This window comes from Euleptes europaea, chromosome 2, assembly GCF_029931775.1.
Source record: "Euleptes europaea isolate rEulEur1 chromosome 2, rEulEur1.hap1, whole genome shotgun sequence".
Taxonomy (NCBI): domain Eukaryota; kingdom Metazoa; phylum Chordata; class Lepidosauria; order Squamata; family Sphaerodactylidae; genus Euleptes; species Euleptes europaea.
Window position 1 is genome coordinate 80,641,427 of NC_079313.1, and position 63,610 is coordinate 80,705,036.

Below are 63,610 nucleotides of genomic sequence, written 5' to 3' on the forward strand. Positions count from 1 at the left end.
TGGTGCATCACTAGGGTTGCCAACCTCCTCCAGGTACTAGCTGGAGATCTCCTGTTATTACAACTGATCTCCAGCCAATAGAGATCAGTTCAACTGGAGAAAATGGTCAATTTGGCAATTGGACTCTATGGAATTGAAGTCCCTCCTCTTCCCAAACCCTGCCCTCTTCAGGCTCCCCCCCAAAAAAGCTCCAGGTATTTCCCAGCCTGGAGCTGGCAACCCTATGCATCACCCCAAGGAAATTCTAAGCCAGCCTTTAAGCAAAGCACTTTGAGAAGAGACTGTTTTTGTTAGATCAGTCTAGAAGGATAAAGACTGTACTCTCAGCATCCTCAGACCCCAGACCGCCCAAATCTTCCTTTCTACAGTGCCATTTGGTGTCTTATGGGAAAGGCTATAAAGCAGTAGAAAGCTATTTTGCTCAGATATATAAAAAAGATGAATGAATAATCTTTATGAGACTATTGAACTGTTCCCCCTCCCCAGTGTGCCATTTCATGGAGCAAATTCAACTCTATGCACTCAGTTTGGTATATGTGGTTTTACCGGCATTCAGGTCTCTGCTGGAACTTTATCTGCCTTTTGGTGTTCTCACATTACAATATATCATATTACTATCTACAATGTGTGCATTTAGTTATTGCATCCCCTCCTATAACAGGCAAGCATGGTGGCTGCTGCAAACTGCAACCCATGCACACAGATAAGACTCATCAGTTATTTGTACCTACATACACTGAACAAGCTCTGCCTGTGTCTACGGGTGGTGGCGTTTGTGGCTAATTTGGTGTTGCACTGAAATATTTCAATGGTGAGAGTAGCCATGAGGAGAAGCAATTGCTGGCACCATCTGAAAAGGTGACAGAGCCTTGTGGGGTATGAAGCACAGCAGGTTCCACAGGCACCATGCATTGTACCATGGGGGGATTTAGTGGGTCCAGGCCCCAAGCTGCTAGACCCTAATGAGCAGTTCACCACTCCAGCCTTGTTCCACCCTCTCTCCCAATAGAATACTTTTTTTCTGCTGCCACCACTGGAAGCTTTTGGAGAGATGCCTTTGGAAATGAAATTCATTTCAGGCAGGCCTGTGTGTTTTCCAGCCATTCCTAGAATTCACCAGTCAAGTCTCTCCTTCTCTAAACCTTTCCCACTCCAAGATCATGTTTCTCCATGCAAGAGACTGAGTTTCCCCCAGTGAGAAACTGCTAGTCACTTACTACTATAAGTTGGGATTGCCAACCTCCAGGTGGGGCCTGGCAATCTCCCATGATTAAAGCTCATCTGCAGAATGCAAAAATCAATCGTCCTGGAGAAGACGGCCGCTTTGCAGGGTGGATTCTATGGCATTATACTCTGCTGAGGTCCTACCCCTCCCCAAACCCCTCCTTCCCCAAGCTCTACCCCCTAAATCTCCAGGAATTCCCCATTCTGGAGCTGGCAACCCTACTAGTCCACTGCTCATATGTAGGATTGCCAGGTCCCTCTTCGTAACCGGCAGGAGGTTTTTGGGGCGGAGCCTGAGGAGGGCCATAGCCATAGCGTCCAATTGCCAAAGTGGCCATTTTCTCCAGGTGAACTGATATCTATCGGCTAGAGATTAATTGCAAACTTGCAATAGCAGGAGGTCTCCAGCTAGTACCTGGAGGTTGGCAACCCTACTCATATGTCCTGAGGCCTAACTCATAGTAGTCAGTGACAAGTTTTGTCAGCCAGCCTCCAGTCTGCCTGAATGTAGGTAGAAGATGGCCAATTTATATGTTATTGTACATTCAGCAGAAGAACAAAATCCCTCTCCCACTGAAGACCTCATGCAGTTCCTGGGGGTGCCCCATCTCACAGGAGAAGCATTTGGGGAAGCATTTTGGACTGAAGTAGGAAGGGGAGGCACGGAAGATTCCAATACATTGATGGAAATTCCTTGGAATCCAAGCCCCAGTTACATAATTATGGTGTTTTTAATGTGTGCATAATTAACTGAAAATCTTAATTGAATTTTAACAGTGGGCCCTAATGCATACAACAGCATGAATTTGTATTCTTCAGCGGTAATAACTGACCACCATCCATGGGGTCAGGAAGGAATTTTCCTCCAGGCCAAATTGGCCAGGGATCCTGGAGAGTTTTTTCCCCCTTCCTCTGGGCATAGAGCAGGGGTCACTGGGTAGTGGGAAGGGGAGCTGCGAATTCCCTGCACTGTGCAGGGGGTTGGACTAGATGACCCTTGGGGTTCCTTCCAGCTCTGTTTCTATAGAATAAAATGAGTGAGATTATGCATAAATTTAATAGTAACTCTTGGGCATTTCAGGAAGAAGCTCTACTTAATAGGATGCCTTTTAAAACAAATATATACAGCTTACTTTCAATCACACAGTGAAGAGCTTTGTGCTATGGTGTCAGCTGCTGCCAAAGCAACTTTTTTAAAAAATCTGCACAGCTGATCAGATCTCCAATGGCCAAATAGAAGCCCTGCTGTGCAAAAGCCCCACTTGGCCCCTCACATTTGTGGGAGGAGAGTGTATATTTACATCCAACACATTTGGTACAAACACTTGGCAGGCACCAGGAAAGGGGTCAGTGATCACCATAGTGTCAGTGGGTGCCATAAGGGGGACCGCAATCTACTGTGCCAGAGAAAAGATCAGAGACTATAAATTTTTTGATATTGTTCACATCTCTGTCCCTTTCTACCCTGTAACGGCACTGCATATTGCACTGGCTGGTGTAATAATGTATTTATGCAATATAACTATTAGAATCCTTCCTTGAATTCTGTACCAGAATCCTAGACTCCTGTGCCAGAATCCTTGTTTGAATAACGGCATTAAAGGTTATTAATTTTGTTTGTTTAAATAAGAGCCTGGGTGTGAATGTATTTCATATTTTACAAGCAAGAGAGTGACACATATTCATAAATCCTCTCTGTCTGTTCAGTTGCAGATCATCATAGCGTGGGAAAGACACAAGCTACTGGTATCTAACCGGGGGATTTATGCCAGTAATCTGATTACATTCATATGATGGATGTGTCCACTTGGAAGGAAATAGAGGTGGCACTGGTTAGTTTTGACAACACTGATGAGGTCGTGGGAGATCCCTGTTATTCCAATGACCTCAGTGCTGCTGGCCAATCACACAAAGGCCGTTCCAGCTGTTCCAGCCTCCTATCCAATTGGAGAATTCTCATCAACAGTGAAAACAGCAACAATGAGACCATATTCTCGAAATTGTCTGCTGAGTTCAGTGACTACTTGGTACCAGAGAATGTGGGCATGGATGAGGGAGAACAGAGAGTCATCATCAACATTGCTGGGCTGAGGTTTGAGACGCAACTCAAAACTCTTAATCAGTTTCCAGAGACTCTTCTTGGAGACCCTGAGAAGAGGATACATTACTTTGATTCAATGAGGAACGAGTATTTCTTTGACAGGAACAGGCCCAGTTTTGATGGGATATTGTACTACTACCAATCTGGGGGGAAAATTCGGCGTCCAGCCAATGTCCCTATAGATGTCTTTGCTGATGAGATCACATTCTATGAGTTGGGTGAAGACGCCATGGACCAGTTCAGAGAAGATGAAGGCTTTATCAAGGACCCCGTCACTCTCCTGCCAACCAATGACTTTCATAGGCAGTTCTGGCTGCTGTTTGAGTATCCTGAAAGCTCTAGTGCAGCCAGAGGTGTGGCTTTGGTCTCTGTTCTTGTTATTGTTATCTCTATTATAATTTTTTGTATAGAGACTTTACCAGAGTTCAGAGATGAGAGGGAAATGACAGTTATCAAGAATGAAGCAAACAACCTAACCAAAGCTGTCATCATCTCTAATACTTTCACAGACCCCTTCTTTGTGATAGAAACTGCTTGCATCATTTGGTTCTCCTTTGAGTTGTTTGTCAGATTCATTGTCTGCCCCAGCAAGACTGAGTTCTTCAAAAATATCATGAACATCATTGATATTGTGTCTATCATTCCTTATTTTGTGACTCTCACCACTGAGCTGATTCAGCACAGTGAGCCAAATGGCCAACAGAACATGTCCCTGGCTATCCTCAGGATTATCCGTCTGGTCAGAGTCTTCCGTATCTTCAAGCTTTCTCGACACTCGAAGGGGCTACAAATCCTGGGACAGACTCTCAAGGCCAGCATGAGGGAATTGGGCTTGCTCATCTTTTTTCTTTTCATTGGAGTCATACTGTTTTCTAGTGCCATCTACTTTGCAGAGGTGGATGAACCACAATCACATTTCTCCAGCATACCTGACGGCTTCTGGTGGGCTGTGGTCACCATGACGACTGTTGGCTATGGAGACATGTGTCCTACCACCCTGGGGGGAAAGATAGTGGGGTCTCTATGTGCTATTGCAGGGGTGCTGACCATTGCACTCCCTGTGCCAGTCATTGTCTCTAACTTTAACTATTTCTACCACAGGGAGACAGAGAATGAAGAGAGACAAATATTACCTAGGGAGGTAGAGAAAATACTGACCAGTGTGATGACAGGGAATGGGAGTATGGACTCCCTGAACAAAACACATGAAAATAATTCTCAAGACAAGACAAAAAAATATTGAGCAACCAAAGAAGATAGAAGGCTTGAGGGTGTGTGAGGACCTCTGACTGACTAACTGATATACTATGTCCACACTGTGTAACTTTCTCTCTCTCTCTCTCTCTCTCTCTTTTTCTTTCTTTTTAAACATCATTTTGATTTTTTAGCCTTTTTTTTGCTATCTCTGGTCTCTTTTTGTGACTTTTTAAATAAACAAGAGTATTTCTTATCTCTCCTCCTTGATCTTCTATCTCTTTTATAATCAGATTCTAGGCTGCCTTATTTTTTTGTTTCTTTGCTTTGAAATTCAACACTTAGTGTGTGAGATGTTATGATCTAAAATGTCTGACCTCTTAAAGAAATAATGCCTGGAAGTCATACCTGTAAGCCTTTCCCCCTAAGCTATAAACCCTTTGGCTGCTTCTGCACAAACAGGTTTATGTCTGATTGACTGCAAATTGCACATTCAGGGGCAATCCTCATTTTAGTTGCTGCTAGCCCAGATAGACTAGTATGAGTGGCATAGGAAGGTGAGCTACAGCCATGCAAAACTGAAACTCAGGAACAGGTAGCACCTGAGCCATATTCTATTGTGTTTCCTGTTGAACTGGCACTGTTCCCAGTGATGCTCGGGAACTGCTCATAGTAGTGAGGTGGAAGCTTTCTCCATATGCTCAGAGGCATTGTCTATTTTCTTATTCCTTCACAGGATTCAGGGTCAAATCCTGATACTGAATTGCAAATCTCAACGAAGCGCTCAAGAAAAGGGCATATAGTTTTATTTTGGCACAAACTGGCCACTTCACCAAGAGGATAATTTTTTGTGGAACAATCTCAAGAACAATCAATGCCTGTAGTAAATTTAGTGCTAGAGCACGTTTTAAAACTTGCCAAGCAAGTTTAGAACGAAGTTGTGAAACTTGTAAAAAGAAAAAAGGACAGACAGGTTATGTTTTGATTTCCAGATGAAGAAATTTAATTTTGAATTTAAAATGTTCTAAAACTTGATGGTAACCATAACTAGAACAGAATCTTGTAATAATAAGTAGGAAGGAACTGGGGTCAATATATTATGATGGCTGACATTTCCTGACACCACCCAATCCTGGATCTCTGCTAGAATATGCTACCTAAGTGCTAATGTAGAACCCCCATCCAAGTTTTCATATTATTTGCATGATATTTGGCCATATTGAGTGCTGAGTAGGGCTGTCAATTCGGTTCGGTCCGAACTGAAAATCAACCGAATTTCCCCTGATTCGGTGATTTTCAGTTCGGACAGATCCGAACTCAAATCTGGCGGGCAACCGGGGGGGCCGAATTCAGCGAGTTCGGGAGTTCGCGAATAAATTCGGCCAATTCGCCCCCCCTTCAGGGGAGCCCGCTGAAAGGCGCGGGCTGCCCTTTAAACTGATCTGCGCCTCCCAGCTGGGAGGCTCAGATCAGTTTAAAGGGCAGCCCGCCTCCCTTCAGCGGGCTCCCCTGAAGGGAGGCGGGCTGTCATTGAAACTCATCTGCGCCTCCCGCCCGGGAGGCGCAGATGAGTTTCAATGACAGCCCGCCCCCCTTCAGGGTAGCCCGCAGAAGGGAGGCGGGCTGTCATTGAAACTCATCTGCGCCTCCCGCCCGGGAGGCGCAGATGAGTTTCAATGACAGCCCGCCCCCCTTCAGGGCAGCCCGCAGAAGGGAGGCGGGCTGTAATTGAAACTCATCTGCGCCTCCCGCCCGGGAGGTGCAGATGAGTTTCAATGACAGCCCGCCCCCCTTCAGGGTAGCCCGCAGAAGGGAGGCGGGCTGTCATTGAAACTCATCTGCGCCTCCCGCCCGGGAGGCGCAGATGAGTTTCAATGACAGCCCGCCCCCCTTCAGGGTAGCCCGCAGAAGGGAGGCGGGCTGTCATTGAAACTCATCTGCGCCTCCCGGGCGGGAGGCGCAGATGAGTTTAAATGACAGCCGCGCCTCTCTAGCGGAGCCCGCTGGAGAGGCGCGGCTGTCATTGAAACTCATCTGCTCCTCCCAGCTGGGAGGCTCAGATGAGTTTAAAGGGCAGCCCGCCCCCCTTCAGCGGAGCCCGCTGAAGGGGGGTGGGCTGCCCTTTAAACTGATCTGCGCCTCCCAGCTGGGAGGCTCAGATCAGTTTAAAGGGCCCCCGCGCTCCTTCAGGGAATCCCTGAAGGCGCGCTTCGGCCGAATTTTCCCCCGAACTCCGGATCCCCCCGAATTACCGGGGATCCGAAGCGGGGGAGTTCGGACTTCGGCACGTACTGACCCCACAAGGGTCAAATTCGGCCGAATCCGAACTGTACCAAAAAAATTTTTTGACAGCCCTAGTGCTGAGGTAAACTGACGTGGCTCCATTTTCTCTAATGGATTTTGTCACTTGGGGTGCAGAATAGGGAGGGGAACGGAATTATTTCATCCCCTCCACAAACACGTTCTTGCTCAAGAGCAACTATATCCCGGGTTATTATGAGCTATTTACAAATTATGAACTTCCTAAAATGAACTTCCTTGTTGGAGTTGAGGTTTGAATAGAGCAGATCTTTCTATCTTGCGGGATCCCTCCCCCATTCTTCTGTGTTCTGTTTCTATCAATTTAAAGCAGTGGCACTGCAAACTAAATCAGTATGGAAGATAAGCAGGAAATGCTTTAAAAAATAGACTATCGCAGATTAACAGATTGTGCTATTTATTTTCAAAGAAAAAATAAAATTGGCAAATTCTGCCAGCTGAGTATTTATGTATTTTTTTAAAAAAATCAGTTTTTCTAATGTATTTTAGCAAAAACACCAGACGTGATTAGAGGAAATAATCCATAAGAACCAAAACAGCAGGTCTTGTCCTCACTCCCTTCTGGGATAAGATTCCTCCTCCTTCTGTTCCAATTCTAGGCTTCAGTATTTCTAAATACGTTCCTGTTTCAAATTTGCTGACTATCACACCCTTTTCCAACCCCATTTCCCCTGGCTCTCTCAGTTCTTTCATCCCTGCTCCTGCCTTTTACCCCAGGGCTCGATTCTAGTTTTAAACACTGGCTTAATCTGCAACATTTATACTCTGCCTCCCTGTTGAAAATGCTTCAAAATACTGTCCCCAACTCGCCTGCCTTTATAAAGTCTCTGTTAATTCCTCTCTTCCCTTTAATACATCAACTATGGCTCCATTTGATTTAATTTCACTTTTCTCTTTCTCTGTCCTGATTCTGATCCTCAGGCATTTCCCATAATAGGTGTTTTTTTTGTTTTTTAAACGATAGACATGTGACTTCTGTCCAGAACAATTATTCAAAAGCTTTTGTGTGACCCCTGCCCAAGAGGGACAGTCCAAATGGGACTGCACCAGTTTCTGGAATAACCAGTATACATATGGAGGCAGTCCTGACTTCCTTCTCTAGGAATTATTCAAGTCTGGGCATCTTACTTCTGTACTATTCACATACACAGCTGATAGTACAGGAGTACGTTTCCCCACATGGAGCCCCGTGTTCAATGGGACAAGCATCTCCCACTAATCTCTACTATTCTGCTTTCTGGAGAAAAGTAGTCACACTTTCAGAAGAGGCAGGAAAAGGCCTCATATGGAAACACTTTTGCAGAAAAGTATTTGTTCCTCTCTGAAAAGGTTCCCATACTCCTGCTCTCTCCTCACTTGAATGACTCTGGTCAAGTCACCTGAATATTTATTTCCTCTCAACAAACACGTGGTGCTTTAATGCAGTTTATACTCACTCAGCCCTAATTCATACAACCATAGGATGTATGGTAGCTGCCTGGAAATTCTGCTCATGCTGGCTCCATGTAGGATTGCCAATATCTAGGGGGCACCTGGAGATCTACTATTACAATTAATCTCCAGACAACCAAGATCAGTTCCCCTGGAAAAAATGGCTGCTTTGGAAAGTGGATTCTATGGTATTGCACCCTGCTGAGGTCCCTCCTCTCCCTAAACCCTACTCTCCCCAGGCTCCACCCCCAAAAATCTCCTCGTATTTCCCAACGCAAAGTTGGCAACCCTAGGCTCCTTGCCCTGAAGCAGTTAGTTGTGTGCAGCTGTGATCACTAGGGTTGTCAGGCCCCTCTTCGCCAGTGGCAGGAGGTTTTTGGGGCGGAGCCTGAGGGGGCAGGGTTTGGGGAGGGACTTCAATGCCATAGAGTCCTATTGCCAAAGTGGCCATTTTCTCCAGGTGAACAGATCTCTATTGGCTGGAAATCAGTTGTAATAGCAGATCTCCAGCTAGTACCTGGAGGTTGGCAACCCTAGTGATCATGCATGAAACTGAGCTATTTACATGCTACTGCAAAAAAATGTTTTTCGAAACTGTTTTTAAAACTAAATCTGGAATATGGTTGTGGGTGCATTACTACATGCTTAATGGTCATGTGAATCTGGCCTGAAGGACTTCATTTTTAAGGAATGAACATACCTCTAGTTCTGAAATGTGAGCCTGGGAAATAGAGCTGCTGGAGGCTGGAGTGCACACAAGCACCCCCAAGATGATGTAAAAAAGAATCAAGTAGATGGGAGTGATTCACAAGTCCTATGAAGGCCTGAACTGGGGTGTGAAGGCCTGGTCTGGCATCCTTCTTCTTTGCTTCCCTTTATTGCTGACTATAACCAGAAAACATCTCCTCTCCATGTCAAATCCGGTGTCCTGCTGTTTCTCTGGGAGTCCCTTCTTTTTCTCTCTGTTGCTATGACAACCGTGAGAAGGTCAATTAGATAACTGGTGTATCTCTAGGGATTACAGGTCAGATGGTTAGCAACCTGTCTTGCAAGAGATCAGCTTTTCCTCTTTTTACAACCTTCCTGTCCTGGTGACCCATTACATTCTGTTGCAATAAAATGACAACCTCCTTTAATTCAACTTCCTTCAGATATGAGATTCATTACAGTGCCCCCCTCCCACCCCAGTGATCATTCAGCCTATTTAACCCTCTCTTAAATTACAAACACCCAGTTTTAAAAAAAGAATAAAGGTCTTCAATCTTGACTGAATGCCAAAGGTTACTGAAAGCTGAATGGATATCTGTGAAAGCAAGGGAGGAAAAAGCGGCGCCTCCCTTAAATATTTTGGGATGCTGCATTTAGGCTGCTCTGATGATTATAGAATTAGAGGGATGGAATGGTTCTGATCAAGCTTCTTCACCCACAATGAAAGAATTCAGAGTTCCTTAATCAAATTGAATTAAAGTAGATTTAGGACTGAAAAAAAGAGGGTACTTTTTCCATACAACACATAATTAACTTATAGAATTTTCTGACAAGGTCAGAACCCAAGCATCATATCACTGGGCCTAGTATACCTTTGCAACTGACTCCCCCCCATCCCCTCAATATAATCCCATGAGGCATGAAACCCATCTTACTTCTGAAATAACATAAATAAACCACTAAATGATTGCAACTTGAGCTAGGCTCTCATGGACTCCTGGGTTACGGTAGTATGTAACTCTCCATCTTGGGCCCTGTCAAAATTGTTAAGATGCCCACTAAAATGGGACTAGATACATTAATGGAAGACAGTTGCTATTAGTTAGAGTAGCCAAATTGAAGATCCATGTTCAAAGGCAGTATGCCACTGGAATACCGGTTGCTGAGGAGCAAACTCATAGTGTGGTATTGCGTTCTTGCTGAACGTGTGGCCTTCCTGGAGGCCTCTGGTTGGGGAAAAGGATGCTGAACTAGATGACATTTTGGTCTGATCCAGCAGGGCTCTTCTCATATTCCCGTCAGCCACACACACTGCTCACTTATTCCATATACCATATCTTAGTTTAGTTCTTTGCATTAATGAAGCCAGAGACCTTCCTAAGGCAGTATAGGCTATGGATATGCCTTTTCTTTCAGAAGTAATAGCTTTGACATCCCCCCACCCAAAGATTCAAAAGGTCAGTCAGTGGTAGCATCTTTAAAACGATCATGACCATTGCATTGGAGTCTAGGAGACACACTCACCAATCCAAATTAAAAATTGGGTATGTTTTTCTAACCCCTTGACTACTGAAACCAACTCTAATGACAACCAGTCAGAATAGCCATAATACTGAACAGAAAACAAAATTGAATCAGAATATTTATTAATAATTACTATGTTGTGAGAATAGAATAACAGATCCTTCTGTGCCTAGCTATAACCTATTTCTTTATACAAAAACTCCACTTAGAAAGATCTAAGAGAGAAATCAGAAGCTGCAAGGAAATAAACATTTATCTAGCACATTTTGGGCTTCCTTAGTCTTTCAGGTGACTGCAGCAAACTGCCCTGCAGCTGAAAGAGGTCTGTCTCTGTTCATCTGCAATGCTGTAAAGCAACAATTAAGATATTGTCTTTATGGGAAGGAACATTTTATGTCAATTGGAGTGTGTGTGTGTGTGTGTGGGGAGGGAGATAAGGGGGGAGTAAAAAAGGGTCTCTCACAGTCTTTCAGCCTTGGGCTTGTTGGCGTGTATTCCAGGCAGCAGTAGTGATGGTGGCCTCAGCCTTGGTCTGGAAGAAGATCTTGAGAAGAAAGGGTGGGGGGAGCAAGCTGGGTTCACTGATCAGGTGTTCAGTACTGGCAGTCCAGCTGCTGCCCTCACGCTTTCTCCTCAGACAGGCATGGATGACTCTCTTCTTTTGACGATAATTCCTCACTGGACTCCACTGCAGACTGTCCCACAAACCTCACATCAAAAACACAGCAGACTCCTTGACTGGGGATGGGCTGTCTTCAGTCCCGGGCATGGGGAATCCAGTAGTGAAAGTGTAATGGGACAATCAGGTATGGAACCCTGGCGTAATGTATAGTGATAGTTATGGAAGTATCACTATAAGCGTTCAACATTTCAAGAATCTTTGGCTTTCATTGTTGCTGCCGCCATTGCCATTTCACCTACTGAAGGCGGTCATGCTGCTATTAGTCTGCAGTCCTCTGACTGGCTGACTAAGCAGAAGCATGGCTCAGGCTTGGGCCTGCACAGGATCCATGGTATCTGCTTTGGAATTCTACAGACACCATGGAGCGGAATCAAACAGGGCTTCAACTGCCTGTCAAGTTTGTGGGTCACAAAGGGAAACTGTGAAAGAAAACACACATATTGGAGTAAGAACCTATTTTCTTCCCTCTTTTTGCCACAGAGACCACATTGATCCTACCAGCTAGCCCTTTCCCTCTCAGAATCTTCATTCACTCTTTCTGACGCACAGAACTGTTGGGGTTGCAACATTATTAAATACTCTTCTATATTTATTTCTTCTTTATTTTTATACCACTGCCTTATGATGTGGATATTTCTTTGGTTTTAACTAGGCTTTAACTAGGGAACAAGAATTTTGGGGATATGAAAGAAATTTGGTTCTGAAGAATGGGTTGAGCAACTCAACACCATGACCCCTCCCTCGACCCTATGATGACACTGATCATGAGAACTGGATCATGAGAAGTGAATTATGCAAAGTCAGAGGTAATTTCCACACTAATTACTTGAAACGTTTAATGAAACATTTTATCTTTTTGTGTCCACACCATTTCCCCTCCATTTGGTATCAGATACGTTTTCTAACCATTTAATCTCTGTGTTTTCGACAAACACTTATATGATGATGTTTCCCTTTACTCTGTTTCAAAGACAACTTCCTACAAGGTGCAGACAAGTTTTGGACACCATTAATTTCTCTGTCCCTCTGTTGTCCACGCCCACTTTGTTGCCCATTCCCCTCCTATTCCCCCTTCCCCCATCCCTGCCTGCCACCCATTTCCCTGCTTTTATTTTTTTTAATTGAATGTACTTCGACTAGTGACTAAACGTAGACTAACCCCCCCACTGATTTAGCTGCTTACTGAATTTCATAGGAGACAAAACCCACAAAAGGGGCATGGTGTAGCAGTTTCTGCACCAAACAATCACAAGGACAGGATTCCCCTCTCCCTCCTATTCCCCCTTTTTAATTTTTTTAAATTAATTGTATTGTATTAGCGCAGGAACGCTGGAGCGTTGGACTAACCCCTCCCCCTCACTGATTATCTTATTTCCTGTACGTGCATCTCGTTGCGCAGTACATTTTATTTTTATTATTTCTTTATTTACAGCTTTTGCCAGAACATGCTCAGTACATTTTTTCTGTTGGAATCCCCCCCCCCCAAAATCAGGTTGTGAATGGGGGCATGGCCATGATTTCTTCTGTGATGTTGTTCCCGCACAAAACAATCCTACGGCCAGGTTTTATCCTCAGAGATGGAAGGGAAAGGAATGCTTAAAACTGAACTCTGTAGGCTGCCATCCATCAAGACTGCAAATTTAATAGCCGAGAGGACAGCAACTGTGTGGTTGGTTTTTTGGGGGGGAGGGACTGTGCTTGCATGGGGATTGTGGTTAGGGTCGTGGCATCCATTTTGAGTAAACTGATCTTTCTACATGCCATGGAAAGACTGTCCTGCATTTTAACATTTTATAATGGACATGGGAGCTGGAGACTGTCTTAACGTTATGTGATTTAAAAAATCCATTTCTGAATTTCTTCTGCTTCTTGTAGCAAAATGTAATGAAGCAGCAAAAGAGGCAATGCTATTCATGCACTATGCCTCATTATATAATAAAAATGTGCAAACTGCTTTAATATGTGGTTTCTGTCACTGTTGTGGGAAATCAGGAGAATTTCCCCTACTCGTTTTTACTGACTCGGACTTTTCCCCAGAGATGCACAGTGGCATGCAAACACATTGGTTTCCTGTAAATCCAGACATATGACATATGACTTACAAAAGTGCCTAGGATAAACTCTGACATGGCTGGAGATTTTAATGTTTTTACAAAAAGGGAGGATGTACAAAGACGGTTTTTAATTTGCAGGCAAAGCATACCACTGGGGAAGAGGAATCTACATTTTAAAATAAAGGAAATTGGAAACCAAAAACCCTCACATCTGATTACTTTGCTTAAAATACTCTGGCTTGTGGCCTAAGATACACTAGGTTCCAGTCTTGGGTGAGGAAGGAAATGAAGAATTTTCGAGAACTCCTCCACTCTTGAGCATTTTATTTATTAAAAATCAGATTAAATTAGTTATCTTCGTATAGGGTTGGCAATTCTGCCTTTGAACAATGTTACTTGATTGAAAGACTAATGTCCCAAGGAAAATGACATTGCCTGATGCAGGCTTTCTGCTAGGGCCAGGAACAATTTTGAGAACAGCTTTAATACTCTGACTTGTCAAAGATGTTACATGTTTAATCTACATTATGTATGATATTGATTATTCATTATACTAAGGGCCAAACAATGTTAACATACAATGTTTGGGTGTTCCTGACCCAGACTTTTATTCAGACAGTTACACTTCAGGTGTGAGGTGTCAGATTGGGACAACAGTGCGGTGGGGGTGGGGAAAGCTTCAGCCGTCCCCCTGAGCTGTTTACCTTTCTGAAATGGCCCAGGTGGGCTTTTTGCCTCATGGCAAACAGCATTCCCAGGAGCTTCATCATGTTGGGAGAACTGAGTAGTAGGTGAAATGCCTGTTTGTCTTATAGTCCCATGATAGACAACCAGGAGAAGGTTAAGCAACAGTTCTTTATTTAGCTAAACACAGACTTGGGGTGGAATAACCACAGATAAAATGCAGGGTTACTCAACAGAGAAACAAAGGAAGCTTAGGATCATTTATGCATTCGCATGGGGCAGGCCCATGGCTGCTGACAAGCAGATTGATACACAAAAGCACCAATGCACATTAGGTGTCTACTCCACTCTAATTAGCATAGCCTATAGATATTGCCCGAAGGCGTCTCTAAGCAAGTGCTAGGTCTTGTGATCTTGGAAGTAGAAAACACATTCCTAAGGATGAAGGTAATTCAGAGCTCTACTGGTGAAAGGCAGTACCAAGCACAGAGAGCATGATTTGTTGGTTCATGGCTCCCAGATGCCAACTTCCCCAAAGCTTCCATGTGTGTGCATATGAGTACATAGTATTTTATACCAGCCCTTATATCTGGGCATTACATAGGGAAGCCCCTTCTTTTCCCCCATATTATGGTCCCCATCCAAACGGGGACCCTATGTACCTGACATGTGACTGTCTGAGTCAAAACTGGATTGGGGGAACCCAGACACTAGGTGTTAAAAATCACAATGTGTAGTTTGGCTTTAAGGGAATCTAGATAACAAATTTAAATGCTTTTGAACTGATTTAACATTTCTTCTAGCTCTGTCAGAAAATTCTGTGTGAGATATTCCTAGCTCTTTCATGACATAATTCCCAGGTAGGGTTGCCAGAAGTTTTTATGAAAAATACTGGACACACTTGATAAACGTTTGTGTGTACACACACACACACACACACACACACACTAAAAAAGAAAAATGCCTGTCCCTTTAATACAGGCTGAAGTGTGGAAATGAGTTGTTGAAGCTTTTAATGGCATGAAGAGAATTAAGATCCTATTACCGGTAAGCCTCTGTTAAAGGAACAATGCATTTTTCTCCAGGAGTGTTTGCACACACACAATCAATTAAAACAACAGATGGCACGGCAAACGGTTACCGACAAACGGTTACCGCAGCTAGACAATCCCCCCATATCTCACAATCTATTCAAATAATATGGGGGGAGGGACAGGGAGGGAAAGGGAAATATTAATTAATCATCTAAGGTTGAATGTGTTGAAGTTTGATAAGCAGATACGTTAATGGAAGGCAGTGGGTCTGGTGTCTAGTCATTATATAGAGGGCTATGGCTAGAGTAAAGTGTGACACCTGTCTCCTGCACATTGTATTGGTTATTCTTATTTCTTATACCCCATCACTCCATAATGCTTCCAGCTTTGTCCTGCATGGGTCTTCATTTATAGGAATTCTTTGCCTCATTTTTGAGGCTTGGGAGGCCTACTCATCATCGCTCATGGCTGCATCCTCACACTGATTAATATTGCTCTATCATTGCCTTATAGCAGTCATTCCCAACTGGATTTTCCTGGTGTGGACAAACCTTTCCAGATGCAGGTGATCACTAGAGCTCAGTGTGGCCTTTATTTTTCACAGTGTAATCCAATCATTATCGGCAGTTATGGCCTATGGAAGTTAATATAGTTATTACAGGTAATGACAGTCTTAGGGTCAGCTGTTTTCCCTTCTCAGATGTGCAGAACAGATGACATTTGCTGTGTTATTTTTTTTTAAAGAAGAGGGGACAAAATGCTGCACCCTGGATACTTTATGGAGCATCTGGCCATCTCCTCTCCTACTACTCCAAGGCTCATCCTGTAGCCCTGTGGGCACTTCATTGTAAAATTATGGCTTGGGCACTCAAATTGCATCCTGTTCTGGATTCTTGGTTGCTCTTTTAGGTGCCTTATACTTTGCAGTTTTATCCCTGGCTTGTCAGTGAAAGCATCTAGGGCAGCAGTGTTGCAAAAGATCCTCTGTTTATGACTCTGGAAAGTCGGTACCAGTTAAAGTAGACAGCGCAGGACACAATGACCCAATGGTTTGATTCAGTTAAAAGCAATGCCGTATGTTCAGGCGAAACTCTAAGAGTATGCAGTAAATAAAGTAGTTACATCGTTTTGGTGAATGTTACCCTCCCCTGCCTCTGTCAGATTTTGAGGAAGTGTTGAATGATGCAATAAAACTATCTCTAAGAAGTTGCTCTCACCACGCAGAAGTTCCTTTCATTTTAAGCCACAGATACATAATTCATTAGCCCACTGCAAAGAGGACCATGAGGAGCACATTCATCTGCCTTTTTTTGGGTGAGTAGGAAATTCATAGGCTAACAAATGCAAGACAGGCAGACAAGAGTGAGTGCCCCATGGGAAAGCAATCCACATTCCACCCCCCAATAAAAAAGCAAGAAAGGGGGATTGTAGGGAGGAGTGGGGAAAAGCTATGTAAGGATGTACCATTTGGCACCTCAAAAGGTGAACAAGACCTTGTACATCAGTTGTTATTACATGAATTGTAATTGTATCATTAGAATATGCTCCTTTTACTAAAGATCCTACTGTATTAGTGAAAATGGTAATGCCTAAACTGGACTTTGGGAATGGGGAAAACAAATGTACCCATCTGCAATGTATACGACCCCAGCAACCTACACATACTTTGAGATGATCTTGGGAAGGGAATTATAGTGTGGCCAATGCACAGGCTGTGCTATTCACACAGCCCAAGGTGGAATAATACTGCAGGATTATTGCAAACTATCTTGTACCTATTTTATTTTTTACAAAATCCCCCCTAACCCTGAATCAGTGTTGAAATGGGAGCAGGAGGACTTTCAATACACATTTGCAACCCAGTTGTAAATCGCTGTTCCTGCAGGTCCATCCATTGATTCAGAATCCCGAAAGAAGCACAATTAACTGCCTTTCTGGTTTGCACACCAACATTTGGGAGAAGGGTTTAAGAGTGCTTTAAGTGCCATGTATGAATTCCACCTAAGAGTCAAATTATGAGATTTTAGGATGTTCCATTTTTAAAAAGATCATTGGCAGTACCAGGCTGGATTCAAACAAAACTTTGCCTGTGATGAGCACAAACACTGCTTACTCTCATGCTCATGGGCTACTTTCCACCACCCCTTGTGTATGAAGCATGATTGAAATCTTTCTGACTTGGGAAGCCTTCAGTCAAATGCCAATAAACCAGGATGTCAGGGGAAATTGAAGTTTATTTCCTCTCCACAAATTAGAATTGCAAACCAAGAGACATATAGAGACAGCAAGGTGCAGTTTGATTGGTGGTGACCAATCAAGTGCTTCTACCTCTCTTCCCCCCCCAAGCAGAAATTATTGTGGCTTCAAAGGACCTATTTAAATCATAAGACTCCTCACTGAGGGCACTGAAAGAGATTAAAGGGTTAAATAGCTCTCCCACAGTGCCCCTTCCCTAATTTCTAGATCAGTTGCATAATTAATTTGCTCATTAGCTTTTTAAAAGCTATGGAAGATCCTAATAACAAGTCATTCTGGTCTCCTCTGGCTTGACTTTTAGTTTCATGTTATGTTTATTAAGGCTGGGCCATCACTGTCCGTTCCATCACAGTCTCTACCACCATGTCAATTTGATATAAGCTGCTCTGGGGATTACTTAGCTGAAGTAACTTTAGCATGCCTTGTTTGCAATGGAAACAACATACCAAGGTTCATTCCAGTACAACCTGGAGTATACTGGATGTCTGTTTCAGCAAAAGGTAAAGAGGTATTTGGAACCAAGGCATGAGTATTCATAAGGAACAACTCGCTGCACTGGATGCCTCTCCCCTTCCCCCTTTCATTCTCCCTTATTTTCTGCATCAACAATTTTTCTAGACCAATACTAATAAAGGGCTCTCTATCCCACCAATACTTCAATATAGTTATTTGTTTATTTATCCCAGGTCTTGGATTTCTTCTTGTCCGTGTAGATGGAGCAGGTAAAAAATTATTTATTTTTCTTGGGGTGGGGGTACTTGATAAACTGTAGCTGCAGTGCCTTTGCTTTTACCTAGGCCAGCTTATTTTTCTTTACAGTTGCTGAGAGTGGATTTGGTGGTGCCAAACCCCATTCTCTTTGGTGCCCTGCAGTACTGAGCTCAGTGTCCACCAATCCCAGGGGCATTTTTCACGGTAGATTTTGCTTCTCTTTTGCCATGGACCAAAAAAACCAAAAAAACAATTTAAATGTTTTTTTCATGGCCGCGATTTATCCCCGTCAATCTCAATGTAGTTTTGGTTTTTCATGGGAACAAAGCACGCTGTATTTGATAACGGTTTGGTCTGTCCCTTTTGCAGGAGGCCTCCCCTTCCAACAAGCTCATTGTTTATGCCTGCCCCCAACTCCGCCTTAACTCCGCCCAGCAGATTACCTCATGCGGTTCACCAGCCCCAGCGCAAAAAACAAGCACCAGTCCCTCTGGTCTCCTCCATTTTTCTACCACCCTCGCTCTGTTCTGCTTTTGGAACAGTCAGATTCCAAATTGGGGGGCGGGGGGGGGGCAAGGCAGCGCTTTTCTCAAAGCTTCCCTCTATGTTCGATAGGTGTGGAACCCATTGCCCTTTAGTGACAGACAGGATTGGGGGGGGGGGCAGGAATTGCATCCATGTGCCCAGAGACGTGTTTAGCTGAAAGTGGGAATGGAGCAGCTCCAACCTGTGCCGCTTCAAGAGGTGTGCCTTGGATTTGCCGCTCTCTAGATGCACATTTTCCCCATCCTAATTCTCAAAACTCTTCTTGGGGGCTGATTGTTGAGTTTTGAGAATTTGGATGGGAAAAGGGTGCATCTAGAGAGCGGCAAATCCAAGGAAAAATCTCCCGTGCATAAATGGCCACTGTAAACCTCTCGCATTACAGCAATTTCCCAGAGTATGTTCCCCCCACAAGGCCCCTGGCTTGCGCGCTGGCCCTGATCTGACCCCTGATCTGATCTCTCGTGAGAGAGAGGAGGGCTCCTGGCTTGCGCGCCGGCCCCGATCCAGCCAGTGTGCATGGTGGGGGGGGGAGAGGAAAGAAGGCCCCTGGATTGCGCTCTGGCCATGATCCGGCCACAGTGCATCGAGAGAGAGGAAGGAGACCCAGAGCAGACTGGCCGCCCCTCTTCAGAAGAGTGATGGAAGGGAGTTTTGCCTTGGGTTTTCCGCTCTCATGATGCACATTTTTCCCATCTGAATTCTCAAAAATCCCTTCTCCCCGCTGGGGTAGAGGGGCCAACAGCCCCTTCCCTTGAACATCCCTCCCACCACCAACACCCCAGCGTGCAAGGCGCACATGGCGTGGCCCTGCCGGTCTCCCCCTGGAGCCATCTGTCCGATGTCCCCCTGGGCTTGGAGTTGTGGTCCCAGCTCCAAGGCCCATCCCTGGTGAGGGGCGGGGAAGGCGTGCCACCTGCCCGCCCGCCAGCCTCCGGGACGGGGGAGAGAAGTGCCAGGACTCTAGGCAGGCAGGCAGGCAGCAAAAGGAGCAGTATTCTTGTCCGAGCGCGAAACTCCCCCAGCCAATCGCCATTCTTGGGGGAGGAGAAATTAGCCGGCATGGGCAGGGACAATTGTCCCAAACCAAGGAACAAAGGCAGTTTTTTTCATGGAGCTCCGAGCCTAAAACTGCGCAGCAACAGGAAAGAACGGCGCAAAAGTGGTTTGACTTGCCCCGGTTATAACCCGGCTTTTATTGCTCAATCCGAAAAAAATCGGAGCAGCCATGAATAACCAAAAATTTGCAGCAACGCAAACCAGCTGTGAAACCACTGCAAAGCTCCATGAAGAATCCCCTCCAGGGAAGTTGCAGAGGTGCCCTTTAAAGCTCTGCCTGCAGGCCAGTTGATCTACAATGCCTGGCCCTTTAACAGCTGGTTGCCTGACAATCAGCTGCCCTGAAAAGGGGAAAATAAGAGATTACTCCAAGGCCACTGTTGGTCCCTCATGGGCTTGGCTACATGCCTGTGGAATTTCTGGGCAGAGGGAGGCCACTGGGCATGCACCAGGCATGGCTAGGCCCTTTCAGAGGCCTGAGAGAAGAAGCTGAAGAGGCCACATCAGCTCTGGCTCTCATCACAGAAGCAAGTAGAGCTAGGGACTGATTGATACTCTACCCCTGTCCCTTCCATCTCTGTCAAGGGGAGAATTTCATCCAAGACAGACACAGGCACATCATGGCTAGGCTTAGGGACCTAGTAATGTAGTAATGAATAAAGATACCCCAAACTGTGTTCAACTAGTGATTCACCCTTCCTGGCCAGCCCCTGATGAAACTACTGCCACTTCCCCATTGTCAAATGACCCTCTGGGGCACCTTCCATAAGGAACTTAGATGCCAGATCATGGAGATGGTGGTGGCCAAGCAGCCCTCCAAGTGCTTCTGGTTGAAGCCCAGATATGGACTCTCTGGAGTAAACCAGCCACCTTCCTGGAGACAGTATCTTTTTTGGAGAATTTCTTTATCCCTACACAACTGAATGACTTTGCAAACCTGGCCCTCTCATGGTCACCAACTCCACTGGACTCCATTCTGTACCAGCAAGGTCTCATTGGCAGGAATTGGCAAGTAATGAAGTTGGACCCTTGCTTTACCTGTTGGCAAATGTGGCAGTTCTGCCATAAATGTGACACTGTATGAAACTATCCCCAAAGGGAAAAATGTACAGCAACGCGACCACTAACAATTATTATATAAGATTCCACACTCAAGCATACATATTGGCTTTTATGCATAAATTATTCAATCACATACAGCATGTAAATATAGTATAGTACAGTTGACAATTGTGCAGCCGCACGTCCTCCGAAGAGGAAAGAAAAGGCAACGCCCTAAAAAGTAAAGGAACGAGCACTAAGGTGTGCTTAATTCAAGGTCCTCTGTGGTTAAAGTTCCGTTTTTTAAAGGCGAAATGATTTATGCTCAAACTGTAGCTGAATTCCACAATAAACTGTGATGTGACTCCCCATGAGTAGTAAATCTTGTGCTGGGAGGTTTTTCTTCCTTTCAAAAATGGCAGCGTGGATTCTCTGCGCCATTTGGAATGAAGCACTTGACAGCTCTGAGCAGCTGAATGAGCTAGTTAATAGTACTGTGGCTCTTACTGAAAAAAATATGCTGGGCTGCAGAGACCAGTTGAAGTTATTGGTCAAGATGGAATGCAGCTTGCTAAAATGACAAGATACCGGTTTTATCTTGTTTCAATACTTCCTCAGATAGTGTAATACATATAATCTATAAGAAATAAAAGGTTGGATGATGTATGACTCCTCAAAGTAATTATCAAGATAACCAACCATATTTCTCAACAATGAACTTATTATGCAGTTACCTGACCACAAGCTTGTAGTTCACGGAATGTGACTCATATATCCATTAACCACAAGTACCCAGAACACAGCTACAATATAGGCATTTTTGCAGATACAGGTGTATACAATACAGGCTGTTTTTTCACACATACAGGTGCGGTAAGTATTCTGCAATGACTTTCTAAGTATAATTTACTATATGCCAAAACAAATTTATTGTGTTAAATGAGGGATACCTAATGAACCTATAAATAACTAGATAAGTCTAATGATGAGTTAAGTCCAAAAGGATGGATTGATTTAAAGAGGTGAATGTGACACTGGCTGGAAGATAACGTTGTTGGAGGTAGAGCTGCTTTAAAGGGAGATGCCATTGGTGGAGGTAGGCTATTGCTCTGAGCCCTGTCCTTTAACTGTGTTTGCTGAGATCTTTGAGAGGAACATCACATCCCTCCTGGACTCTGCCAGCATGGTATCCATGGTTCAAACAATCTGGTTCCCACCAAATTACCTATGATCTGAAATGACCATAGCCTGTGTACACTGCCACACAGGACAGTGGTTAGTAATATTCTAGGGAACTACCCATGAGGTTGTTGTCATCTCTGTGGAAGAGCTGCTGTACCCACTCCTGTTGGGGGTGGACATTCCAGAGTTTCCACAGATACTCTATCATAAGACAGTGCCTCATAATGTTCTACTTGGCTCGGAAGACCTTGGGGCTCTGGAGACCTTGGGGGGTAGGATGCATACCCTGTGCAATGGAGAGGGCACCCCCACAATCACCCCATATGGGAGTTGGATCCTGACTTCCTGGCAGCCCGAGTCATAGGTAGCTTGCTGGGCAATTCTAAAATGATGGGACTATGATTGATGGCAGTGAGAGACCACTGTAGAGTCACTCAGCTTCCTTGGATTAAGGGTGAGGTAAGGTCCACAATAGGGTGACCCAAGGGACTTGCCACCACAGGGAAGTGAGGCAGCTGTTAGTTCTCCAAGCTCATCAGAGGAAGGTTACTCTGTGGGATGGATATCAAAGGCTCAACAAAACCCTAATCCAAACATTGGACTAGTTCTTTTGTCCCTCCATCTTTTATAATATATAGACTTTCTGCAAGGCCTGTAATGTATGCTAACATACATCCAACAGAGGGCCCCTTGCCACTTCATCCCTTCTACCTATCACTAACCTGTCTTTTGAACAGGTGTTTTTGGGGCCCTTAACCATCTCCCCAAGGGTGTATGATGATAACAAATTGTCCTAATTGATTACACTACCAGGTACCCCAATGCTGTGCCCCTCTGCAATATGTGGAACCCGGGGCTGGTGCAGTCCTACTATGCTTCTTCACTTAGGTGGTATACTCATGGAGCCACCCAGCCCCTGCCCCCTTTGAAGCAGCTTCATGCATCAGTTGTGTCTGAATCTAGGCATGAAACAACTTTTCATGTCAGTGTACCATCCTTAGACTGATGGGTTGGTTAAGCACTTCAACTAGACTCTAAAATCCATGCTCTGCATATAACCCCTTTCCTTTGCAGTCCAAGAAACATTGTCAACCTCAGTGGGCTTTACACCACTCAAGTTGCTGTATGATTCCTGACCACCAGGGATTCATGGTTTTGTAGAGGCTCAATGGGTGGCCCTTGTTCCCCAGCAACCTCTTGCCCCTGGGGAGTGCATCTACTATTGTAGCACCTTGTTTGGTCATGCCAGGAGGCCTGCCTATCTCCAGGCAACTCAGCAGGCTCAGAAAGGCCTTTATAACTGGGGGGGGGGGGGAAAGGCCTGTGCCCTTAACATAGGCAATCGAGTGCTCATCAGCCAGGATTCTGTGGCAGGCCATACATGGAGCCCTTGGCACTGACCAAGCCTGAACAAGTGGCCTGTGTGATGTGGTTCCCATGAAGTCACCTGAAAGGTTGCCAGAACACAATGGCTAGGCATCACTGAACCATCACAAAGTTTGTGGTGGAGCCCCATTGTATTTGTCCTGAAGACCAATGGAACCATCAGGTTTTGTGTGCACTACCAAGAAGAATGCAAGGACACTTAATTTTAATGGCTACCCAGTGCTGCACACCAATCTTCTAATTGACTAGTTAGAGATGGCTCAAGACCTGTCAGCCCTAGACTTGACAAAAAGCTACTGGCATATACTAGTCCATCCCAAAGATCTGGAGAAGACAGCATTGGTCACACACACACATACACACACCTCAGGACCATTTCAATCCTGACAGATGCTATTTGGCCTGCAAGGGGTAGCCATCATGTTCCAACAGCTAGTAGCCCATGTCCTAAGTAAATGCAAGTCCTTTGTGCTTGCTTACCCAGATGATCAGCTTCATCCCAGACAGGGCCACGCACCTTGATCACCTCCAGAGGTTCCTACAGGTACTGGCCACCCCTGAGACCTGTGTGAATGTTAGGGAACTGCAGTATCTCAAATCTGTCACAGGGGATGGATGAGTCTACCTAGTACCAAAGAAGTCAGCATTGCTAGAATAGTATCTTATCCCACTGACCAAGAAGCACCTAGAATGGTTTCTTAGCCTGGTGGGCTATCACAGACAGGTTATACTGCATTTTGCAACATGGGGCCAACAACTTGACAGATTGCCTCTGGAAAGACCAGCCCAGATCCTGACACAAGCCCCAAACCCAGATTTTCACAGGCCTTTTAGGCTTGTCACAGATGCCTCCAATACAAGCCTTGAAGCTATGTTTCCCCATCCTCTTTGGTGTCCAGTGGTGCCAATCTCAGCAAGCCCCAGGCCCAATGGGGCTGCAGATGCATCCTTTAAAGATTTACTCACTGGTCAGCTGATTAGCAACAGCTGATCCTTTACTAGCCAGCTGCTTATCAATGAGGATAGAAAAGGGGAACAGCAGCGGAGGGACTTACCTGAGTCCACTATTGATGCCTTGTGGACTTGGCCATGCAAGCTTTTATTGCCTCTGACTTTGTATTGGTTTTATATTTTTATTGCTGACTTACTGTAATTTTATTCAGAACAATCTAAAATAATTGTTTATGAGTTCATTTTACTAAAAGCATTACAAGATATTTCACTGAAATTAGAAAATATGAATCTTGGTTGAAGACTAATAATACATGAATTCATACAAGAACTTGGATGATCATTTTTGCCATGGTCTTATTTCTTTTTAATTTTAAAATTCTTCAACAGTGATTGTGTTGAATGTTGTGTATATGTGTAATTCCTCTGAAATTGTTATGAATGTTGAGGGAGAAAAGGTGTTCTGGTTTGCCAATGCATTTTGATCTGCCACCTATGGATGGACCCTAAAGATCACCCTCTAAGCAGGGATGCCAGTTCAGTCTATGCCTTCCTTGCTGGTCACAATCAGTGATCCTGTCATTTGACACACTGTTCATCTGCGTCTGAACGGTTTGGATATATATGAATTCTGAATTACAGCCTGCTTTCTTACCACTGCCACTCTCTGTTATGGCCATCTCCAACTGTTAAATGACATATACTTAAAAGAAAGAAATTTATGTTTGAGATTACATTTGAGTCTCTGTGTACCTTCTGACACCAAGGTTCAGGCTGCCCATATTCCCTTAAAATTCTACAATGAAAAGGGCTAATAGATTTACATTTTATTTTAAAATGAAAGCTGGGACCTAGTAGATTGTGATAATCAATTGTTAAAATACTATTGCACTCTAGCAATCTGTCAATTACTGATTTTTAAGCTCAGAAAATACCCAGCCATGGCTGTGGGAAGGGAGGGGGACAGCTGAGGCTAGCAAAGTGCATGGAAAACTAGATGCCAGGTAGATGCAGCACTGCCGATGCATGCCTCAGCATTCACATTGCCAATGAAAGTTACATGGAGAATTGTACAGTGACCTAGGAACCAGCCTAGGTCAGTATGATGACCCAGCTACAGCAAATTTGTGGCTTTTCTGTGATGACTGTGAAGATACATTTCATGGACAGCCCAAACACAAAACAGGATGCAAGCTGCAGCACAAATTTACTTATTACTAAGACATAAGCTGATCATCATCCTGGAGGACTAGCAGCTACTGCTCAGCATGTGAAATGGATTTCAATAAAACCATTAAGGTGATCTGTTACATGTAAGAAATAAATTTCTATCAAACCTTTGCAGGGTGATCATGTTCATGTCTAAGTTCTCAGCATCCCTGCTTACAAGTAACCAGTTGTAATTGTGAAATGGACTTTATATTACTACTGTTAGCCTCTCTGAGCAAACTAAAAAGCAGAATATGCTTCATAATGTAAAATCTCAATCACCTTTGCTTTCATACTTTCCAAAGTCCATTTTGAATTGCTTATAGCCATTTAAAAGGAACCCATGGATCCCTGTAGTCATTCTGTCATTTGTTCTGTTGTGTTTTACCTTATAGCTTCCTTACTCTTGAAGTTGCAGAATGCTTTCTAGCACATTTCCCCTTATATCTTCATAAGTGAAAGGATACTTTTAAAACCCCCTCAAAATTAAAAAAAAAAAGGAGGCTGGTGTTCATCGGGCAGGTGGTGGTCTTCCATTGTTGTGTTCTTTTGAACCAACTTTTATTGACCTGAGGGTGTTTGACCCAGGAACTGGCAAACTTCCAATAGTCATCAGGCATCCAGACTGCAGACTCATATGTATTCCACAGGTATTACTTGTAGCCTTAGTTGAAGTGGCTTAGTGCCTCTTGCTTTGTTTCTTTGTAAGTGGAAACTTGACAGAACTACTTCTTAACTGTAGGAATAACTGGACAACACCAAGCATGGTATGATGAAATTCTGAAGTTTTTTCGAGCTGTGGCACTGAATTTCCAAGGTATGTTTTAGCCATGTCTTCATCTGTAAATCCCATGTAGCACGAAGTATGGGGAAGGATTGCAACTGAGGTAAAAGATTATTGAAAAATGCTCCTGACACTAGGTAGATGCTAAGCATTTATTATTCATCAGCATATAGCCCATGTTCTGGTGACCCATGGCACAGTTCAGGTTCCATGGATGAGTTGTGCACTGACATACATTTGAGTGTCACAGAACCAGCTGCCCAAAGGTGATGTGATCCAACTCCTCTTCTGGTGCAAGCTAGACCAGGCTTAAATCACACACAGAGACACACCCCAAAACCAGGCAAGGCTCACTACTTTTGATGTGGGCACCTCTGTCACCAGACAAACCTGGGAGTGATCTAAGACTGATGTGATGCTAAGTACTCCCTTTAAATTATAATGCAGGGGTCTTTTCTGGGTTCACTCTACTCCTACACATCTAAGAATTATGACTAATGAGTAGCCTAAAGGCTAAATAGGTGTCCTCCTGTTTAGGTGCCTCTAGTGCACAAAAGTCACTGCTCTGCTTAGCCTTGCTTAGGATCCAAGGCACAGCCCTTTGTTGAGCAATTTAGCTGAATTTCTGCCGGTGAAGTAACATATTTATTTTTTCCAGGCTGTAATCCACTGGATGATGAACTCGGGGGTTTCAGCGGCAGCATAATAAACTGTGGTTTTGACACTATTCTTTATAATGCATCCGGCTGCATCTGTGGAAGCGGATATAGGAGGGTGATCTTGGTGGGACTCAATGAGTGTATTTGTGAGAGTAAGTGTATTCATTTTCAGCTATGGTCTTCTACTGTTAAGGGTGTCAAAGGTAGCTAGGGTAAACTCTGGAAAACCTGCATAGAATTGATAACACATAAGAAATATAGTAGAACAAGTGGGGGACCTGCAAGGACTTACGGGCAGGGGCATTTCATTTCCCCCTCCCACACAATTTCTTCTTTTGCTTCCCTGAAAGCCCACATAGACTCTCCCCTTTTTCTGCTTCCTTCTGTCTTTCCCACCCACCAGTCAACTGACCTTTATCTGTCCCTGTCACTTCAGCTTTCCCTCCTTCACTCTCCGACAGTCTACATAGGAAAAATATGGCCCAGTTGTGTGGTGCCGACTGCTCCATCGGGTCTAGTTGTGCAGTGGGGATTCTGCAAAGATTTGTGAGGGGTGCCTCACTTTCCCATGTATTCTCCTCCCCAACTGTTTCCTCCTGGGTCCATCCACCTGGGTCTGCAAAGCACCACTTAGGAAAAATGCAAACGAGTTCCAACACACATGAGTCTTTAAAATCAAGCTTGTTTGGTCCTTGGTGGAAACATCATTTCTCATCAGCAAATTAATAGTCAGTATATACTGAAGAGCCCCGTGGCGCAGAGTGGTAAGCTGCAGTACTGCAGTCCAAGCTCTGCTCACAATCTGAATTCGATCCCAACGGAAGTTGGTTTCGGGTAGCCGGTTCAAGGTTGACTCAGCCTTCCATCCTTCCGAGGTCAGTAAAATGAGTACCCAGCTTGCTGGGGGTAAAAGGGAAGATGACTGGGGAAGGCACTGGCAAACCACTCCGTAAACAAAGTCTGCCTAGTAAACTTCGGGATGTGACATTGCCCCATGGGTCAGGAATGACCCGGTGCTTGCACATGGGACCTTTACCTTTATATACCTGAAGTAGATACAGATGTTGGGGAGTCATTTTTAAATTATGTCTTTCACCAAAATGACTGTTTCTATGTGAAACCTGGAATATAGAAATGGTTACCAACCCATGATAATTTCAAATATTGAGTAGCCTAAATGCCTGTAGGTTCCAGTCCAATAAATGGAGAAATAACTGAATGGGCTACCTCAAGAGCCATGAACTTTGGATCAGAAAATAATAATAAATCCATATCTATCAGAGTCATATCCACAAAGACAATAGACAATCTAACTTGCTTTACATGGGCAATTGCATGGACATTAGAGTAAACATTTTGTTTTTCTTCACAGAAATTCCCTACCACTGCCAACCAGATATAGTGAGAGAAAATGACAATGTAATAAAGTGTTTAAATGCAACAGAGCAAGTAAGTTTGCTGAGGTATCGTTTGAACTTAGTACAGTAGATACTTGCTATTCATGAGGATTAGTTCCTAGGATCACTGCAAATGGCAAAATCCACAAATACTAGAGGCAGAGATTTCAACAGCAAACCTTCAAATTTTCTGCAAAATTTAATAAGGATATCATCATGAACTTTTGCCAGGTCCCTGAGTAAGGCGTAACAACTTTTGATATGAAACTGCTTCTAGACAAAGGGCCTTCGGGGAGGAGATGCCAGGTGCAAATTGTTGCCAGCCCTTGAATGGCCACACTTTGGGCATGGAGGGAGAATGCAGAAACCAGCATCAGTGATAGTGTGATGTCACTTCTGGATTCCTAAAGGGTTCCTTCATTTCTGCCGGTGGGGTGGAACAACACTCAACAGGTGAATTCCTCAGTAAGATCAAATGACTTGGGATGTAGACCTGCAAGGTCAATTCTACACCTTCTCCCATGGTGGAATGGAGGCAGATCATGAAAACACAAGAGGCTGTCCTAGAGATGATAGGAATACCTGTTCCCTGGGACTACAAAGGTGTCAGCACTTGTCCTATTCGGAACCACAAACCACAGCAGGAGACTAAATTGTCCAAAGAAGCTGGTTTACTGGTCGCATAGGTTTACAGAGCAAAAGAACCCAAGACAGCAATGGAGCAAACTGGCTTGCACTTGATAATATAAAAGCAGTGAAAAAAGCATTCAACAGTACAGTACAGCTACATGAGATTACAGATTACAAACAGTACAGAGGCGCCGCAGTTCTCACGGGTTACTGTATACTTCAAAGAGACCAAAAATGCAAAACAATCCTTGAAGGCAAGCTGGTGGGAAAACGAAACTAACAGATCTGACAAAAGGGAGAGGATGATGCCACCTTTGATTACAGATTGCCAGTTTTTTACATTTTTATCCCTGTAGGTGTTTTTTTGCTGACATAGTACCCCCCCCCCCTATTTTTTGGTTTTATAATAATTGAAGTTTGAGCTTTTGATGTATTAGGATTTTGAGTGACTGCATTCTTATTTTTCATTCACTATGACATTTTGATGCGCAACCTGTACTCTGGACAAGAGGCCACAGTTAGAACAGAATATGGAGAAACGGAATGGTTTCCAATTGGCAAAGGTGTCAGACAAGGATGTATTTTATCTCCCTATCTCTTCAATCTATACGCAGAACATATAATTAGGAAAGCTGGATTAGATTTAGATGAAGGTGGAGTGAAAATTGGAGGGAGGAACATTAATAATTTGAGATATGCTGATGACACTACATTATTGGCAGAAAATAGTGAAGACTTGAAACGACTACTGCTGAAAGTTAAAAGAGAAAGTGCCAAAGCAGGACTACAGCTGAACATCAAGAAAACAAAAGTAATGACTACAGGAGAATTACACAACTTTAAGGTTGACAATGAGAAAATTTAAATTGTTCAAGACTTTCTATTATTTGGCTCCACCATCAACCAAAAGGGAGACTGCAGCCAAGAAATCAGAAGGAGATTGAGACTGGGAAGAGCAGCCATAAAGGAGCTAGAAAAGATTTTGAAGTGTAAGGATGTGTCACTGGCCACCAAGACTAGATTAATTCATGCCATCATATTCCCTATTACTATGTATGGGTGTGAAAGCTGGACAGTGAAGAAAGCTGATAGGAAGAAAATAGATTCCTTTGAAATGTGGTGTTGGAGGAGAGTGTTACGGATTCCGTGGACTGCCAAAAAAACAAATCAGTGGGTTATAGATCAAATCAAGCCTGAACTGACCCTAGAAGCTAAAATGACTAAACTGAGGCTATCGTATTTTGGTCACATCATGAGACGACAAGTCACTGGAAAAGACAGTCATGCTAGGAAAAGTTGAGGGCAGCAGGAAAAGAGGAAGACCCAACAAGAGATGGATTGACTCAATAAAGGAAGCCACAGCCTTCAATTTGCAAGATCTGAGCAAGGCTTTCAAAGATCGGACATTTTGGAGGACTTTCATTCATAGGGTTGCCATGAGTCGGAAGCGACTTGACGGCACTTAAAACACACACACACATGACTTTAAACTTTTTTGGCTGCTTTGAGTCCAGTGGTCAACAGCAAAGCATCATGTAAATGTGCTAAGTACATAAATACATGTTATATGTTGGGGTTTTGTCTTTCTCTTTGAATGTAACAATGTTATTTCAAATCTTTTAAAGCCCTCTCATCTTGTACGCTTGCTTTGCAATAGCTCCCAAGGATTTTTATGGGCATACAAATGTGCCTGCTGCAGACAGAGGGTTTACTTCGGCTAGACTCTGCCCCAAAGAATTCTTACTCCATCCCCATTTTCATCTATACCAGTCATAACTCCTACTGACCTACACCAAACAAAATTAATGGACTCGAATAAGCTAGAATGTTCAAGAAGTGGGATGCCTGCCTGAATCTCTGGAGAGATGAAGCTGCCTTTTGGAGTAGAGACCATGAAAAATAGACAGGGCAGTGCTCTGACATGGTATAAAGTAGCTTCATACGTTCATTGTCAAGCTTAAACTAGACCTTTTCACAACCCATCTAATGACTTATTGAATAATTACAATTTCGTTTTCTCCTTACTATCTGACCAACACAGATTTCCCCCCTTCTCTTAGGAGTCCTTGGGTCATAACAGCAGCTTCTATTGCTCAATGGTGGGGTCTACCTTCAGGCTCTTGTCATCTGCCTGTGAAAATGACATCCCAGCATCTTCCTTGGAGGTGAGACTTACCCAGAACTAAAGAGACATTTGATCATACCATCCTCTTCTTGAGATGTTGTTGTACTTCCTTATATGATGTCGTATTGTAGACTATACTGAGTGATGGCTGAATGTGTCCAAGGCAGTTTTCAGGTATTCATTTTATCTGCCGCTCAGGTGCTAAATTGAACAGAATACACTAGACAGAGAGGTGATAGTTTGTTTTGTTCCTAGGTGTTATTTCTTGTACCTATGTGCATCACTGCACGCATACATGCAGTCAAATGATGTGCAAAGTATCATCTATTTATTCACTAAGTACATTCTGAAAGTTTATTTACTTATTCATTTATAATGTGCCTTTTTCATTGCAACTCAAGGTGGATTACATCATTAGAAAATAATGCAAAAGAGGCTAGTATATTATATACAACTAATGATGTAATATAACTGGATTACAACACTAGACAACAATGAAATAAAAACAGTATAATGTAACTATAAACAATGCCATATTAAAACTCCAAATTTTTCCTCCACAGATAATAAAAGCACAACGTTAACCCCTTTATAAAAGCTCCCCCAGTCTGTTTTACTACAACCTTCTCCCTGATATAATTTTTTTACCAATACTTAGTTTTTGAGTGGATTACTGGTTCATAAGACAATGTCTATTTATTGTCCAGCTTTTCAGGATTTTAAAAAAATCAATTGTCTCTGCCTCCTCTGCCTAGAATCACTACCTGATCCTCTTTTGACAATGACATCCTTGTGAATAGTCGAGGGTCATTCTGAATGGTTGTGAGGTGTGTTTGATTCTTGTAATGCTGCAGGACACCGCAGAATCCTTTGAAAACAATTTGAAAACAATCATTGCCAACAATTCTCTCTGGAATATTGAGGCAAAGGAGGAGGTTGTGTCGACTGTGGTGCTGGTTATGGAAGGGCTAGGATCCACTGCTATATCAACAGCTCTCTCATCCCCAGAGACACCCATCCAGACTGTGACTACTAAGTCAGTAGGTAAGAAGTAGCAAAGTGACTTCCATCGTATCTTTAAAAAAATCAGTTTGCCATTTTTATGCTTCTGAAGTTCAACTACATGGCAAAGAACCATGGGGGGTGGAGTTAGCATGGTCTCCCTTTGGAGGCTCCAACACTCTTTCAAGAGACCATTCCTCTTATACCAATAACTTCCTTGATCACTGTCTAGTTGATCTTTTCAATGGAAAGTTGCTGTTTGTAACTGAGACTGTAACTTGTAAGGGTCCATTCCAGTGATCTAGGCACCAGAAATCTTTGTTTACTGGGAGGCTAAGGAGGACACTGAAGAAACAGGGCAAATGTACAAGGGGCAGAAAGTTCTGCAGAATCTGACTGGATCTGAGTCTGCAGAGTAAAAATTCCTTAAATTAATAAATGACTAATTCAATGCCACAATGGAGGTGGTGCTTAACCTGTCAGAGGTATCACCGGCATTGTCTTCTCACACTTGCTTACATCAATTTCAACCTGCTTTGCTTAAGTATTAGGGGTGTGTAGACAGATATGCCCTGACCTGGATAGCCCAGGCTAGCCTGATCTCGTCAGATCTCAGAAGCTAAGCAGGGTCAGCCCTTGTTAGTATTTGGATGGGAGACCACCAAGGAATACCAGGGTTGCTGGGCAGAGGAAGGCACTGGCAAACCACCTCTGTTAGTCTCTTGCCATGAAAACCCCAAAAGGGGTCGCCATAAGTCGGCTGCGACTTGAAGGCACTTTACACACACACACACAGTCAGATATGGCTGACCCTAAAACTCATCCAACTTATGTGGCATCTGATTGGATGGGCTGTGTCCGAGGCTGTCTATGGCTTTGTGGGTCTCTTAACTTTGTGAATTAATTGTCAAGAATTTAACAGAGCCTGCCTGTTCATTCTGTAAAATGCTTCTCTTCAGGATCTCATTCTGCTTTTGAGAGGTCTCAACAGGATTCTCTGGCTTGAGCTAAAGCAGCTCTTAAAACTTCTTTTGAGAAGTCTCTATACTGTTCAGGCTTGTTTTAAGTAACCATTGTTTATATTGGGATGACCAGAAAGATTGCCTTCTCTGCAGAATGTTAGTACTGCTGGTACAGCTTCAGAATTTTATGTTGCAATTTTATTGTTTTTTTATTATGGTTATTAACTGGTTTGTTAACCATCTTTCTGGTCTGTAAAATAAAAAGCAAAATATAAATATTGTAAATTAATTATATCTCTAATAGAAATGCTACTAGTCTGTCTGTAATAACAAACTAGTAGAAATGTATTTATTGCAGGATGCACTTATTACCTGGTAAGATTTATAGTAGTGGTGCTTATCCAGCAACTCATGTCTCTTCTCTGCTGATTTTAGTGATTCAAACACAGATCATTAATGAAGAGCAAATTTCCAAAGGAGAAACTATCAGGTTAGAAGCTCAAGGAGACCAACTGGACATTCATCCAAGTGCAGTGGCTAGGACAGCCACACAAGGTATGCTGTCTTATTATTTCCCAGGTCACATGTATACAAATATTCCATTCTGTTTATTCAAGGAAGTCTACATAGCACATAGGCTTTTAGATAAAACTAATATAACCATGGTTAAAATACAAATACTCAAGATCACCAGCCAGGCATCGTGGAGGGAGAGAATAGGGCGGGGTGGAGATGTCATCTTGCCTGTGCTGTCCTGTATATCTCCTGGTGCACTTTGAAGTAGACGTGGCTGTTTCTTCAGAAATTATTGTGCATCTTACTGCTATGGTTATTATTAAGGTCTAACCAATGTCTAGGAAATAATGTATACTTTTTGTTCTAAGCCATTTCTCTCTTTGCTCCTCTAACCCCTGTCTTCATGATGTCTCCCACAGGTTTCATTGCTGTGGCTTTTTTATCATTTAATGGGCTGGAGTCACTCCTAGGAAATTCTTCTTCCCTGCAGAATATGACTCTTCAGAATGGCAGAACACTGGAAAACATTCATATGAACTCCAGGGTAGTAAGTGCTTCTACCAGCAGCTGGACGAGAAATATTTCCAGCCCTATCAACCTCACTTTTCGTCACCTTGAGGTGTGTAAATCAAATCTGTTGAAGACATCTGGATAATGTCAGCCATATTTTCCTATTCACCTTGTCACATACATCTATTCATTTTGTGAATGCATATTAAGACGAGATAGGGAACATGAATGCCAAGGAAGATTTAGAGCTGGCTAATGACCTAAACTGAACTATCTGCCAGGAGCAAAGTTTAGCTCCCTGCCAGTCAGTGTTGTAGCAAACATGGGGAATTACGGAGGCCTACCTGAAACTAAATCCTATGCAGATTTACTTTAGCTCATCTTACATTTGTTATCTGTTTTACTGAGTGATGTCTAATTTGTATGCTAGAAGAAAATGTAACTATTAGTTTTGTACGAGCACTGTTTAAAGGATTTGTAACCTGTCTTGAACCCAAGAAAGGCAGGGTAAAAAATCCCATAAATGAATGAATCAGGCACCTCCTTCCAATCATTCTCCTTTCTTGCAGGACAAGGATCCCCAGAAAGAGACTATTTGTGTCCACTTGAGCTCTGTGAGCAAGGATAATGCCTGGACTCCTGAAGGCTGCTGGCATCTGCATACTAACATCTCTCATTCCAAATGCAGCTGTCAGTATCTCTCTACATATGCTGTGTTGATGGCTACCACTCCCAAGCAAGTATGTAGTATTTAGGTTAGGAAATGTCTCAACTCCCTCTTGTAGCAAAGAATGAGAAAGGGATTTTAAGCCTTAACTTCAGGCTGAACATTTAAGGGATTTGTAACCTGTCTTGAACCCAAGAAAGGCAGGGTACTAATCTGCTGTCCCCTTAAAACTCAGACAAAATATTGTGTAGCTTCTTTGAAGTTAGGGAAGCTAGAGTTGGAGTGTCTGTCTGTCTATCTTATTTATAGTCCACTTTTCTCACTTGGACTCAAGGTGGATTACACAAATGAGGAGAATTGCATCTATACCCTAGAATGCTGATGTGATTTCTGTATGTGATGATCTCTAATGGTCAACTCTCTTTCTGTGGAATGGTGGCTTGAAATTTGTTTGGGCCTCTGGAGTGTGACACTTTGCACATGTACACTTATAACTCGGAAATACTGTGTTGATCTGGTTATGGCCACAAGTATGGAGGTGGCACAGAAGGCAGATTAAATGTATGTTCAAAAGTTCTGCAAGATGCTCAGCATGTTATTTTCAGCCATGGCAATGAATGGACTGAGACAGATATAAATGGGCTGAGGATTTGTTCCTTCAACAAATGTATGCAGGATGAAGGGTAGAAGAGACTTGCTTGTCACAAGGCAGTGTCTGAGTCTGATAGCAGCTCTTCTGTGTTCCAGGGGGATCTGGTTCTCTTCTTCGTCAGCTACGTTGGACTGATCATTTCAATCATCTGCCTCTTCCTGTCCATTGTCACATTTCACTACTGCCGCTCTGTCCAAAACAGCAGCACATTCATCCATCTGCAGCTGGGCCTGTGCCTCTTCTTTGCAGACATCCTCTTCTTAGCAGGAATAGACAAAACATACAACAAGGTACGCAACACATCCTGGAAGGATATGTATGACATATTCTGCCCTGTATAGTCTAGAATTGTACTTATCGGCTTTCATTTTCTCTTAATGTATACACACAGCGTACAGAAGCCATTACTGCCTGTCCCTGTCCCTCTTACTGTCCCTGCCATGGCCATGGGGTGGGGGGTTCACAAACTCCATGTAGAAGCTGCCATTAATTATATAATGTAATATGGTTTGTCCTAGAGTTGCCAACCTCCAGGTAGTAGATGGAGATCTCCTGCTATTACAACTGATCTCCAGCCGATAGAGATCAGAACACCTGGAGAAAATGACCGCTTTGGCAATTGGACTCTATGGCATTGAAGTTACTCCCCTCTCCAAACCCCACCCTCCTCAGGCTCTGCCCCCAAACCTCCCACTGATGGCAAAGAGGGACCTGGCAACCCTAGTTTGTGCTCAGAGGGATAATTTAGGAATGGCAAGATCCTTGATATAATATAGAAGGCCCAGGGCATTGTACCTTCTCCTGATAGTGTTGATGGGGCAAAAAAACCCATTTTTAGCAAGCCAGGTCTGACTTCATTCCATTTAGTTTTGTTTCTGATCATGTAAAATGGGGAAAGGTTGCTGTGATTCCTCTAGAGCAGGCTGTCCCATAGTTCTTCTGTCTGGGATATTTTTTTTTGTTTTGTCTTTTTGGTAAATATTTTTTTATTTTCAAAAATTTTAATCAAGCATATAGAAACAGCACATTACAATACAAACAAAGCCTCAACATAGACAGTACATAAACACAACAGACTTGCAATCTCCAACATTTAATAACCTACACTCTCTGGGTGGGCATAACCCATTTTACATTCTTCCCTATACTGACTATAATGTATTAATCACATTGAATATATACTACTTAGTATAATAACCTTCCCACACATAATTATGTACCTTCTTCTAGCACAAATAATAGCCTTTGATTAGCTGTATCTTTGAAAATCACTTCTTAATTAATTAGTAATAATAACTAAATTCCATTGTGCACATTTTACTTAATTAGTTTATATATCCTTATAGCTTTCTTTTAAGGAGCATACACAAAATATAATTTCCAGTTTCTTTGAAACTCTTCATTAGGGCGTTTGTTTGCATAATTCGTCAGCTTGGCCATCACTGCATACTCTGCTGGCTTGTCCTTCCGCTCTTCTAAGCTAGGACAATCTTCTGTTTTCCATTTTGTACTAATCATCCCTCTTGCCGCTGTGATCATATACCTGAACAGCTCTTCCATGGATTTTTCAGTAACTGATGGTATAATTCCTAACAACTATAATTGTTTGGAGATCCATAGCAAATTAAACTTTTAGAATTTTTTTGCATTTCACCATGAACCTCACTCCAAAAAATTTCGTCTTCTTACAAGACCACCATGCATGGAAGCTGTCTGGGATGTTGATCTGCTCTGTTGCAATACTGTATAGTAGGATTCTAGAAGCTTGTTTCAGCCCATTTCAGATAATTAGTCCAAAACCAGAAAAGCCAATGCAAGAATCTAGTCTTGAAAGAAAGACAGCTGTTATTTCTGGTCCAGGTCCTGTGCTCAGTTATCGCCGGAATGCTGCATTACCTCTTCCTGGCCTGTTTTATGTGGATGTTCTTGGAAGGTGTGAACCTGTACTTCATTGTCAAGAATCTGAAAGTTGCAAATTACAGCGGTGCCAACAAGCCTATGAAGATATCCATTTACCTCTGTGGCTATGGGATACCTGCCTTGATAGTAGCAATTTCTGCAGCAAGTGCTCCATGGGCCTATGGGACTCATTATCAGTAAGTGCTGGTTTTAAAGTTTTTTTTAGTAAAGAAGTGAATGTCAACTTCTGTAAAATCTCTGTTCAACCGTTTAAATGATGTTTGCCAGTCTACTTACACAAAAGTAAATATCATAATGGCCTCAGATTTGAAATTCATTCTCTCTCCCTCCCCAGTTTTGGCCTTCCAGAGATCTTATAAAAACTGCTTTATTCCCAGGTGCATTTTTGTAGGGTCCCCCCCACAATTGATCTCCAAGTACAAGACTCATTTATTTTTCCTTTACCAACTTCTGATGATTTCTAGCTATTACTGATATTTATATATGCTGATTGCCTTTATTACTACACTTTTATGTCATTCTCCTCTCTCTTGTTTTTTGTTACTGTGTGATGATCATCTAATGTTAATGTGCTGCTACCTGTGCTGTTGCATTCGTATTTTATGCTTTGAAGCCATATTTTGTATGCTGGCTTGAGTGGGTAGCAAAATGAGGTAGACATTTTCCAGATCAATAAATAAATTTAAAAAACAAGAACTAAATACCATTGATTTTAATGGAACTTATTCCCAGTGATTTGCATTTGAAATTACATCTTTATAATGACTCTGTAATAAAATCCCCAAGGGACCTTTTGCCACAATGATTCTCAAACAATAAGTTGATATTCATTAGAGGCACTGGGGATAGCACAAGAAGGGGCATTTCAACCCAGTGGGATTGAGTAGGATCAAAGCTAGGATTGCCAGCCTCCAGGCAGGGCCTAGAGATTTCCTGGAATTACAACTGACCTGCAGACAACAGGCAACAGTTCCCCTGGAGAAAATGACTGCTTTGGAGGATGTATTCTATGGCATTAACTCTGCTAGGCTCCCTCCCCTCCCTAAACCCCCATCCCTCCAGGTATTTCCCAACCTGGAGTTGTCAACCCAGTATCAAACTGTACTTAATAAGGTATTCTTCTGTTGTGCTCATTATTCACTTGAGGCAAAGAGTTATAATCCAACATTGTGTGACATTAATTCATCATAGCCAATGCCCACTCTAAAATAATGTTCCATTAAAATGAAGGGCTCTTCTCAAGGAATGATTCTCAGGTCAACAGGGGAAGACTGAAAGGTAGGTAAGTGTAGAACATAATACAATCCCATTAGTTTGTGTATAGTTCAATGTGTGACAATAATTTTAACCAAGCTTTGCAAATCAACATGTCTTGGCAGACAAGTTCTGCCAAAGCCAAGGTCTGCATAGAAATACCACTTGCCCCTCAAGTGTTGCCTTCTTCATACCTCCAAATGTTCCTGTTGTGATTTTGCATTTCCAATAGTCTGAAATGAGATAATAGTTAAATGCTAGCCGGCTAATCTACACAGCATGAATATTAGACATGCTTTGGAAAAACTATTTTGTGTTTCATAGCATAAAGATTTTCCTAAAGCTTTGCTGATGGTCTTCCTTTCTTTCTTTTTCCTTAGTTGTTGGCTTAATCCTGATAAAGGTTTTCACTGGAGCTTTCTGGGACCAGTCTGTGCCATAATTGTGGTGGGTAATGATGGGCTCTTGTGTTCTTTAGGATCAGCAAAATGAATAGATATTTTTTTAAATCTACCCTGAACAGAGAAAGATGAACCTGATTCAAGATCCATTGGAACTGATAGCAGGAATGCCATCTTCTTTAACATAATTTCACAGCAGGGAAGATAGGGTAGAAGAAATGCATAAGAAACAACAAAACCATTTCAGCTTCTGTAAACAAATATAGAGCAAACTGCAACTTCCTCAGCATAGGAGGAAGTTTATTTATTTCCTGGCCAGCTACTCAGGCATGCAACTTTTCAGTGTGAGGAGGGAGGCAACTGTCCACTTCAGAACTGCTAAAGGAAAAGAAGCCCTTTAAGTGTTGGGAGGCATAAATCTTAATTCTTATTGTCACCTCTGGCTAAGACTGAAATAGGAATCCATTAGTTAAACCACAAAGTTCTTAAGGATTTTGATCTTTGTAAACTCACTTTAAAGAGCCCCGTGGTGCAGAGTGGTAAGCTGCAGTACTGCAGTCAAAAACTCTGCTCACGACCTGAGTTTGATCCCGACGAAAGTCAGTTCCATGTAGCTGGCTCGAGGTTGACTCAGCCTTCCATCCTTCTGAGGTCGGTAAAATTAGTACCCAGCTTGCTGGGGGTAAAAGGGAAGATGACTGGGGAAGGCAACGGCAAACCACCCCGTAAACAAAGTCTGTCTAGTAAACATTGGGATGTGACTTCACCCCATGGGTCAGGAATGACCTGGTGCTTGCACAGGGAACTACCTTTACCTTTTAAACTCACTTCACTTTTGTATCTGATCTAGTATTAGTAGAACTTCGGAACAGTGGTAGACTCTCCAGTCTCATTTTTACTCTATATCTTCTGCAGAACTAGTTATCATGCAAGATAGCCTATTATGCAGTGATACTGAGTTAGAAATAACTGCACTAACATCATTAGATTAAGGAAAGAATCTGTGGCATCGATCTTTGTGTTTCCACATAATTGTAAGCTACATCATTCCATTAAAGGCAAAGTCAGGTTAAGAGCTAAGGATCTTGCATCACCATCTCCAGCGGAACCCGTCTGACCTTCTTTTTACGTTCCATTTTCTGTATCAGATCAATGCAGTGCTTTTCTTTCTTATTCTGAAGATCCTGCATGAGAAGCTTGCATCTCTCAATTCAAAAGTATCTACCTTGAAAAATACCAGGTAAGAAAAGCTACAAATCAGAATATGACATACAGAAGAGATAAAAATAGGTGTTCAGTCAGCACATTGGTAACTAGCACCCAGCTTATCACAACAGCATTGTGAAGGCCAGTTCTTTGAGGTGAAAAGGAGGTGCCATGAACACTTGCCCTGCATGCTTGCTGGGTGACCTTGGGCCAGTCACACACTTTCAGCCGAACCTACCTCATAGAGTTGCTGTTAGGGTAAAATGGAGGAGAGGAGAATGATGTGGCTTCTTTTGGTCCCCACTGGGGGGAAAGATGGGGTATAAATCAAGTTTTAAATGCCTGCTTGTTATTATCAGTTGTTGAGGGAGCTACAGCTCTTAGAATGCATTGCAGAAGAAGTGAAAGTGCAAATGAAAGACTTTTGTCTTCTCTCAGCTGCCTCTGACGTTCACCACATCATGCCTCATCAATTGGGGGGGGGGGAATAAATTAGGATGTGGGTGAGAGAGAGTCTTACCTGTGCCAGTGAGGGAATTCGGCAGCTAAGAAGCTCTTCTCCTGGTCCAAGCCAAAGTTTGTCAGCACCTCTCAAATTACTCAGATCCCCTCATGGAGGAGACCATTAATGACAGACCCAACAATTCTTAACTGTACTACTGAGTAGTCTTTCAATCTTAAAGTTCAACACTTAAAAGACATAAAATAGTAGTAGTATTACTCACAGTGAGAAGTTCAGGGCTAATACTACCCAGATTTGGTGGTGTTTGGGGAGAAACAACAACACTGGGAACTTACAGCATCTTTTGCTTTATTGCATCTTTGTAATATTTATGGCATCTTTGTAATATTTGCTTTATTATGTATGTGCAATGAAAGCACAAGTGGAAGCATATATGCATTCCTTGAAGGCAGCACATCTGCTACCCCAATAAGATTTTAAGTGAGAGAGTGACTCCTTTAGCCAACTCACAGCTCTTGTGGTTTGCCTCTCTCTCTCTTCACTTTATTATCTCTTCACTTTATTAACCCTCAACCATGCCATTACCTTCTCCAGGCACTTGTTCAGGACTTCCACAGACCCACTCAACTCAGCTGTTAGGGAGAACTATAGCTGGGAGTCATCCACATATTGGTGGCACCTCACTGCAATCCACAGACTGTGTCTCCCAGGGGTTTCACATAGTTTAACAGCATGCAGACAAAATGGGCCTCTGAAGAACCCTAAAATAGAAATGCAGTGGGGCCTTGCTTAAGAATATAACAGTAGCCATCATCTTTGGAGGACTCTCACAACCTCTTTCAAAGTGGTCAGAACTATTATCTCCTGCAGAAGGCATTTATTTATCCCCTTACCTGTGACCAATTATCACAGCCATGGGGTACTATCAGCCAATGCGGGGGTGGGGGAGGGATAAGGCTAGATGTAGGGGGCTCCACAATTCCTGACATCTTGTCCAGTTCAGGCCTCACTGGAAGTCATACACACAACTATGATTAAACTGTATTCCAATATCTCAGATTGGCTCCCTTGTCTTCCTGGTATTTTTTTCTCCTGTTGATATCTACAATGTTGTCTTTCTTTGATACAGATCACTGACATTTAAAGCCATCGCTCATCTGTTCATCCTGGGCTTGACTTGGTGCTTCGGTCTCTTTCAGTTTGGACCATTGGCTGATATTATGGCATATCTGTTCACTCTCACCAACAGCGTGCAGGGAGCCTTCATCTTCCTGGTGCACTGCTTGCTCAACAAAAAGGTGACGTGCAAGACAAAAGAGGGTGGAATTTGTGGGCAGCAACACCCAGTTGGCATTATAGGCTATGAGATTAAGCTTGTTGAAGTACTCTGTCCAATTTTTCAAGGCTGTCTTTGATTAGCAAAACTCAGCAGAGGGTCAAAGTGATCACTGTGCTGGAAGTCATAGAGGGGTTGTCTGTTGGAGTGGGAAGATGTGGAATGGGAAGGTCAGATGGAGATCAGATATTGGGGCTAGAGAGAGTTCAGCGATCTAAAAGAGAACACTAGGTGCAATAAGTTCAATGGTTTCATGCATGCAGCTCTGAATAACTCAATGATACTGCACATGCAGCTCCCCTCCAGACTATTTTGGTTCAGAAAATGGTGGAGGGGGGAGGCTGAAGCCCCCACCTCCACTTCACAGCTACAGTCCACTTTTAAGCTCCTATAGTGCAAGTAATTAGTTCCTGCAGCTGCCCTCTGACTGCAGGGAATGAGAGTGGGGTCAGGGAAACCCTGAGAGAACCCCGACCTGACTCATTAAAAAAACATCCCATCTAGTTTGAGCCTCAACTCTTGCAAGGAATGAGGTCAAAGATAGGACCAGAATGGTGAGTTGCAGGAGTGAACTGAAGGTGGATGATGGTGAGAAAGTGAGATTACCCACATGAATACCAAAGTCCTTCTGGATAAAGGTAGGAGGTTGCATTGAAAAGAAAAAGGAATGCTACACAACAAAATCAGAGCAAAATTATGAGAATTGGAGATGGGAAGTGGGGGTGATGGGTAAAGAAATATGGCAAAGAAAGGGCAAATAATAAAAGGAGGAAGAAGCTGTGATATATAAAGGAATTTAATGGGGAAAGGGGGAAGCATATGCTTCCTCCACATTCCTTAGTATTATGGGAAGAGGAGAGGCCACTAGGCAAGAGAGCTCTTAGAGTGGTTGAGCAGAGAATTCTTCTTTTCCCCTGGCCATCTCATTTTTTCAAACATTCTGTTTATTTATTTTAAATAACTAAATAAACTAAAGTTTATTTACTTTAGTGTGAGTTGCCATCAGCAAGTGGCTTATGAAAACTTTGGTTGAATCCATCTTGGTTCCAAAATTGGCCATAGCTACTGCTGGCTTCATACCTGCCCCCCTCAGTTAGGACCTTATCAATCCACACCGACTAGATCAATTAAAAAATTAAGTTCCCTGATACAGTCTGAAGCAGGCAAAAACTACTCTCTCATGGCCAATTAAAGACAGCCCCCTCCCCAATCCTGCTTGACTCTGAAGCAACAAGCTAATCTGTACTCTATACAAGCTAATATGCATGGGCTAATGTCTAAATCCACAAATCCTGACCAAATGTCATGATATTTCACATTTTCAGCTCTTTCTTTGACTGCCAGGTTTAATGCTGTTTCAGTTCATACTTCAGTCGGGGGTGTAGCTATTGCTTTCCACTTTCGAACAATTATTTGTTTAGCTATTACTGAGGTTCACAAGCTCCAGAGCCGTTTTCCTTTTCAGAGGAGAATTCTCCCTTTGTGTTTTGGATCTTCAGGTGAGAGAGGCATATTGGAATTGGATTTGTTGCAGCAAAACTATCCAGCCTCCCTCTACTGAGATATCTATGACTGCTGCTCCCTCTAGTGTTACCATGGTAAGGCAAATGTATAATCCAAAGATTGTGTCAAAACAGCAATGATGAAATGGATAACCTGCTTCCTTCAGTCCCTGATATTTATATAGTCAGGTGTTCTTAGGATATGTCTGCCCAGGGATCAGAGTGGCTCTTCCAGATAACTGATCTTCTTTAGGGATCAGAGTGGCTCTTCTATATAACTGATCCTCACACAGCAACCACCATTGTTCCAGTTCCCTGCATCTCTGCTCTGTAGATGGATGGAGACTGCTGGCCCAGGGTGGGCCAGAAAGAAAAATGTTGATGTAGATACTCTTCCACATTGCACTATACCTGCTCTTCTGGGAACTAATGTTCCAGACCAGGGCCAAAAGAAACTCCATGTGAGTACACTGTCAGTGATGCTGCAGATATAACTCGGCCATAAGTATTTAGCAGATGCAATATTTCATAGAAAGCTGTGTTGAACCTTCCACCGTTTGTTTTAATGAATAGGCCTTCATGGTGAATTTCTCCTCTCAAAACATTTCAGCCTATAGCCATTTGACCTGAGCAAGGCTGTTAACGATAGGACATTTTGGAGGTCATTCATTCATAGGGTTGCCATGAGTCGGAAGCGACTTGATGGCCACACACAGCCATTTCAATGGAACCATCTAATTAGCGATTTGAAAAGGGAGACAGCTGATTTTAAAAATTGTGATAAAGCCAGGCAGTGGCGCCCTCTGACGGCTCATGGTTTGTTTCAAGTATTGTGGACTGTTTTTTTCTTTCTTTCTTTCAGGAAACTGTGCAAAGCACTATTCCACTACAGCAACAGAAAGTAACATGGGCGAGCGATTCATAATCCAATATTCCTTTCCTTATTCCCTGCATTGGCCTCTTCCTCCCCTGTTCATCTTCAATAGAATGGACATGAAGAGACTTGAGCCATTTCTTACAGCCCGGGTTCTTCTGCATATCAAAGCAATTGTTGTGCACTGCCTCTACACTCCCTGATCTTCAAAGAATCAGAAACATTTTGAGATTCTGATTTATTTCCAGTCATGCTCTATTATTATCATTGCCTTCTTTGTTTCACTCTGTAATCTAAAAACAACGCAGAACAGTTCTCCTGGTGCGCTTTCCATTTGAATGAACGAGGCAGCAGAGATGGATCAAATGAATTCAGAGGAGAGACAACATGGCATTGCCTGGGGCTCTACTTCTATTGGTAGTTTTCTGTCCACATAATTCCTCCATTTGCAGCCATTAAAGCACAGAGGATAAATTTGATCTAATAACCTCTATGTGTCTGGATATATATGTGTATGGTGCAGGGTAAATGTATGGGTATGTATGGTGCAGCATGAAGGGTAAATGAGGGCTGTTGGAAGATGGGTTTAAAGGTGAAGCCTTTCCACCTGAGGAGCAAGTCATAGGGCTCTTTCAGAGGTTCTGCGTACTGTGGCTGCATTACTTTCAAACTTGTACTGAACGCACTTGGAGCTCTATCTGTTTTCAGTCCAGGATTCATGAATGTTTTTATTAGAGTTCATGTGAACAGATTGGCATGATCACAGACTAATTTTACATTCTGTGTTTCAAACCAGACTGGTCTACCTTACAAGGTAGAGGATAATGTAAGGATAATATTGAAGATTTGTGTGAAGCTTGGGAAGTGCACTTAATAATAATACATAGAATATGACAGTATTATTGTTGTTATTTTCCCAAGATATATAAAATCAGGGCTCAAGTTCCAGTTGGGCATATGACAAAGTGGTGGTCTGCTAAAAGGATAAGGCCTGCAGTCTGGATGTACATTGAGGCAATCAAATAGCCACTTTGCTGTGCCTCTTTGCAACAATAGATTGTGGCCCATCCAAAGTGCTGAAAAGGGTGAGACAAAAGGTTGTGCCTTTAAAGGGCACATTGCAGTCTATAACATTTTGCTGAAAAGAGAGGAAGCGATAACTGATGCTACGGTTGCCAGTTCTGGGTTGGGAAATTCCTGGGGATTTGGGGATGGAACCTTGAGATGGTTGTGTTTGGGTAGGGGAGAGACCTCAGCAAGATATAATGTCATAGACTCCACCCTTCAAAGCAGCTATTTTCTCCAGGGGAACTGATCTCTGTAATTCCAGAAAATCTCTAGATTCCACCACCTGGAGGTTGGCAAGCCACCTGGAGGTTGGTTGCTGCTTTACGCAGAGTCCAACTACTAGTCTACCAAGGGCAGGACTGCCAACTCTGCTTTCCAGGAAAGACCAGAGATCTTTTACATCACATACTACCTGATCTTTTCTTTCTTTCTTAGCTGGAGAGGCCAGGAACGGAACCCTGGATCTTCTGCATGCAAAGATGATGCTCCACTACTTAGCCACATACCCTCCCCCCTAAGGAGGCAGGGGACAGTTCATCAATTCTCTCTTTTAGGACAACACAGGATTATGCTTCAGTAGCACTTAAATATCTTGCAAAGTCTCTGATTCTTCACACTCAATAGTTGTTGGGTACTATTATAAAACACAAAAACGATAGCATGTTTTTGAAAACACAGACCTTTCACAATGTCAACTGACAAATTCCCAGCCAGCTTCACTGATATTAGTTAAAGGTTTTTTTGAAGTGAATATATCCAAACAATAATCTTTGGACTATTATTTCATCTCTTGTACACAAATTTGAAATTCATAATTGTATAATCATACATGTCTTAAAATATGTATCACCTGTAGGCTGTCATTAAAGATACTGGACAGATATAACTTTTAAAAGGATGCAATAAATGTTTCTATTAACATAAATGCTATGAAGCTAAAATACAATTTGAGTAGGTTGATTACATGGACATGCTGCTTGTTTAAAGGCACTATCATTCTAAACTGCCTTTGCCAATCCCACTTGGTTGTTTGCCCTGTCAAAGATACTGTAGTATTCTCTTATGAACACATCTCCTAGGATCCAGAGGTCGCCAGATGTGTTTTGGAAACCACTTGTGCATTCTCCTTGCATGACCTAGAGTTGGGAAGAAAAGGATAGCAATCAGAAACAGGCAATTCTCCATATTATATTATTATTAAAATAGAATGCTATAAACTCAGTGTTTTCAGTATGCTAAAAGTATGACATGGAGCAGAGCAGGTCGACAGTCCTGCTAGGTGCTTGGATGCTGCAACAGTTCTGTGTCAGCATATAATAGACCTGTAGCTGTAGCAAAGTCAAAAGCACAAGAATACCAGCAGAGGCAAAACCAATGTAACATCCCTGACAGCCTCTCCCACAGAAGCCCTGCTAACTCTACTGCCTTCACAAGGAAAGGAGAAGGGAAACACTCTAGATGCAGTTATAAACAGTAGTGTATACTTTTAAGATGCACAATACAAATGCACAACACTGATCCTTTGTCCTCAGCCTCCTTACAGGTGCCCTGCTTCAGGTCTTCAGATATAAACACCCATGGAAATTCAGCTTGCAGTCCTGCAACAGAGGCTAGCAGGACAAAACAGCCCCTTGAACTTGCAACCCAATGATGGGCAAAAGAGTTTCATAGCTTGTGGAACAGATCCATTCTGTACCTGATTCGTATAGGCTGATGGGGTTAGCGGATACTGGATTCCATTGATCACAAAAACAACATCAGGCATATTGGAGAGGTTATTGCAGTTGATGTCATACTTGCAAGAGATAAAGAAGAGAGTTATTGGGTTATTCTGATAATAAAAACTAGCAAACCTCAACTTGTTAGAGGAAGGTCCTAGACATTCAATGCTATTGTCTTGAAATCAAACAAGAATGTTCAGGAGAACAGACTTGCCAATAGTCACTTCTTGAATGTTGTGGAATTTAATACAAATAACCATTCAATATAATGCTTCACTTTGAACTGCATCTTGTGGCCTATAGTCAAGCATGTAAAAATCACAGTTCAATAAACCCGTAGCTTCTTACCTTGTCATGCACAAAGCTATACTCTGACCAGATAATACTGTACAACATCTTAAACTTTGGTCTGACAACACATTCTTCATTCTGGATTTAGTTCTGTTGGCATACTAAATCGATATGAATGTAGAAGAAGCTGCCTTATATCAAATCAGACCGACCATCCCAGTCTGCTTAACTCTGACTCACAGCAGGTCTCCAAAGGCCCAGGTAGAGAGGGGTCTTTCCCAACCCCTTCTAACGATGATCCTTTAATTGGACATGCCAGGAATTGAACCTGGGGTCTTCTGCATGCAAAGCACGCACTATGCTATTGAGCTACAACATCTCCCATATGATGCCCGCCCAGCTAAACCTTTCCCTCTAATGGTCATTGTTCCCCATCATCTAACTGACATACTCAGTGGATGAACCCCAGTCTTCAAAGCCACATTTCCTTCTGATTCTGCACATATGCAGCATCACAAAGAAACACAATTCTTTGCACTGGGGTGCTGGCTGCTGCAGTCAGGAAAGAAATTAAGATAAGTCCTAACCCCCCTGGGTGCATCTGAAACTTGACCCTGACTGAGGACTGATGCTGGGGGTGGGGGCAGGAAGGATAATCTTTGGGGCCCTTCCATCAACAATGGAGAATCAGAGGCAAAGAATAAAGGACTTTAACATGATCTTACCTGGCCATAGTTCCCTGGAGTAGCACCAATGGCATTTTGTAACTTGGTTATGGAAGCTGGTGGGCCAGCCAAGAGAGAGGTACCTGTGTCAACTATTGCTTGACAACTACCACTGCAGGCAATCTCCTGGCCATTCACTAAAATACTGAGAAATTGGAAACCGTGAGATGCTGGTAATTTTATGTACTTGAAACAATATGGCTGCTGTCAAATGGAATATGATAGCTGGGCCCTTAGTTAGCCATGTGATGTTCCCATTGCAGGCAATGCTTTTAGCTGTAACTTCTAGATTTGGAAATCATGGGGTGTATCCAATCATCCTTCATGTAGCCTTTCTACAGCCTAAGGAGTCATCCTCCCACAGATGCACCACTTAATTGGAAGCAAGTGTCTTTAGAATGGAAGAAGGCTTCAAATTTGAGCCAAAAGGAAAGATGAGGTTATTTAAATATTTAAATACCGGTAAATGAACTTTGCTTACCGGTGTCATTGGATAGGGGTAAGATCCACATAGACAACTGTAGTGCAAATATTTACCATGGCAAATACATCTTACATGGTTCATAAAGTGAGGCAGACACTTGACCAGTATTTGCAATCGCAGAAAATAAAAAAAATAAACTAACTGCTTTAGTTTCTCTTCCATATTGATAACTTTCTCTAACCACTGCCACCTACAAATTACTGGCATGTGGTTTATGTGAATAATAATGCTGACTTTTTTCTTCCTCCCTACTTTCTTCATTTCCTTTCCCTTTGCATCCCAACTTTTTAAGAGACCTTTTTGTGTCTTTGCAACTTGTTGATGCATAGTTAGCTGCCTTGAATGTAAGGAAATAACATAGGATATACATGTTTTAAATAAGTCATAAATACATAGGATACAAACTTTAAGCATACATTCTGTTGGTAGTACTTTCAAATTTTACTGAAATATGGGACACTCCATAACAATAACAATACTACTACTGCTAAATTACTTACCTGTCCATAGCAATCTGCCAGTAACCTTGCTCTGTGACAGGAATCCAATTAATGGAACCAGTAAAATATGATTCATCAATTCCACCAAAAACGAGTACACTCCCAGTTGTTTCTCTGAAATATGTATAAATGATAGGTTGTTCACAAGCTGTTCATTCAATATTCACCCAGCTGCAGATAAAAATGCATCACATTTCTATGTCTTTGTCCAAATTTTCCCATAACAAAAGAGAAAGAGAGAAGTTAGTTATATATCTCATATAGGACCAGCATCTGTGGGTTGCTTATAAAGGCTTTCAGCTCTCCTATAGCTCTGGATATGAAGAGATAAAATCCTGATTAAATATAAAGGTAAAAGTAAAGGTCCCCTGTGCAAGCACCGGGTCATTCCTGACCCATGGGGTGACGTCACATCCCAACGTTTCCTAGACAGACTTTGTTTACGGGGTGGTTTGTCAGTGCCTTCCCCAGTCATCTTCCCTTTACCCCCAGCAAGCTGGGTACTAATTTCACCGACCTCGGAAGGACGGAAGGCTGAGTCAACCTTGAGCCGGCTGCCTGAAACCAACTTCCGTTGGGATCGAATTCAGGTCGTGAGCAGAGCTTGGACTGCAGTACTGCAGCTTTACCACTCTGCGCCCTTGTTGTACCACCACCCACCTCAGCATGTTGTCCAAATTTTAAAATTCAAAGACTAAAACTTACTCTACCCAGTCCTAACAACTTACTTTTAAAAGTCTTGGACAGCGTAAGTAACGGCAGAGGGAAGCAGATTTCACTGCTATGTCTGAGCTGTGCTATTTTTCAGCATAGACAAGCTTTGAGAAAGCTCAGCTGGCTTAATCAAAACCTTGGTTCCTCTGCCATTGCCCTCGGCCAACACTCTGAAGTTGCTTTCTAAAATGCTAAAAACACTTTTGGATTAGCCTCTATCTCAAAGGCAAATCATGTCACCACTAGGGTTGTGCACATCGATATACACAAACCGGAAATAAACCTGAAATTACTGAAAAAAAGGGCAATAAAGCCAAACCCGAAATTTACCAATTTTTTTTGCATAACCCTAGTCACCATTCTTATTCTATATTATGACATCATTAGCCTTGCTCTATATATCCCAAGTTGTCTTCCCCTTCATTATTCATATTATCACTTCAAAGGGATCCCATGTAGTAAAATGGTAGAGGTTTTTATATCCTCAAAATAACTAGACTACAACAGTCTCTGAAGACATAGCCACTTGTCATTCTTGTTTCATAAAAACATTGAAAGCATCCAAATAGTGAGAGGAAAGAAAACCATCTTCAAGTACTTGAAGGGCTGTCATATAGAGTATGATGCTTGCTGAGTTGTTTTCTGTTGCCCCAGAAGGTCGGACCAGAACCAATGTGTTGAAATTAAATCAAAAGAGTTTCTGGCTAAACATTAGTAAGAACTTTCTGGCAGAGCGGTTTTTCAGTGAAACAGACTTCCTCGGGAGGTGGTGGGCTCTCCTTCTTTGGAGGTTTTTAAGCAGAGGCTAGATGGCCATCTGTCAGCAATGCTGATTCTATGAACATAGGTAGATCATGAAAGGGAAGGCAGGAAGGGTTGCATCAGTGTTTGGCTCTCATGGCCCTTTCTTACATGCCCGGGGTAGTGCCTATCGCCACTTTGGGGTCAGGAAGCAATTTTCTTCCAGGACAGTTTGGCCAGGGATCCTGGAAGGGTCCTATTGAGAAAATTCTTTATCAGAGGTTTGGATCGTATGATTATGGCTGGAGAAAGTCAAATTAAGGCACACGCACAATGAATAGACAAAGTCCTTTTGTCTTAGTAAAAACAAACTTTACTCACTATAATTCAGGGTAAGGTAAACTGGGATTAAAAAACAACAAGAAATCCTCTCTACCTATCTAGTTTCCTATACTTGCCAGAAAAGTTCTGGCAAGAATCTAAACTTAAATGCATGGCATCTCTAAATTGCAGAGTTGCCCCATCTTTACTGTTTGAGGTCCAAAAAGCAAGTGACTTTGCTCTTTCTCTTTAGACAAAGAAAGAACTATAATATGCAGATTATGCGTATGTGACAAACAACATGTTTGCAACTGATCCCTCTCTGACCAATAGCTAATTGACACACTGTAGGTTACATCACCTTCTTGAACTGGTCAGAAATACAATCAATATTAACTCTTGTCTGTCTGACATGTAACGAAGCTCGCTATCTAATCCCCAACAGGTCCCCCCCCCCATTTTCTGGGCATGGAGTAAGAGTCACTGGGGGTATGGGGGAGAAGTAGTTGTGAATTTCCTGCATTCTGCAGGGGGCTGGACTAGATGACTATGGTGGTTCCTTCCAACTCTATGATTCGATGACTCCTCTGCCTCAAAAGTAATTATGTCAAATGGTCCTTCAATGCATCCCTCTTTTCCAGTTACTACAGGAACAGGGCTTGTGATTACAGCCTTGCACTTGTGCTAGTGTGAGCCTCAACACAATCATGGCTCTCTTACTGAGACAATAGACTGAGCTGCCTATCTTGTGGAATGCTGCAAGTAAAGTGGTAGCCAACATATGAAACGATGTCAGGTATATTCTCAATCAATAGATGCTTCGTCCACTCACCAAATGATGATATAAATCTTATCATGATAGCAAACTATTGCTTACCGGCTGAGATAAACTGAAAACAAATCTTGCTGCACTAAGCCTTCACTCATCATGTTGTCAAATACAGGAGTTGCTCCACCGACAGCATAGGAGGGGTAGGCTAATCCCAGGATCCCATCAAATTTCGAGTAGACAAAGATGAAGCCTGGCTCACTTGTGCTGAGAGCGAACATCTGGTGGGCATCAGTAAGACTGGACACCTAAGAGAGCCAAAATATTCCTTCACTTCTGTATTCAGCTGATGAGGTACAGAATAGGATTTCGCTAAGGATTGCGATAAGGCTGCAATCTTGTTTCCATTTGTCTGGGAGAAAACCCATTCAATTCAGTGGGATATGGTTCAGTGGGATGCTATTGTACAGTCTTAGAAAATGTAGAAAGATTCACAGTACAATTCAGTATGGAGTTATTCCAATCTAAGGCCATTGAAATAAATGTGCATAGACTGGAGTAACTCTGCACAGGGCTGTTCCAGAGATAGCCTATTGTGAATATGGCTGAGGGGGTGAAATAGGAATGTTATTATGAAATAATGTGCTTTGCATGTCTGGTTTTGAGATTGTGATTTCTATCCCACCATAACCGTACCTGATGCTACCACCACAAACCCCTATATTTTATATATTTACATTCCAATTACAACAGTGAGTAGTTATAGATGTCCATTAACCAAGTGGTATCTTACCAGAGTGTGTATGTAACCAGTTGGTCAAACTGTCATTTGGTAAGGAATTTCCCCCCCCCCTGCAATTATATACAGATGCGTGGTACAATATATGTACACCTAGGATATGTAGTAAAATCATGCAAATCTCTATCTATTCAATGTCCTATCAGAATTATTATGTGAAATCCTGTCTTAATGAAAACCATGGAAAATTATGTCAGTGTTGGAACCATGAAGTTCCATGGGAAATTTGTTTCCCTGGGCAAATGAAAGAATAAAAGCTAATAATTGATGGGAAGCCTTCAATACAAACATCTGAACTGATAAGAATCTGTATATGTATTTTCCCACCCTTCTGATGAATATAAACCTGTGAAAATGGAACTGTGTACCCATCAATATAAAATCCAATCGGCATGACTTTGTGTGTGACAGAATAATCTGTAGTTAGCACAGGGTGTCTTTTAGATAACAATACTGCCTGCTATGTGCTGAGCTGGCCATTCAAATGCTGGCATCATCTACAGAATTCCACATGAACTGGCTTTATCCATGCCACCTCAGCCACAGTTTTCTGCCATGTACCCAAAAGGTCATGAGATTGGCTCCTAAATGTTCACCATCATGCAGAGTTACCATGAACTTTGCTTCCAAGTCACTATTGTATGGGTCTGAGTCAGAAGTAGGTAACACGGAGAAGAGGATACCATATTTTAAATATGTCTTTTCTCCCTTTGAAACTTCATCTGATGGCTATTGCTTAAAATATATTTAGTTTTAGTGTAATATATTCAGGTTACTGAAATATAATTAAGGTTATTTATGTATTAATTCTTCTTTGCCCATGTCATTTATTTATTTACTTGCTTGCTTACTTATATCAAATACTTCAGAGATACAACAGTACTTTAAACCTATTTTGACGTAAGCCCCATTAATTTAAATGATTTTTTTCCCTCCGGGTATATATCCTTAGGTTTTCAGCAGTACTGTTGCAATTTTAAAGCTGCATTCCTAAAGATACATGTTGTGCACTGTTTTGAAATTATAGTCTGCATTCAGAGAGACTGTCAAACGCGAGCCATGGTGACCTATGGCTAGGGTTGCCAGGTCCCTCTTTACCACCAGTGGGAGGTTTTGGGGGCAGAGCCTGAGGAAGGTTGGGTTTGGGGAGGGGAGGGACTTCAATGCCACAGAGTCCAATTGCCAAAGCGGCTATTTTCTCCAGGTGAACTGATCTCTATCGGCTGGAGATCAGCTGTAAAAGCAGGAGATCTCCAGCTAATACCTGGAGGTTGGCAACCTTAAGGCAAAGATGGCCATTGATGACTTTCTCTAGTTCACTTTCCCAGACATTACTAGAACATTGTTTACCATCACTGTGTCGTATCCTAAGATCCCCTCCATGCTCCCTGTGCCATATTCAATGGATACAGTCTGCTGTGTGCTCTGGAAAGTGGAAGATTGGGATGGGTTGAACCTTTGATGGTTTTCTAAAAGTCAGAAAAACAGCATTAAAAAAACACACAGTTCTTAATCAGTGGTAGGTAGAAACAGAACCAATATATAACCACTAGTTCAGGGGTGTAAAACATAAGGTCTGAGGACCAGATCCAGCCCCTTGAAAGCTCTTGTGCGGCCCGCGAGCCAGCTGAAGCAGCCATCCCCCCCCCCACTCTCAGTCTGGGCTGACGGCCCAACTAAGTGACATTTATGTCATTTCCGGCCCTTGTAACAATTGAATTCGACACCCCTGCACTAGTTAGTATGAGGTTATGCTTGAATTACTTTGATTGACTCTGCCATTAAAGGTAGCTGTGTAGGTCTAAAACAAAACACAAGAACCTTGTAATACATTTTATTAAGACCAACCAACACACCGTGATGGAAACTTTAGAGTTCTCTAGAACTCTTCATCAGGATGGACACAACTTCTGGAGAACTCAAAAACCTGGACGCTGCTTTGAGTTATTTTGGTTAGTTTTAATAAATAGCGTTACATGGCTTTGTGCTTGAATTTTCATTCACTCTGTTACTTACGACATGCTGAACTGCTGCAGTCAACAGAGGGCACCCAAAGATTGGAAGATCCAGTGTCAAAAACGACAGTGAATGTCTGTGGAGGAGTTCCAATGTAGATTGTTCCATAGTATTCAGTCTGGTGATTCATAAAAATTAATATATATTATCAGGTTTTCTTTCCCGTTATAGCTTTTTGGACATTTTAGTGTAATAAAAATGTGTATCATAGTTACAGAAAATCTGAATGCTACAAAATCGAAATCAGGAAAAAAAGGCAGCAATGAACCCCTCCCCCCTTCCCTTTATGAGATTTCATGGAAAGGAAAGGAAATTTCTCAAATGCATACCAATGTACTAAATGACAGAATGTATGTATGTTGCATGTATTAGAAATGTGACACGTGTGTGTAAAGTGCCCTCAAGTCGCAGCCAACTTATGGCGACCCCTTTCTGGGGTTTTCATGGCAAGAGACTAACAGAGGTAGTTTGCCAGTGTCTTCCTCTGCACAGCAACCCTGGTATTCCTTGGTGGTCTCCCATCCAAATACTAACCAGGGCTGACCCTGCTTAGCTTCTGAGATCTTTCTTATATTATACACTTATTATACACTTGTGAGAAAAATTGTGTTGTTGGCTTTTTTGTATCCTTAATATTTTTTTAGCCATAGTGACTACATATGTTTGACTAGCTTCTGAGATCTGACGAGATCAGGCTAGCCTGGGCCATCCAGGTCAGGGCAGAAATGTAACATACAGGGAGTCATTTACCACTGCTTCAGTGCAATCCTATTCAGCATTAATACCCTTCTAGGTTGACTTAGAAGGGTGTAATGGTTTAGGATTGCACTGCTGGTTTCTAAAACCTAGGTTTTGCTTGGTCATGGTAAATACCAGCTTTCAGTATGGAAGGGCCTGTTCAAACCTAATTATCACCACTAGAAATAATCTTTTTTGGGCAACTTTACTATGTCAAAACCTACAATGAATGGAGCCAGAGTAAACTAATCTCCCGTCTTGTCACAGATCCTGGAAGAAGGGATCCTGTGGCAGCAATGAAAAGGCAAAGTTTATACTGGGAATTATTAGGAAAGGAACTGAAAATAAAATGGCCAATATTGTCATGCTGCAGTGTTGACCCATGGTGAGGTATCATTTGAAGTTCTTTGTGCAGTTCTGATCATCATAACTCCAAAACGATATAGGAGGGCTGGAGGAAGTACAGAAGAGGGTAATCAGTTTGACTGGATCATCTTTCCTATGAGGAAAGATAAAAGAATCTGGGACTTTTCAGTGTAGAAAAAATGTGAAAAGGGGGAAACATGAGAAAGGTTTATAAAATTAGGCATGGGGTAGAGAAAGTGGATAGAGACAACCTTCCTTTCCCAAAATACTAGACCTCTAGGGCACTCAACAAAGTTGACATGGAATACATTCAGGACAGATAAAATGGAATGGTTCTTCCCTCAGCATGGCGTGGTGGTTAAGAGAGGTGGTTTGGTGGACTCTGATCTGGAGAACCGGGTTTGATTCCCTACTCCTCCACATGAGCAATGGAGATTAATCTGGTGAACTGGATTTGTTTCCCCACTCCTACACATGAAGCCAGCTGGGTGACCATGGGCTAGTCACACTCTCTCAACCCCATCCACTTCACAGGGTGTCTGTTGTGGGGAGGGGAAGGGAAGATGATTGTAAGCTGGTTTGAGTCTCCCTTAAGTGGTAGAGAAAGTCGGCATATAAAAAACCAACTCTTCTTCTTCTTCAACAAGTAAATGAATTGTGGAATTCACTGCTAGTGGAATTTGTGATGGCCATGAGCATGGGTTACTTTAAAAGGGGTTAGACAAACTTATGAAGGATAGGTTCATCAATGGCTACAGGCCATGGTGACTAAAAGGAACCTCCATATTCAGATGAAGCAAACCTCTGAAAGCCAATGCCAGGAGGATAACTGGTTGGCTACTCTGTGAAATAGGATGCTGGACTAGAAGAACCACTGGTCTGATCCAGCTACTGACATATTCTTAAATTGTAATAATGGACCTGAATCCTAGCTTCTGTTGTTTTCCCTGACCCTGTCTTTGAAACAACGGCACCAGCATAGATAAGCATGGAAAAGAAGTAATCCGAGTACTTTGGCTGGGTTTACTTTTTCCTGGGGGAAGCATCCTGGAAACTTCAGGCAACACCAGCCAAAGTTAAACCTATTTAAGCCTAATTTATTTCAGTTGGGTAATTAAGTACGTGAAATCAACTTGATTCCGTACTTTGGCTAGATCATGCCTCCAGTAATTCAACACAATGCAGCAAAAGTTGGTCATAATTTAAACCCCACAAAAATCAAAAAAATGTCTTGCCTATGTCCCATTCTTTTGCATTTTGTGAGAATTAGCAATTACTGCATTTTGCTGGATCGAACCCATTCTTTTGCTAACACCTAGATGTCTGTGAAATCAAAGAATTGAGCACTTATGGCATAGGAAAAAAGCTGTTAAGCCAGTTTCAAGATATGCAGTCTTTTTATATCCTTGAGTCGTTAAACAACTTATAAGGACAACTTTTAGTTCACAGTGTGCTTCAAGCTAGGAAGCACACGCCTTGCCGCTTGACACTTTTTAACACTATTTAACAATTTGTTAATAATAAGCAATGTTGTCACAATAGGCAAAGATATAACTTTTCAATCTTTACAATACATAATTGCTCATAGTAAAATATAAATGTCCATGGAAGCCACCAACAATCTTTGCAAAAAAAAAAATTATGATAAATTGGTGACACCAAAGCATCCACTCACATCTAAGGAGTTCAGAAGTGGTTCGTTGGCAACCTGGGCAGCACCTGAAAAAGCTGGGCGATATTTTGTACCGATGTCATAAGGGTGTCTCTGAAGAAACCCTTCCAGCAAATTTTTCTCTTTGAGAACGTCTCTCAACTTCTTCCCTCTCTCCAAGGGAACCCTGGTATATGAAAAAACAAAATTATTAGATCCCTTCCCCGTAGAGATGTGTCATTGTAAGACCTGCTTTTCAGTCTCATAAGCAACCATGTAATAGGTGTAAGGTTCTCGCCACCTCTTAACTCATCTCCAAGCTCCTCCTGAATTAAAATGTTGGGGGAATTGAACTGAATGGCCGCACAAGGTCTTTATCAAGAAATGCCAATGTAAGCAACAGTGCTGCATACAGTTCCTCATACATGTGGTCCATTAAAATCCATGGGGCTCACTCAGCTGTAACAGATGGTAGCACTGGTCCCAAAGGTGGAATCTTTGGTTGATTTGCCTTATTGTCAAAGGGAGAAAGGCTATAAATTTAGGGGTGGTCAATATTTAACGGACATAAATTAAACTCTTCCCAGTCCCTTTGAAGATGCCTTTTATCTCTTAGATCAATTTTTAAAGAGTGCTACTAAGCCTTTACTAGTTGAATTGCAGACAACTGCTTGGCAGTTCCACCTGCTCTCATCGTTGTAGCAGTGCAGTCTTGTGCTAGGATAAAATACAAAGGCTGGAACTGAACTCATTTTATTTTGCCCCATCTGGCATTATTCTGCTACTGGGTCACTGAAGGCAAGGAGTCCTCTTGTATTACTACAGGCAGTCTATTTTCATTCTCTGTACAACCGTATCAGTGCTGCCAGATAAACATTTGGTGGTTCATTACATTCTGGTCTTTTGAATGTATGTGTGTGTGTGGGGGGGGAGTGTATCCTGTTCAAATATAGTCTTACAAATGGGGACCTGTGACAGACTCACAGGTGTGGTGGTGGAGGAAAGCTTCCTCCTCCTTCTCCTCCCTTGCCCATCTTCTCTCTCTGGTGGGGGCTGGGGCGGGTGAGGAAGTAAGAAAGGAGAAAGCGGGAGCAGTAGTGCCTGCCTCTGCCACTGCAGCTTGCCTGCCTCCTCTTCTTCATGAGGAAAGGAGAAAGAAGCAGCAGTATCTCCTCCTCCTTTTGGATACCTCTACTTGTCCACTTTCTCTCCCTGGTGAGAGTGGTAACTAAAGATTGAAGGAAAGAGGGATGCTTCTGCTTCCTCCTTGTGACCACCACCAACTTGTTTACCCACCTGGCTTCTTTCCTGGCTTGGGGTGGTTCCCACCACCACCTACTTTCCTCCCTCTCAGTCTGGCCCAACTTGCCAGCCCTCTCTCCTTGCCTGCCAGGCTTCTTCTCTATCCTTTCCTCACTGCCACCAGCAGTCACCTTCACTCTCACTCACACTGGCTGAGATTCTTCTATGTAGTCTCCACCTGCTCAAACAATGCTTCTCCAGTTTTGGAGTTCTTGTAAAAAAAAAAAATTAAACTCTTTTTTTAAAACTGTGGTTTTTCTGCAAACCTGGGTGTTTCCCTGTGCTTGTAGGAAAATGACCTTGTCTGTACCTGGCTCAATTGTGTGGGTTTTTCACTCTACATTCCATGACATTTGAAGCTATAATTCAGTCAATTTACTGTCAGAGAAGCAAATATTAGCAAATAATTGATGACTTACTTAGTGATACACTCGGTGAGAGCAACAATCGAGAAGAGAACTGCTAAGCCCTTCATCCTTCTGATTCAGTAGAGGCTGGTCCAGTTGCTCTGTTGCTTGATGCATGCAATTCTGTTATTTTATAGCCTGAGAAGGGCTTGCCTTTATCTTTAAAATAGATTACCATATTTGAGTAGAGAAAATCCAGCCCAGTTTAGGAAACCTGGAAGGCAGCCAAGTGATCAAACACATCACTTAGCAAATGCACTGAAATCCTACCTTAGGAGCATCTCAGGTAAATAATATTGTGAATGTCACTTAATCCTGTCAGCACATTGCCATGCGTTGGATTGTCTCACAGCAAGTGAGTAATTAATGGCCTGATCCAAAGTGCGTCCTGTTCCTTTCTGTTGACATTCTATTTTAAAAGGTTATTTAATTTCCCTCCTTCCCCCACATTGACTGAGCTTGACCCACACAAGTAATTTACACTGAATGATGATCACTAATCTGAAATTTCCAGTGACACTCTGAAGGATTCTATCTTGGTGTTGTTCATTGAACTTTTCAAAAGTTTTCTAAATAAATAAATAAATCATTTTTCTAAATAAATAAATCTAAAATATAGATGCTGGAGCGTAGGGTTGTGCATATCAATATACCTGAACCGAAAATAAACCCGAAATTAGCTGTTTTGGCAATATTTGGCTTTCGATTTTACTGAATACCAAAACCTGTATTTTGTAATAAAATAAAAAGGGTGAAATTTTGGGCAGTGTTCTACATGCCCTTGGTGAATGTCCAGTCATTGTATGGCCAGTTTTTATTGGAAAATCCTCAACCCTAATCTTTTGAGCACAATAGGTAAGGAAATTTTAGGTCCTGTTCAAATATTTAAAATTGATATAGGTAATAGCATTTAATAGCTGATAAGATTCCTAAACTGGAATGACCCTATCCTGCCCTAACCCCTTTAAAGACTATAATATCATTATTATGAATACACTTTTATCCTACCCTTTCTCCAAAGATTTCATAGCAGCACACGTTGTCCCCATTTTTCATCCATTCAACAACCCTGAAAGGTGGGTGAGGCTAAGAGAGAGAAAGAGAGCGTGATCACTCAAGGTCATCCTGTATCCACAAAGACTAAACATTAATTAGCCAAGGTTTTCATACCATTGCTTTTATGACTTTGCTGCACATCAGTGTGTTTTTCAGGCTCCAACCATGATTTTCTTTCTGTACACATTTTAAATATATGACTTTACTTAACTGACCTGAGAAAATTAGCCGTCCTTAAAATCTGCTGTTAATGGTACAGAAGCCGTTGCACTGCAAGACGTACGATCATCCAATTCACTACTGAATATTGTAGTTGACAATTCCCATAAGTGCCATTTGTTTGTTGTGTTTAAATAGCTGTAGTTCATTCAAAAAGGGTTTAGAAGTTTGTCCTTTAGAGAGGGGACTATACTTGCCTTATGTCAAAAGGAAAAGTAAGGGGAGAGGAGGAAAGGGTAAGAGGGAGAAAAAAGAGCAGAGGCTTTAGGAAGGGCAGAATATTCATGGGGTTGCCAACTCTAGTTTGGGAAATTTGTGGAGATTTGGGACTAGTGTCTGGGAAAGTGGGAGTTTGGGGAGGGAAGAGAGCTCATCACGGATGTGATGCCATGAAGTTTGTCCTCTGGAGGGTCCATTTTCTCCAGGGAAAGTGACCTTTGTAGTGCAGAGCAGTAATTCCAGGAGAATGCCAGGCCCTACCTGAAGGTTGGTGTGTGTGAGTTAAGTGCCATCAAGTCACTTCTGACTCAAGGCGACCCTATGAATCAATGTCCTCCAAAATGTCCTATCCTTAACAGCCTTGCTCAGGTCTTGCAAACTAAGGGCTGTGGCTTCCTTTTAGAGTCAATCCATCTCATGTTGGGTCTTCCTCTTTTCCTGCTGCCTTCAACTTTTCCTAGCATGATTGTCTTTTCCAGTGAGTCTTGTCTTCTCATAATGTGACCAAAGTACAACAGTCTCAGTTTAGTCATTTTAGCTTCTAGGGTCAGTTCAGGCTTGATTTGATCTATAACCCACTGATTTGTTTTTTTAGCAGCCCACGGTATCCGTAACACTCTCCTCCAACACCACGTTTGAAAGGAATCTACTTTCTTTCTATCAGCTTTCTTCATTGTCCAGCTTTTACACCCATACATAGTAATAGGGAATACTATGGCATGAATTAACTTGATCTTAGTGGCCAGTGACAGAGGTTGGTAATCCTATGAAAATAAACTGTTCGATGTGTTTTAAATCTTGCCACATAGTACTTTTCCTGCATCAAACTACAAAACAATTCCATGACTAGAACAAATTCCATGGATGCAGCGTAGGCATCCCAGACCCAAGTGCCTTGCCCCAAATTGCAAAATAAATTTTTTACTGGCAATGTAAGTCCTAATAATGGATGGGGAATATTGGAGTGTATTTCTGCAATATAAATTTATTGTCCAATTTTCCCTCAGTTTGTAGCGACCAAATTAGTATACAGCTCTCTTTGGCTTTATCTTGATAATACTTGGCCGTCATGGAATAAGTCCATCACAAAAATCCCAGTTTAAAGGCCATCTGATATGTGCCTAACTTGTTCTGGTGCAAAAGGGCATCTGAATTTGAGAGAGTACTTAATGACTCAAATTACATTTGTTGGAAACTTTATCTTAATGAATAAACAAAGGATTAAGCAAGATTTCTCATGCTGTAGGTCACCTTTCCTGCTTGTACCTTATAGAATGTTGCGTAGCAAGAATTCCATTAGCAGGCCATGTTTCCCTGCATACAGCTGCCTGGTTTAGGGCATATGTGATTAGATGGGGGGAGGCTAAAAGTTGCTAGTGCCATTTGTGTGGCATTTTAAATGTATGAAGTGCTTTAGAATCTTTATTATGCTCATATTCACAACAATCTCATTAATGTGCTCATATTCACAACAATCTAGGAATATCACTAGTATTCCCATTCTATAGACTGGAACTTTAGGCTAGGTGATAATGACTTATTCAGGAGCCTGATGGGACTTGCACCCAGACTTGCCCATATAGCTCTTGATTAGATGACATGCTGGTTCTTGGAGATGTCTACTATTATAAGCCTAAAAGTAATCTTTGAGAATGCTGTTTGCTGAAACCAAGATAGCATCAAACCAAGTTTCTGGTCTCTGAAGATGAGACTGGAATATGTTGTGCCACAATAAAACTTGTTTTAGACCACCTCTTTCAGGTCCCAGACTCCCAGTTATTATATCTTTTTTGGGTTTTGTTCTATTAGTTAATGATGTTACCCCTCCCCTGTCTTTGGTCCAGGATTCTCTCCTACCACATCAACCCTGCTACTGGTGGTTTTGCTTTCTTCCCACAATCAAGTAGCAGCAGGAGATCAGGATCAAGGGAATGCTGTCAGTGTTGTTTGACTTGATTTCAGTAAAGCTTTTGACAGGGTTCTCCATGATGTCCTGATGTGTAAACTGGAGGACTGTGGACTGGACCCAACTATAGTTAGATGGATAGGGAACTGGTTGGAGAACCACACTCAAAGTAGTTGTCAATGGCACTTCATCGGATTGGAGGGAGGTGTCCAGTGGGGTGCCGCAGGGCTCGGTTCTAGGCCCGGTACTTTTCAATATTTTTTATAAATGATCTGGGTGAGAGGGTGGAGGGACTACTCGTTACATTTGCAGATGACACCAAATTAAGAGGAGCAGCAAGCACACCAGAAGACAGAGTTAGAATTCAATGAGATCTGAACATACTGGAAAAGTGGGAGGTTGTGAACAAGATGCAATTCAACAAAGATAAGTGTCGAGTTCTACATCTGGGTAACAAAAATGAGGGACATGCATACTGGATGGGGGATACACTTCTGGGTAGCAGTGTATGTGAACAAGATCTTGGGGGTACAGGTGGACAGTAAGTTAAATATGAGCAGCCAGTGTGATGCAGCAACAAAAAAGGCTAATGTGATCTTGGGGCGAATAAACAGAGGCATAATATCCAAATCACAAAATGTCATAGTTCCGCTGTACACTGTATTGGTCAGGCTGCACCTGGATTATTATGTGCAGTTCTGAAGGTCTCACTTCAAAAAGGATGTGGACAGAATGGAGCGGGTACAGAGGAGAGCGACGAGGATGATGAGGGTCCTGGAGACCAAGCCATACGAGGAAAGGCTGAAAGACTTGGGAACGTTTAGTCTGGAGAAGAGGAGGTTGAGGGGGGATGTGATGGCTCTCTTTAAGTATTTGAAGGGCTGTCACTTAGAAGAGGCAGGGAGCTGTTCCTGTTGGCAGCAGAGGATGGGACTAGCAATAGTGAGTTTAAATTACGAGTGGAAAGGTACCAGCTGGATATTAGGGAAATTTTTTTAAGTAAGAGTTGTTCAGCAGTGGAAGCTGCCAAGGGAGGTGGTGAGCTCCCCCTCACTGGCAGTCTTCAAGCAGCGGCTGGACAAACACTCTAAGCTGATCCTGCATTGAGCAGGGACTAGATGGCTTGTATGGCCCCTTCCAACTGTAAGATTCTATGAGATGCAGACAGCCTCAGAATTATTATTAAGGGCTTTGTACACCAGAGTGTACTTTGTTGCTTCTATGGTGTTTCTTGGCACCTCCCCTTGAAGTTGTGCTAGTTCATTCCTTCCAGACTGGCATACCATGTTCTGTTGAGTACGATTCCAGCCTCCCCACAATTGCTCTTGAGGTCTAGCAAAGTGTCCTTTTTGAACTTCATGGTGTGTTACTCTGAAATATACTTGTGCCTACTTGCCCACATCCTCTGAACAGCATCATCCCAAACTTTTGCTTTTCTGGTAAT

At 42.5% G+C, this 63,610-nt stretch overlaps 3 protein-coding genes across 3 annotated transcripts; 2 read left to right on the forward strand and 1 right to left on the reverse strand.

The window, feature by feature from the left end:
• The first annotated feature begins 3,014 nt into the window (after positions 1 to 3,014).
• Positions 3,015 to 4,568, forward strand: KCNA10 (potassium voltage-gated channel subfamily A member 10). The gene has a single exon (XM_056844468.1). The coding sequence runs from the start codon at positions 3,015 to 3,017 to the stop codon at positions 4,566 to 4,568; it is 1,554 nt and encodes a 517-aa protein (XP_056700446.1).
• A 6,576-nt stretch (positions 4,569 to 11,144) lies between these two features.
• Positions 11,145 to 44,204, forward strand: LOC130473274 (adhesion G protein-coupled receptor E3-like). The gene is made up of 16 exons (XM_056844797.1): positions 11,145 to 11,307; positions 26,036 to 26,110; positions 26,736 to 26,888; positions 28,109 to 28,185; positions 30,824 to 30,928; positions 31,743 to 31,932; positions 33,288 to 33,407; positions 33,788 to 33,987; positions 34,448 to 34,618; positions 35,293 to 35,487; positions 37,058 to 37,293; positions 38,752 to 38,818; positions 39,921 to 40,012; positions 41,571 to 41,739; positions 43,277 to 43,375; positions 44,142 to 44,204. The coding sequence occupies exons 1-16, from the start codon at positions 11,145 to 11,147 to the stop codon at positions 44,202 to 44,204; spliced, it is 2,175 nt and encodes a 724-aa protein (XP_056700775.1).
• A 2,015-nt stretch (positions 44,205 to 46,219) lies between these two features.
• On the reverse strand, positions 46,220 to 58,834 carry LOC130473513 (embryonic pepsinogen-like). Its single transcript, XM_056845051.1, has 9 exons — positions 58,779 to 58,834; positions 57,082 to 57,244; positions 54,303 to 54,420; positions 53,637 to 53,755; positions 51,596 to 51,795; positions 48,943 to 49,056; positions 47,959 to 48,103; positions 46,918 to 47,016; positions 46,220 to 46,357 (listed from the first exon to the last, which is right to left on the reverse strand). Exons 1-9 carry the CDS (start codon positions 58,832 to 58,834, stop codon positions 46,220 to 46,222), a joined length of 1,152 nt encoding a protein of 383 aa, XP_056701029.1.
• Positions 58,835 to 63,610: the final 4,776 nt, after the last annotated feature.

Excerpts from the sequence above, each read along its gene's own strand:
- LOC130473274 (XM_056844797.1), top strand. The coding sequence starts at position 11,145 with ATGGATGACTCTCTTCTTTTGACGATAATTCCTCACTGGACTCCACTG. Across the intron at positions 26,889-28,108 it reads CAATGAGTGTATTTGTGAGA|AAATTCCCTACCACTGCCAA; the intron begins GTAAGTGTATTC and ends TTTTCTTCACAG. Across the intron at positions 41,740-43,276 it reads ACTGCTTGCTCAACAAAAAG|GTGAGAGAGGCATATTGGAA; the intron begins GTGACGTGCAAG and ends TTGGATCTTCAG.
- KCNA10 (XM_056844468.1), top strand. The coding sequence starts at position 3,015 with ATGATGGATGTGTCCACTTGGAAGGAAATAGAGGTGGCACTGGTTAGT.
- LOC130473513 (XM_056845051.1), bottom strand. The coding sequence starts at position 58,834 with ATGAAGGGCTTAGCAGTTCTCTTCTCGATTGTTGCTCTCACCGAGTGT. Across the intron at positions 54,421-57,081 it reads CACTTCTGAACTCCTTAGAT|ACTGAATACTATGGAACAAT; the intron begins GTGAGTGGATGC and ends ATGAATCACCAG. Across the intron at positions 48,104-48,942 it reads TGGCAGATTGCTATGGACAG|TATTTTAGTGAATGGCCAGG; the intron begins GTAAGTAATTTA and ends CCAATTTCTCAG.